Below are 72089 nucleotides of genomic sequence, written 5' to 3' on the forward strand. Positions count from 1 at the left end.
CGAGAATAGTACAGGGGCCTCTGAAACGTGGACCTAATTTCCCAGATGACACAAAGTTTTTAATAAACACCTTGTCATCGACAACCAAATCGGTAGCCGGCGGCCTTGATCGTAGCGGGCACGCTTCTGCTCGTACAACACCTTAAGGTTATGTTTCGCTTTCTTCCACATCTCCCTAATGTTAGGAGGATCAATCTTCTCGGGAAGCAACTCATTAATATTCCATAAGTTGGAAATAGGAGAATTTGGCACGAAAGAAAACATCAGGGAAATTGGAGAAAATTTGTGAGCTTCATGGACAGCTGAGTTAAAGGCGAAGGCGAGCCAAGAAAGGGAGGTATCCCATCTCGACACATCCTGATGGTGGAATGCAATGAGGGCCGAACGAAGGTTGCGATTAACCCTTTCAGCATACGAAGGCTGAGGGTAATATGGGGAAATCGTGACATGGGAAATCGAAAGATTGAAACAAAATCTTCTAAACAAATTGGAAGTAAATGACCTAGCATTGTCGGACACCAAAAATTGACACGGCCCAAAGGATGACAAGATGGACTTAAGGCATCTAATAGTAGTTTCAGCGGTAGCAAGTCTGGTGGGAAAAACCAAGAAAAACGGGTAAACCCGTCCACACAAACGAAAATAAACCTATTCCCATCGCCCTTTGTCCGGGGGAGGGGTCCCACGTAATCATACATCCGTTCCATGGGGCGAGTAGCTTGGTGGGACGACAAGAGATCTATTCTCGAATTCACCATAGGCTTGCTAAGGCCACAGACCTTACAGGCCTTAACCATCTCGCGAACTTCCCCATCTAGGCCTTTCCAGATGAAGTTCTCCCGAATCTTCTCCCTAGTCTTGAACACTCCTAGATGACCACCTAAAGGAGTTTCGTGATAATATTTAAAAATCACCGGAACCAAGACCGAGGGGATAACCACTTTCATTTTCTTATCGGCCCGGGGAGGACAGCACAGTACATTGTTTCTCAGGACGTAGGGGGCAATATTCTGCCCGGTTTTCAGGTCCTGAATAATAGGGCCCAACACCGGATCTTCGCCCTGAATTTTAGCAATCTGGTGGAACAGCAAGGGGGTATCCAATAGGATGCCACCGGAAAGAGGTAACGAGAGCATGCGTTCTGCCCTGTAGAATCAGAAGAACCAACGTAGTGGTCAGAGAACATTCGACTTAAGGAATCGGCGACGACATTTTCCGTCCCTCGGATATGGTGGACATCGAACTGGAAAGCGGAAATGCTAATAGCCCATCTGGCTAAGCAACCGGTCCTTCTGGGCTTACCAAGGACCCAGCTAAGCGCCTGATTATCGGTTTCGAGCAGAAACTTAACATGCTCCAAATACATCCTAAACTTCTCTAGGGCGAACAAAACCGCTAAATCCTCAAGCTCATAAACCGAATACGTCGACTCGAGCGGAGATAGCGTCCTAGAGGCGTACGCGATGGGGCGCCTACCACATTCCGAATCCTGTAACAAAACCGCCGCGACAGCGGACGAGGAGGCGTCGGTTTGAACTAGAAAGGTCTTACTAAAATCTTGCATAGCCAGCACCGGGGCGTTAGCTATAGCCATTTTCAAGTCCTCAAAGGCTGCCTGCTGCGAAGACCCCCATTCAAACTTAACCCCTTTACGACGAAGCGAGTTAAGCGGGGCAGCACGATTAGCGAAGTTTGGGATGAACTTGCGAAAGAAATTTATCATCCCCACAAACCGAGCGACGCCTTTAACATCCGTCGGGGGCCGGAACTGGTGAATAGCCTGGGTGTGAGATTGGTCAACCGAGACCCCGCTAGGGGAAACGATATGACCATGAAAGGCCATCTGAGGCCTAGGAAAAGAGACTTTAGAGAGCTTAACAGTCAACCCGGCTTGACGCAACCGTGTCAAGACTTCCTTGGGATGCTGAAGATGATCATCAAAGGTTTCGGAGTACACGACTACATCATCCAAATAATGGTACAAATAGCTAAATTTGATGTCCGAAAACAAGTGATCAAGGAGCCTAGTCAACACGGCAGCCCCCGTAGAAATGCCAAAAGGCACCCGGCAAAATTCGTATAGGTTCCAGTCAGTCGCGAATGCAGTTAAGTGACGAGATTCTTCGGCCAATGGAATTTGATAGTAAGCTTGGTTCAAATCCAAGACAGTAAAATACTTGGCGCGTTTGAACCACGAAAAACACGAGTGCAGATCAGGGAGAGGAACCGATTGCAATACGATCTTCTTATTTAACAGCCTGTAGTCAAGAACCGGGCGAAATCCACCTTGCGGTTTGGGAACAAGAAAATGGGAGAGGAGTATGACGAAGTAGGAGATCGTATGATCCCGTCATCCAGCATTTTGTTAATAATTTGCTTCAACGCCTGCATTTTTTTTTGCTATGGGCTTTACGTCGCACCGACACAGATAGGTCTTATGGCGACGATGGGATAGGAAAGGCCTAGGAGTTGGAAGGAAGCGGCCGTGGCCTTAATTAAGGTACAGCCCCAGCATTTGCCTGGTGTGAAAATGGGAAACCACGGAAAACCATTTTCAGGGCTGCCGATAGTGACGCCTGCATTTTGGGAGGCGAAAGGCGATAAGGAGATAAGGAGGAATCCTCACAGGGACGGAATCAGTAACTTCGATTTTATACTCAAGTATGTTAGTAAATCCCAATTTTTCTGTAGAAAGATCAGGAAACGCACTACATATCTCCCTAATGCACTGCGCCTTATCCTCCGACAAATGGCTAAGGTCGGAGACCATTTCGTTTTGAGGGGGCGCGACATATGAAGCTAAAGCAGAATTACGCAAAGACAAACTTTGTTTTTCCCGTTCAGCAAACTTAAACCAACAATGGCTATTTTGCACGTCTAACACGAGTCCAGCATAAGCAAAAAAAAAAAAAATTTTAGCCCCAAGAACCACAGGACACGATAAATCCTTGGCCACATAAAAACAATACTTGCACGTAAAATCGGAGATGCGAATCTTTCAATTGATTAAACCAATTACTTCAAGTTTAGACAGGTTAGCCGAAATACACGAAAAGGATACAGGCTGAATATTAGCAATTTTACAAATGGCCTTGTGTGAAATAACCCAAGATTCACTCACAAGGGAAAGGACGCTTCCCGAGTCCAAGAGTGCTTGAGCAGGTTCATTATTTAACTCGATCGAAATAAAGGGAGCGAAACCCTTAACATCACCCGATATTTTCAAGCAGTCCGGTGGGCAATCAACCCCGAATGGAAACCGATTCCCGGCCTAGTCAGAGCTCTGCGGAACGATTAGGGCACCGCCTCGCCATGTGTCCCCCTAATTCACATCGAAAGCAGACGACTCCCGATAACCCCGTGTTATTCCTCTCACTACCACCGGCACTAGGCGAGGAATTGTTAGAAGAATGAGAAGGACATCGATTACGCAAATGATCAATTGCCCCACAGGCGTAACACTTCCTAACAAGAGCAGGTTTCCCAGACGAGGGCGGCTGAGTACGTTGGTCTGACAAAGGTACATTCGACTCGCGGAGAGAGTCGGCGTGCCAAACTCCCTCGGCAGATACAACCACAGCCTCGAGTTCGCTAAATGTACGAGGGTGAGTAGCAAAACACACATAAGACCGATAATTAGGGGAGATGCCCTACACGATCGTAGACACCATTTGCTCTTCAGAGTAACCAAGTGCGGACACCCGAGCATAAAATTTAATATCCGAAATAAAATCAGACAAGCTCTCCTCTAAACACTGCACTCTAAAATAATGTTTCTGAAATAAGGAATTAAGCGCACGTGCAGGAATAAAATAGGTCAACAAGTTCGCATGGAACTCGTGCAAGGAAGTTTGGGCCGCTATGGCATGAACGATTTTATCAGCTAACACACCGGTGGCATAGAGGTAAATAATTTGGAGGACCTGTACGTTCGACATTCCAAAGACGAAGGCATGGTCCTGGAATTCGACCAAAAATCGAAGGAACGACACAACCTCACTCGCCGAACTGACCGAATAACAAGAAGCCTTTTTTAACACCAAACTCAAGGGGTTAGGAAGACTAGAAAACCCTGCGTTATAGAGCACCGAAGTAGACTGCTGATCCTTGCCTGAAAGGCCGTCACGATCTCTTAATGGAGGCATGGACAAAGGGGCCGACTGCCCATTTAACTCAACTCCGTCAACTGCCTTATTCGATTAACCTTCAGCCGCAGTAACGGAAAGGCAAGTGTTCTTAGGTTTAGCTGACAACCTCATCAACCATGAATCAACCTTCTCTAATAATGTGGAGGTTTCCGATTGCAATACCTCAACCTGACCCTTAAGGTCATCTTTAAGTTCTAAGGAGAGCAAATCTTCGATCCTATGTAAATAGTGGTTCAGACGACCTTGAACCCTCTTTAACTGATGAACCGAAGCAATATCAGTTTCCAAAAAATCCATGACTGAGATGATCTCTGTTAAGTTTGCCCGGATCAAGGACGTCGCTCCGCCGACCTCGCTACCGGTATAAACAGGCACAGTAATAGGTTTATCAAGGTTCGACCTTAATAAATTCTCATCGCCTTTCACCGTTCCTTTTGACTCCAAATTTCTAATGAGCAGTTCACACAATAACTCTTCCTTTCGCAAGGCCCCCGGATAACAGACATCTCGAGCCGCCATAATTCTCTAACACAGTTAGACCCACAGATCGAAAGAATTCCAAGAGTACACTAAAAATAAACGGAATAATACTCGAATTGAAACCAGGCCCATTCAACCACGCTCTGCTACCACTCTGTACCCCTGCGTAGGTTTACAAACATCCCCACAGGGGAAGGAATGAAGGAAAAAGCGCACGGGCCTGGGCCTGTTTCAAGTTAACATTCCTTTTAGCAAATAACCACATTTATTTTCAATACAAATCCCCTTAGTGGGTTTTCCTTTTAGCGTGTTAACACGTACAATATAGTTTACATCTCAAGACAGCCTCAGGTTGTGAACTAAGTACATTCATACTGGGCATTGAGCCAGAACATTAAAACCAAAATTCAACCATTCAAACTGCCCTCCGTTCAAAAGCACACAGTACATACAATAGCAGAGAATCTATTATCCTGAACCAATGACGATGAAGGTGGCAGCTAGTTTTCAAGGTGCCTGCCCGTATACAATAACATTAAAAGGCACTGGGTTACACTCATGTCGTAGGACTGAAAATCTCGGAATCCCAATAGTGAGATCCTCCCTTCGTTCTACCCCGCGCTAGTACATCAGTTTTATCTAGTAGAAGAGCTTACCTCCACACCATGGACAAGACAGGGTTCGAAACCCAAACGGACTACCCGTCGCAACTCAAGGCACCGAGTACATCTGCCGCTGCTGGCTATCAGGCAAGTCCAGACCCTCACATCCGTCCGTAGCTCGACAAGCGAGCGGCGGACCGGAGGAAGGGGAGGAAGGCCAGCCCAATTGGCTGGAAGAGCTGGGAGGCATGTTGCCATAGTAGCGCGGCGGCAGGACGAAGGGAGAAAATCAACGTCGAAAGAAGGTGCTAGTTAGTGACATATTTATAAATCATAACCCGTAAAAGGCCGAACATAGCTAATCATAATAATAATAATAATAATAATAATAATAATAATAATAATAATAATAATAATAATAATAATAATTGTACCGGGCGGTACACCTCCACTCCGCTAATTTAAAATGTGCGCCAGTTGAAACTCCTCTGCTGGAGGAAGTCTGAACTTTATCTACGCTATTAATTCTCTACTTTCTCAGAAGATGTCACCACGTGGAAAGTTTTGAGTTTTTGAACTGTGTCATTTTTGATGTGGTTTTGTTTCGCTTGAAGTAAGAAGTGTGAACTTTCTCTTCTAGAGGACACTACTGAAGATCAACAATAGTGCAACCTAGTGCGGAGTCAGAGAACTATTTTGTTGGAGAAATTTTTATTTCAAATGTTTGGTCTTTGCTAAAAAAAATTTTCAGTCTTTGGTTAAGTTGGCTGTATACCCCTCTCTTTCCCCTTGTTTTGCATTTGACCAATCCCGAATTTCTGTTATTAATTTCTGACCAATCATTGGTATCTTCCCCCAACTTGAATATGTTTCTATACCCTAGCCAATAAAAAGTTTGTGGGAGGGTGTTTTCTTTCCCCTAACACCTAGAACCTTCCGCGAGAGGATATAAACTGCTGATTTTTGGGTCTCCGGGCCACTTCTGTTCCATCTTTCAGTGTATTAAGTACATAGCAGGAGGCGGGAAGCGCCTCTTTCTCCGGCAGCGGTCAACTATAAGGTAATGGCCGATTAATATATACTTTCTTTGCTAGCTCAGCAGTTTAACTCTCGGGGCGGGTGCGAAGCGTTCCACCATGTAACCTTTTCCTAAAATGTAAATGTAACTACTCTTTTCATCTATTCTCTTGGAAAGCTACATTCTGGGATAGAGAGTGCTAACCCTCTCGAGCTCCCACTCATATTGTTTTGAGGTGAACTTATTTTTCTCAACCTATTCCTCGTTAATGTAAAACAAATTGTTCTCTTCTTAAGTCACCTCTTTAGTATGGGATTAGCCCTTGTATTAACGGCCTAGCGCCAAGTAGGTCTTAATCTAGTGTATTAGGAGTGCAAGTTCGCCTCCTCTCAAATTGTTATTTTAGAGGTCATTTAATTAACATTCTTTTCGTTTAATAGACCTCAGTAGATTGGGTATTTTACCCCTGTGTTTATGTCCGTTGAGGACAGCTAGAAGGTGGAGTTTGGTGTGGCCTGGGAGAGGCTTAAATTTGAGAGCGAGTGGCTCTTTTGAAAATTGTATGTTGTATGCCTCGAGGAGGCTTTTCAGTGTAATTCGGAGCAAGGGCTCCTAGGTATGAATGGGGTTTTCTGCCCCTCTGTTAAAACTTGTGTTTGGGGTAAAACTGAGCTGATTGCCCAAGCATTGTGAACTCGGGGCGCGAAGCCCAAATTCTGTAAATATTGTAACTACCTTATTTTGACTTGCTATTCTGTACCTGCCATGCTTGTTACTTATTTATTTTGAAAAGAAAATATAACCGTATTAAATTTTAAATTTACTTTACGGGCACTATAATTTCGTAGCTTGAGATCCATTCATACCCGCACCTTCTTTCACCTCTACCTACCGCTAAAACACGGTAACAATAATAATAATAATAATAATAATAATAATAATAATAATAATAATAATAATATTAATAATAATAATAATAAAAATTAGGGACATTGCCTAAAACACATGGCACAATATCTACAAAGGATATTAAAGGGTCAACCAGCAATTAGGGGTAAATAACAGATAAATAGAAGATCACGATTACTTCTGAGAACAGCTTTATTTGTCAATACAGTGGAACCTTGGATTGCGAGCATAATTCTTTCCGGCAACATGCTCGTAATCCAAATCGCTCGTATATCAAAGCAAATTTTCCCATAAGAAGCTATTGAAACTCGGATGATTCGTCCACAACACAAAAACATTTATTCGCATAACATTTCTAAAACAAAATATAACGTAAAACAGTTAAATTGCACTTTACCTTACAATTGAATCATTGTTGTTGTGAGGGAGACGAGTGATGACTTGAGAAGAGTTACTGTGTAACATGAATTTCACTAACGGAATCACTGCTATCGGTTGGCTCATTGGATGTGTTTTCTTTTCGTGCAACTTTAACGAGGAACCTGTCCAATGACTGTTGCTTTTGCCTCTTTTTGAGGATTTCATGAAAATGTGACATTGCATTGTCATTGAACAGATTCATCCACTGTAATCATCTCCTTCTTCCGACCGAATTCCTTTTTAGCCTTCTTTTCGTTCACAGGGGCCATCGTTGCAGAACAGTTACCGTATATCACAAATGACAGTAACAAAACATGTACACTCGTACGGTGTTGACTATGCGAGCGAGGCACGCCAACTGAAGTCCAGCGCGGGAAATGATTACACACACTTTCCCAGGAAAGAGAGTGGCAGGGGGAGGGGAAAACAAAGGCACAGGGCAGGTGGAAACGTACGTACACGTGACGCTCGTATTGCGAAACCTCACTCGCTTATCAAGTAAAAATTTATTAAAAATATTTGCTCGTCTTGCAAAACACTCGTAAACCAAGTAACTCGCAATCCGAGGTTCCACTTTATTTCGATTATAGGCGCCATCATTAATTTTAGATCACCATCACCAAGCCTATCAGTCTTAACCCTGAAGAATGGAAACAAACCACACGCGAACTTCAATGGACATGCTACAGTTAACGAGGATAAGAAATATCCAGACAAGGTCGAGGAATTCTGGTCTCTGTTGGAGAGAGAGTAATAAGAAACCCCCGATCATAAAGTTAAAATACTAACGGATGACAGGTCGGGAAGGAAAGAAAAACAAGAAAATATTTGGCAGCTTCTTTGTGCATTCTGGAGAAAGGCTTATTGAATTATGTGAAGCGTTCAATCTCAAGTTGATGTCCTCTCGATTGAAGGGAGAAAGAAGAAGTTAATGATGTGGCGTTCACCAAGATGCGTGTTGAAGGAATGGACAGAAGGAGAATAATATTCCCTTTCCATTTGAGACGTGTCAGCAATGTGAGCGATTGACACTAGGGATAACAAATGCGTGTGATACTTTCTATTAAGGTATATTTGTTAGCCCACAGAACCAGTTTAGCCACCTTACCAAGGTTGCTATGGTCTACCTCAGGTCTCCCCACATCACCTGTTTCACTGGTAGGCCTACAGTCTGTTAGAGGAGTGACGTCAACGGGCTATCCTTATGCTTCATTTTTTTTTTTTTTGCTATTTGTTTTACGTCGCACCGACACAGATAGGTCTTTTGGCGACGATGGGATAGGAAAGGCCTAAGAAGTGGAAGGAAGCGGCCGTGGCCTTAATTAAGGTGTGAAAATGGGAAACCACGGAAAACCATCTTCAGTGATGCTGACAGTGGGGCTCGAACCCACTATCACCCGATTGCTGGATACTGGCCGCACTTAAGCGACTGCAGCTATCGAGCTTGGTCCCTACGCTTCATTACCGTCTGCTTCATAATTCATATTACATGACAGATTCTTAGAATCTGAAGTAAAAGTCGTGTTTATGGCAGGCAACCTAGAAAACTAAATTATTCTTATTCTTATTATCTACACTACATGTCATTGTCTTTCTATATGCCCCTATTGGAGAAAAGACTGGTCCAAGCGGGTCACATTATCTTTATTCAAGTGTACTGCGCCGATCAAAACAAACCCTACAATATCTGCCCACTGACAGAAGATCTATTGGGCGTCCGATGAAAAGATGGACCCCTCAGTCAGAGGTTTTGATGTATATTAATTTTTCTATCAAGTTAAAAGTTTCATTTTCCTTCTGAGTAAGCTTTTGAGTCCCTGTTGTAAATATCCCACGGCCCCCTCTCCACTTTTAGTGGTGCAAACCCTAGTTCCCTGAAGGAACGACACAAAGAGGAAATAAAGTAATTCGTAAACACTTCATAACTAATATGGGAAAGAGGGAGCATCTTAGTGGAATGATAAAGTGGGGGTAGCTTGTAAACGTAAAAGGAAGGAGTATCATAAATGGCTTCAAACATATCAGAAAGTCCGTTCCCGACGGTCAGAATTCCTGGAGAGGAAGCTAAGAGCTCAATGAATGCTCTTAAGGCCAGGTCTTGTTGACCCAACTACGTACCACCTTTGCACATGTTCACTCTGTTATAATCACCAAGTTTGTTGGAACTGGTGAGTGCTAAATATGAAAACTTTATCGGAAGAGCTTCATAAGTTTCGCCCCGCAGAGCGAGCTAACTTGAAGTGTTTACATTCCCAAGCAATACATTATACATCATCGGTACTTGTCTGATAAAAAGGTAACTGAATTACCAAAAGAAGAGTGTCCGCTAAATTGCTCCCCGTCAGTCTTTCCTTATATGATCGTTCGCCAATTCTAATTACCGCGTACTTCCGCTGGACCTGGCCGTCACTCACCACTGTACAGTGTATTTAATTCTACTGTAGCTACCGGGCGAGTTGGCCGTACGGTTAGGGGCGCGCAGCTATGTGCTTGCATCCGGGAGATAGTGGGTTCGAACCCCACTGTTGGCAGCTCTGAAGATGCCTTTCCGTGGTTTCCTATTTTCACATCAGACAAATGCTGGGGCTGTACCGTAATTAAGGCCACGGCCACTTCCTTCCCACTGTTAGGCCTTTCCTATCCCATCGTCACCATAAGACCTATCTGTGTCGGTGCGACGTAAAGCGAATAGCATGATAATAATAATAATAATAATAATAATAATAATAATAATAATAATAATAATAATAATTCTGGCTTTCTCCCAAATTTATGAAAGTGATAACTTCCAAATAATATGACATTCCCATCAGGAAACTCTTAAGAAAACTTTTGATGTTGATGTTTCCATATTTGCTAGTGGTTTAACATCGCACTGCCGACCGCACTGTCTAGACGTAGGGAGACTGCCTCTTTCCCTCACGTCCTGGGTTCTTTTTCCGACCAGGTCAGGGACGTTTACGCGAATCTAAGGCCTGGTTCGAGGTCCACTCACCTTACATGAGAATAATCGAATATGAACAACGGTGAAACGGCAGCCGCAATCTAGAAAGCCAAGAATAACGGCCGAGAGGTTACTCCGCGCTAGGCACGTGTCACCTTGTAGTTTGCAGGCCTCCGTGATGAGCAGCGGTCGCTTGACAGGCCAAGACCCGTCAAGGCTGTGGTAGCATGGGTTTTGGTTTTTTTTCTACGTGGCACCAACACACTGAAGGATTTAGGCAACGCTCAGTAGTCCAAAGGAGTAAAAAACTGTCACAATACGAGGATGTATTGAACCCATGACATTTGTGCCCTAAGAATATTATGTATTAAATTGTCAATTGGAATAAGAAGTTCCATTATTGATAGCACGGATTTGACACGTGGCGAGGGAATAGCTACCTTCTGTCCCGCGCTCTGGGATACATGACGTCATTCGCACGTGTCGACGGCGGAAGAATCTTAAGTCATTTTGTGGCCTATTTCAGAAGAGCGCGTGTGTATGGCGTACCCAAGCCAAGTCGACAAAACATAGTGCCTATCAAATGAGGTCATTTATCCAGCTAATTGAATATGTATAAATTTTAAATGTCCATGAACACTACCGCCGGAAATGTAGCAAGTATATAGTCACCTTCAAAACTCTTGTAATTACAGTTTAGTTAAGTCGGAAAAGTTACAGAAATTTTCTTGGCGGCAAAGGGAGATGCCCGGAGAGAGGGAGAAGTTTCTATAAATAAGAAGTGACGCCATGATGAAGCCCCTGCATTTTGTATCACGAGGCTGAAGACAGAGGGTTGAGCTGCTCCGTAAAATCGAACGACAAAGTAGACTAAGTCCAACCAACAGATTTTATCCGTTGAGGCTGGGGTCTTGACTCCATGTGGAGATAGTTTTTCTTGAGTAGAAATAATTGTACCAAAAAGGACGGTCGAGGGACCGAATCAATTTGTATGTGATAAAGAAAGTAATTCGTGTGCGGAAATAATACGACGAAAAAGGGTCATTTGTTTTATTTTCCACTTGTATAAATTTTAGAAGTCTTGCGAGTGCCGTATGATGTTGTAAAAAGTCATTCAATAGGGTTTCGAAGTGATATCACGTCCAATGTAGATCGTAATTTCCGTGTGTTTATTGCCTATATTTTGTGATGTCAAATTAAGATGTTCATTCGACATAACATTTTTCAGTCTGAAATTTTGACGTAAATAATATAAGAAATCCATAGTTACCCATTTTCAATCGAGTGGAAGTGCGCTGTCGGGTGAGAGTATAGAGTGATAAATTTGGTCACGGAGTGAAACGTGTTTCTAGGCCCATTTAAACTGTGTTTGACTGACAATAAAAACAGATTTAGTAGAATTTTACAGTCATTTTCGTAAAAATCCAGTTATTAAAATACGATATCATTTTATGCGAAGTTATTCATTATTAAAGCACGGTGCGTTATTAGACGTCGTGGATTCTAGGAAGGATTTTATTCCAGTTCTTTTGTCAGTGATAGTTTGGGAAACAGAGGTTAGTTTTGTCGTGTGAGTCGAGATGAGATTTATGAATCAGGTGTTGGAGACCTGTCAATGAAGCCGAGACTTGTGGAAGCCCGAGGAAGATTTTATAATGTTGGGAATGGAAAGCAGAATACAAGAACCCGCGCCGGTATTAATTTGCGACGTGTACAATTATTATGGGCATTTTGAAGTATAATCTATGTCCATTTTGTTGGTTAGAATATCGTATTTGTGTAAGTATGTCGGCAGAGTTTAAAGGTTGCATTCTGAGAGGCCAGTCAGGTAGAACGACCAGATGTCTCATATCACTGCCAAGCGAGGGTTGGGGCGAAATGCCGTCAGCTGATGGGGGTTCGCCGCATTGAATTGAGATTGCGTTTCTCGGCAGATGATAACGTTAAATGTTGGATTTAGTTGAAATTTTCATCCGGGAATAACGTGTGTGTTATTAGACACGTTAAATTTGTTTCATTGAGAACGTAATGTGCATTTGAGACCACGAACTTAGAGTATAATGAGCAAGATTAGCCAAATTTTGGGTTGTCCAAAATATAGAGCGATGGTAGTGATGATTGTTTTGTCTGTGAGGGGTGCGCAAACTTTATGGAATGTTATGACGAGATATGACCTCGTAATTGGCTTACATTATACGGTGAATTACTTTGGTTTGTACGTAATAATTAGGGTTATCCATGTGTTAATAATGGCTAGGGTTAGATTAGATTTAAAGTGTGAGGTCATGAAACAAGATATAAACTGGACATGAATGATGTAATAGTTCTTTTCCAGCTATCGGAATCAACAGATAAACATCACAGGATTAAAAATTTTACGTCACAATTGCGTAGGAATTTGTGAAGAAACCATCCGTCCGCGGAGATAAAATTTGTTGTTCTTTAAGATTTCATTAAATCATTTAAATTTATTTAATTATTAAATTCAGTGAAAACCGCATTTTGAAATAACTTTAAATCAAGCGAATAACTTGGAGATGCATTCTGGAAATCTTAGTTTGCTTTCTGGGGAATGTGTAAATGTTAACGTAACGATTAAGGGGACATATCCGAAGGTAATGGATTTTACTGCCACAAAGTATTCTGAGCATTGCTATTGTTGTATTATTTGACTTTGTTTGATTGAGCAGAAATGTGCTGGGGATAGTAAAGTGGAAACTTTGGTCATCAACCGATGTAACTTGAGTGTTTAGCCTTCAGCTTAGAAACTTGGATGGTCAGGGGTCATCAACCTCAGTGACTTAGATTAGGGCCATATGCCACTGTATTATCATTTTCCTTGCGGTCATCATCCACAATGACTTTAAAGTAACGTAGAAGTTTATATGTCGGTCCATGACATAGTCGCAGGTCACAGCGATTCAATTAAGGGTCCGTGCCGTATAACCACTGTGTGGCACACACCGATTGGACTGCCTTAATTATACCCAGAGTTCAGAGTTCGTGTTACGAGGGCTGGACCATAAAGAATCACCATGATGGTACATGTAGTCTCACATGGAAGCCGAATTTAAGGATTTCCAGACTTTCCTTTCTTTAATTAATAATTGAGACAATGGTTTCTAGTAAGAATGCCCATCAGGCAGTTACGTCAAAAGCTCACACCAGTGTTCTGACCCTCTATGTACGATAATCATGGTGTCCAGTGGACACGATTGAGTTAAATGATACCGTTGATAAATCAGAAATGCTTCATGAAAGACTTGAATAAATAGGAACATTTTTTTAAATAAACCTTTCATTTGAGTAGATAGATTAGAATAACTGAACCCCACCTTTATCTCAGCAAGTGACGAAGAACCCGATACGACTCAAGAGACAGATCTCATGAACTTTGCTGATAGGTAAGAAAGGTAGGTATCCTTCAGTATGGACCAAAAGAGTTCAGTAAATATAAATCTACAAAAATGTGTATCGGAAGGTTGTTGGGATCATTAATCACGAATTTGATGTCAAAAAGTCTAAAATTCAAAATGGCGGATATCAACATGTGTAGAATTCAAAATGGCGGATCCAATATGGTGGATCAAACATTGAAAAAAAGAGCTGATTCTTGAGAAACCATGTATATAAAGGTTTTCGAGGTCACTGATTTTGAATTTGGTGTCGAAGCTACAAAATGTTAAATGTCTGATCCAGTATGGCGAATCAAATATCAACGTACCGTCCTGCGATATCCAAGCAATACATTTTAAATTTGTCGCATGATTGGCCTACCGGCTTGCCATTGCTTGCAACAAAACTTTGCTCTTTGCCATCATTTCATCACTGATCCCAAAATTTGCGCTCTTAAGGGCGCATTTTCGAAAAATGCCTGGTGCGCTTTGCTGAAATTAAATGACGATAAAACAAAATCGGGAAAATATGGGCTGCTAATTCTTCCTGTTCACGTTTAAATACACTCGATATCATCACGAAAACGTTTTCAAAGCGATACTATGCAGAGAAAATTTTATAGCCAACAGTTTGTGAGAATATCGTGGCTACGCGGCAGATGTTAGGATTCACATGTGTTTGAAGTGGAAAAATATGTTCGTCTTGCCTTCTGGGACACTATTCATTATGGTTCTTAAAACAAGAAATTTAAAAAATGGGACGGGATATAATGTAAACACTTTGAACAGCCCACGATTGGAGACTTCGGAAACCGCTAATTTTTGTCGATCCACTTACCGGAGACTTTGACAGCGCGTACAACACAGACATGCGGTTGAAATGTCCGCATCACTTTGAAGTAGTGTGTACCAGTGCTATCTACATAAAATTTCATGAAACTAAACATGGAAAGCGCAGTTTTTCATTTTGGCCATGTATTCGAGTGATGCGAAACACTGTGCGAAGCAAGGCTAAGAAAAGGGCTAGAATTAGGAAGATATCGGTCGTGACCTTAATCAAGGTCAGGTGTGAAGATAGGAAACCACATAAAAACAACTTCAGGGTGAGATTCGAGTCCATCATCTCCCGAATAAAAGCGGATAGCTTCATGACCCAGACCACGCAGTCACTTGCTCGGTAAATCAGGAAGTCACTAGCACATGGAGCATGTCATAACACCCACTAAGGTTGTTATACTCTGTACGCAGACAGTCTAGAAACTTACATATCACAACACTAACGGAATTTAAGAAAGCCTACATTTAAAATCAAGGTAAACGCAAAGCGCCCTAACCGTTAAGATGATAGAGGAGAACGCCGGTATCTTCCCGTCGCCATACGAAGGTAAGTTCACATATCAGAGAAATTTCTTGCTGTTCCAGCTTGTCCGTAGTCTCCTGTGAAGAGACCCTCACTTGCCGCTGACCTCAACAAGATGCAGAGCGATCCATAAGGTACACAATTGCCACTATTTATAGGGGCAAGATGGGCGATGATTGGTTGGTTTATTGTGAAGTGACAGTAGTGGCAACTAGAAACAGATGAATTAAATTGTCGAATACCAACCCTCTAACAGGTACAGTTCTCTACTACACAGTCTACAATCCAAGTCCCTAGGTTGCACTTCAAAAGCGAAAGTAGTGACATATGTTTAAAAAATACACACACACTTGAAAATCAAGTACTCTTCAAAACGTTCAGCGTATTTTCAATAAGAGTTCACCACCCTCAGGCGTTTAAGGAGTTGCCTATCTTTATGGAGGGACCTTGTTGATGGTGCAATTATTATTATTATTACTATCCCAAGATAGCGGGTTCAAACCCGGCAGAGGTAGTCGGATTTTTGAAGGGCGGAAAAAAGTCCATTCGACACTCCATGTCGTACGATGTCGGCATGTAAAAGATCTCTGGTGATACATTTGGTATTTACCCGACAAAATTAATTAAATATCAGCCATAGACGCCCAAGAGAGATCCGGTTTACTCTGTCTGCCATCTAGCGGACTTAGAGTAAAACGGAACGTCGAAATTGACGAGCAGACAGCCAGATGGCGTCAAATCGAAATGTCTGCAAACGGTAGCCGAGGCCATACGATTATTATTATTATTATTATTATTATTATTATTATTATTATTATTATTATTATTATTATTATTATTATTATTATTAGCTCCCAATAGTGTTCTTACACCCACTTTACACGTTTTCAGACGTTTAATGGGGCCTGTACACACTTAGTTAAACTGACAGGCTTCATGTGTCATGAAATGACTGAGGAATTCTTCTTCTTTTTCCTACCGCTTTTCCTACACCTGTGTGGTCGCGGGTGCGAACTGTGTCGCACATGTGGATTTAGCCTTGTTTAACAGAAGGATACCCTTCCTGACGCTGACCCTATATGGAGGGATGTAATTACTGTTGCGTGTTTATGTGGTATTTGGTAGTGAAGTGTGTTGTCTGAATATGTAAAGGAAAGGGTTGGGACAAACACAAACACCCAGTCCCCGGGTCAGAAGAATTGATCGGAGGGAATCGAACCCGAGACCCTCTAAACCGAAGGCCTCAACGCTGACCATTCACCCAATTAGTCGGACAAATGACCGAGGGATTAAAAGAGATAAATCGCAGTTCTACCGGCAAAAACTCGAATGTTCAGCGTAGTCAACTGACGGTTCATTGAGGAATCTTTTAATCCCGTCTGCGCAAGGATAGCGTCCGCTATGGCCTGGTCTTCTTCCAAGAGGGAAGCGCTCCACTCATTCCTTGATAACTATCGTCCATCATCCAAACTGTGAGACATGGAAAATACCAACTATAGTAATAAAATAAAGAAGGCTGCTGCGTGCTATTTACTTAGCGAAAAGCATAAAGTACTTGAACCGGAAGTTAATCGCACAGCTGTGACAAAATAAGACATATTTAAAAACATTCAAGCTTTTCAATCGTGAAATTACCAGCGTTTCCTTCCGGAAACTGATTAGAAAAAGTCAATGACAGGCACTTATACAAGTGTACCGCCACTGCATTATCTTACATAGGAGGCTTGCACTGGTGTCTCAATGGCGCACTACCTGCCAGCGTGTTGGAAAGGTGCAGCAATTCACTGATGAGCCCACTGCTACACTGGGGCGAAACGCTGGTAATTTCACGATTGGAGAGTCCTCTAGAGTTCGGATGTTTTTAACATTTGTAACCGATGATATTAAATTATGGTTTCCATCTGGGAACTCAATATTTTATATAAAATAACATTTTTCTTCATCCTTCTCTAAAGAATTGAAGATGCCAAGAAATAGTTCTTCCGATTCAGTATACGTACCTTCACTTTGTTCACGGTGAGTGATTTGTCTGTGAGCTAACTGCTTATACATAGACTACTATTAGCGGTGTAGTGATAAATTCAGCAGGGTCGGAGCGCTCTGTCACAGGTTGTTGAGAGATGAGAGGGAGCGTCGTGATTTAAATTTTAAAAATGCAATGCCAATGTGCATTTATCACGGGATTGGAATAAAATATCGTATGTGTAAGTGAGAAAACCGCACATATGAAATATGATTATGTATTATACATGTAGTCTGTGCGGAATAAAAGTGTATAAATGAAAAAAAAGAGATAAAACGTATAAATGGGCCCCGATTTTATCTCATTTATTACTTATTTTACAAGGTAGCTTCAAAAAAATTGTACCAAGAACTCGCACCGATAAACTTTGCCGGCAAATATAAGGATACATTGTAGTAGGGCAGTGAAATGACGTATGGCGTTTAGTGCCGGGAGTGTCCGAGGAAAAGTTCGGCTCGCTAGGTGCAGGTCTTTTGAAATTACGCCCGTAGGCGACCTGCGCGTCGTGATGAAAATGAAATGATGACGAAGACAACACATACACCCATCCCCCGTGCCAGCGAAATTAACCAATCTTTGGTTGAAATTCCCGACCCTGCCGGGAATCGAACCCGGGTCCCTGTGACCAAAGGCCAGCACGCTTACCATTTCGCCATGGAGCCGGACAGTAGGGAACTGATACGCATTGCTATTCTACATACAGTAGTCTCAATTCTTGTCCAAGCACTTGCTCCAACGGTGCGCTGGCGGCTAGCAAGTGGATACATATAATTATCTCCCCCTTCTTTCTTTTTACAATATTCTTCACGTCGCACCGACGTAGATAGGTCTTATGGTGACGATCGGATAGGAAAGGACTAGGAGTGGGAAGGAAGCGGCCGTGGCGTTAATTAAGGTAGAGCTCCAGCATTTGCCCGGTATGAAAATGAGAAACAACGGAAAGCCATCTTCCGGGCTGGCAACAGTGGAGTTAGAACCCACAATCTCCCGAATGCAAACTCACGCGGCATGGAAGATATCTGCGTTCAGTCCCTGAAGTCACGTCATGACGACCATATCTTTAAATCATTCACCATCCAGGTGTTTCCTTGACGGTTCCAAGAGATTGAAATCACTGGGTGCCGTCCGGCTTCATGGCTAAATGGTTACCATGCTGACCCTTGCTCACAGGGGCCCCGGGTTCGATTCCTGGCAGGGTAAGGAATTTAGCCATTATTAGTTAATTTCGCTGGAACGTTGGCTGGGTGTATGTGTTGTCTCCATCATCACGACGCGCAGGTCACCTACGCACGTCAACTCAAAAGACCTCCACCTGGCGAGCCGATCATGTCCTCGGACACTCCCGGCCCTAAAAGCCATATGCCATTCCACTGGGTGCCAGTTCGAGGTTGTAGGGAGAATGGAGTGTTTTGTGACCGGAAGAAACCAGTGGCACTTAAGGTAAGATCTATACGTCCGTTGTTCGCCCTGTTGCCCTATAGTGGTCAGAATGCTCGCCTGCAATTGCCAGACATGAGATGAAGATGTTGCCCTGGTCACTTGGCCTCACGTGATTGGATCGTGCGAGGAATACAGACGTGTGGAAGTGGATGGGCGATAGTACTTATTGCTGACAAGATACATGAGAGAAGGCTAAGGCGAAAAATATGCCCTTTTATTCACCTGTTTCCAAGAAATACCCGACGAGTCAGAAAATCTCCATTGTACTGCACTGGTGAGGGATAAAACGATCTATCACGGAGGCGGTATTGTCCCCCATGTCAGAAAAGAAACCTCCTCATTGCTAATAATTTTGAATTTCAAATAGTGTTGTTGAGTTTTTGACTGAAGAGTGAGGGGGAGGGGAGCAGAGCTAACCTTCGTAAAAAAGGACCTTTAATGTTGATATTAATTAATGAAAAGTATGTCTTAAATTTGGAATAGGCCAACAAATGGGGGGGGGGGTGGGGGTGTAAACAATTAAAGCAGGCCGTAAGTTATCCAAGGGCCGCGGTGTTTCAAACGAGTGTTCGGCTTTTTGGTCCCCTTACGACTGGTTTTAAGAGCAGGATGCTTGGGTCGATAGACGATAGACTGACTGAGGAGGATTCTAGATCTGGTCATCTTTGAAATTTTATTTACATGAGGTATAATAAGCGTAACACGAAGTTAGGTTCATATATTTTTTGCTAAGTTTCAGTAGCGGAGCTCGTGTCATTATTCGTAATGTTTTGCTCTGAAAGGTTTGTAATTTGGAAAGAGGAGTTTTAGGAATATAGCCCCAGGCCTCACAACCATACAGCAGGATGTGTCTGGCACATGCTAAATAAAAAATTTTCTTAATATTTGAAGAGAAACATTTAGTATATAGCAGAGGCTTTCACCCGTGCCGTGGCACGCTGTAAGACCTGTTCTATATTCTTGCTCCAGGACAAACAACGGTGCACTCACTTTCAACAACAACAACAACAACAAAAAAGAGAAGGCTACATTGATACGGCCATGCTATCAGAAGCAGTGAGACTACAGTTGTGAAGATAAAGCGGTGGCTTGACAGACTCAGTGAAAACATGCGTGCGATGAGTATCAGTCGTGGAATTAGCTATGTTTCACCCTAGTGCAGGGCCTCTCAGGGTGCATGCGCATGGTGCATGCACTGTGCACGGTCCAAAAGACGACTTCGCTTGGCTGACCAGAGTGCAGACCCCCCACTCCTCGATTTGGAGCAATAGCGCTTACTCTCTCTTTCCCCACGCCTGTCTCGCTCGCTCCCCCTGTCTCCCTCTTCCCCACTTGCTCCGTAGCGCTCCAAATCCGAGCTGAGTTGAGCCGAGTATAGCCGAGTAGAGCCGAGCTTAGCCGAGCAGCCCAGAGACGAAGCGTTGGTCCGAGCCAAGCCGAGCGGCACCGATGCACTGTGCACGGAGCTCTTGCGCCTCGATCTGCACGCGTGAGATTATGGGCGTTTGAGAGGCCCTGCCCTAGTGTATCAAACCTCTCCAAACTGGTCGCGGGTAGCAAGTGGAGAAACATATTGAATGCACTGTCACTGTATGTGTATCAAAAGGGGCCTTCAGAGGTGACTCGGCATTGCACTAGCTGCCAACATCTTGGAGGGTGTGGCATTCCAACTTACGAACTTTATTATTTTCAATTCTCGTTGACACCATTTGAATGTTATATTTGATTTCGTTTATATTTTAACCGTCGAATGTTGACTTTGAACTTATGTATGTGAGGATGTTGATTTGAACAAAAGTCTTCAAGTGAGGAAGACAATAATGGTGAAGACTATGAAAACTATTGCATGAAGAACTGACTATTAATAGGTTCTCACAAAATGTATTGACTGACTGATATACATTAGCTACCTTTGATATAAATATATGCAGTATAGGTATAAAATAGGGGCCGCCTGGCCGAGGCGGTAAATGTGTTCTAGGTTCGCCCGGAAGGAGGTGTGTTCGAATCCCGCCAGGAAGTCGTAAAATTTAAGAAACGAGATTTCCGCTTCCGGAGGTGCATTGGCCCTGAGGTTCACTCAGCCTACACCAGAAATGAGTACCAGGTTAATTCCTGGGGACGAAGGCGGCCAGGAGTAGAGCTAACCACTCTACCCCATCACGTGCCGAGGTTACGAATAGTGGAAACCTTTAACTTCTACCCCTCCAAGGGTCTTCACGGCCTGTACGAAGACATAAAAATGTTTTTCTGGAGCTCCTTGCATCAAGCTTTGATATTGCCATAACATTTCCATTTTGGGCGGATTGTCGTAATAGGAAGAATGTAGAACACATTCCCTGCTAGTGTTCAACATTTCAGCATTGTTAGCAATATTGGTTATAAAGGTATCCTCCTACTTCTTCTACTTTGCTGTGAATGTTAACCACGGCATGTTTGCATTAGAGACAGACTACTTCTTTGAGTTGGTCTTCTAACGGTTCACTTTTTGTTTCTCTAATTTTCTTGCGAATTACCCTCTGTATCTTAGCAAGTCTTTTCAGCCCTCACTGAGCCATTAAATGTGTGCCATCAATCATCCGCGAGTTCTTCTTGTCCTGTCTGCCTCGTTTTAAATTATTCTTCCTTCAACTTTGATAAGCTGGTTTACAAATTACCCTACGTACTCCTTTTCTTGTGGATCTTTATCTTTGTTTGCACAGATTGTCATTAAATTCTCTTAGAATTTTGCTTTTAATATTCACAGCCAGAGTGCTCTACATTCACTGCCCTTAATTTCTATGTAACTATTGTAGAAGGTTACTTTGCATCGTTGTAAAACCCCTTTCTAGAGCTACAGCTGCGTTGCACGATTCAAATTCATCTGTTCCTATAGACAACATATCGTCAGTGAAAAAAACAAACAACGTATGTCACTATGCTCATCCTATACATTATGCTCATTAAGACTGGTCACGCCTACCAGCCACATATGGATGTGCAGTCCATCAAAAGTAATGTTCGTTGTGTTCATTTTCCTATGCTAAAGAATAAAGGAAAATGAACCTTAAATACAGTATACTGCAGTAGTGGCGATTGGGAACAAAATTACGGACAAGAAAAATTACCCAGGTTAGTGGGATATAGCGAGCAGGATGTGGGGGGGAGGGGGGGAGGAGCAGGCAGGGTATATGCATGTAAACTGGAAGAAAAGCTACAAAGTGGTACATTTTTTATGCTCTCTGGGTGAATTTCCACAGAGAGGTAAAGGTTTTGCCAATTTAAGTGCGGTAATAACAGTTTCTGAGATGTTGATTCAATACTACACTACAGAATAAAATTTTCACCGAAGGAACAATATACATATGCATTACAATTAAATAGAATTACAGCGTGATTATACAATTAAAAATCATTTAGTATTTGACTACACACAAAGAAACTAACAGACAATGAAAGGACTGCCAGACGAATGAATGCGTGCGACAATCGGTGAATCATACCTCAGTGTAATTGATCTCGGCAAGAAGACATACTACTTAATGAGGCGCTATGAAAATCGGTTAGTCGCGACGAACGAAATTTTGTACGTATTTCTGCTTTAATTAAAGAAAATAAACTAAAGAGCTAGCTGATAAGATAACGGGGCTCGTACAATTTTTTTAAAAAAATAATTCCAATAATTTCTAGATTTTGCCGGCTAAAATGGAATAAAAATGTAATGTTTCCTCAACAAAGTGGGGGGGAACTCCCCCCTCGCCCCCCTTTGTCGCCGCTACTGGTATACTGTAGGACTGGGTAAATTCGTCGCTCAAACATACATTCGTATAGTACGGCACACATAAGCAAAGGAAAATGATGGACTGCGTATGGCTGGAAGGCGTGACCAGTCTTAAGGAAAATAAAGGATAGGAAGAGCATTGTGACATGAGAGGTTTGGTTTCCTTAACGACGATATGAGTCTATTCATATCTCCACAGTTCACGGTCATGGAGCATCTTCATCGTATGTATGTGTCTGAACACCAAAAAGCGCGCAGATAAAAACACCGGACGAGTTGGCTGTGCTGTTAGGGGCGCGCAGCAGTGAGCTTGAATCCGGAAGATAGTGGATTCGAACCCCACTGTCGGCAGCCCTGAAGATGGTTTTCAGTGGTTTCTCATTTTCACACCAGCTGGGGCTGTACCTTAATTAGGGCCACAGCCAATTCCTTCCCACGCCTAGGCCTTTCCTATCCCATTGTCACCAAAATATCTGTGTCGGTGCGACATAAAGCAAATTGTGAAAAACAGATAAAAACTGTTTAACTGTCTCCTTGGCTGAATGATAAGCATCGCAGCTTTTGGTTCGAAAGGTCCCGTGTTCGATTCTTTGCCGGGACGGTGGTATTAGCTGGTTCGGGACTGGTGTTTGACTCAATACACGTGTATCCATATACATATAACAAGCACACTAAAAATACCACAGAAAGATGCAATAGTGAATTCGTCCCTCTTCAAAGCGTTGGTGACAGGAACGACATCTGGCCGTACCTTAGGGCCAGGTCCGGTTCGTATAGCTCTTCGTATTACTCGTTGACGACCGGCACGCTTTTGAAGTCTAGCTGGTCCTCTGTGTTTAGACTTCTCATCCGCAGGGTGCCAGGATTTCCCCAACTCGAGACGCAGCCTTGTCAACTCTTAGCTTTTATCTATATAGTCACTGACAGCGAGCAGCGAGACTGGACAGAACTGCATGCAGGAAAAGTCCTCTTAGTTTTAATTACTGCGTTGATAGGGTGAAAATGGGGATCACTATAAGTATCTAGGTGTTAATATAAGGGAAGATCTTCATTGGATTAATTGCTTAAACGGGACTGAAAATATGGTTTTGGGTGTATTCAGGGGTTGTAGTAAGGATGTAAAGGAGAGGGAATATAAGTATATGGTAAGACCCCACCTAGAGTGTGCTTCCAGTTTATGGGACTCTCATTCAGATCAGCGGTGACTGATTGATTCACGTCTACCATGCCCCTTCATTCTCCACATGGTCGACCTCTTCCTGTTTTTCATCTGTTAAGAGTTAATAATGGGACGATTATCTCGTTAGCACAGTATTCATTACCATCACCACCTTTTCCCCGGCATTTAAAGCGGATGCTAGTGGATTAAGGTTTGCTAAATATACTGCATAGATACAAGAGGTATTTGCTTCTTCGGGAGACTGTCGTTGGGTATCACAGACAAAATAAAAAAAATAGCGTATGGCTTTTAGTGCCCGGAGTGTCCGAGGACAAGTTCGGCTCGCCAGATGCAGGTCTTTTGATTTGACTCCCGTAGGCGACCTGCGTGTCGTGATGAGGATGAAATGATGATGAAGACGACACATACACCCAGCTCCCGTGCCAGCGAAATTAACCAATTATGGTTAAAATTCCCGGCTATGCCGGGAATCGAACCCGGTACCTCTGTGACCAAAACCATTTAGCCATGGAGCCACAGACCAAACGAAACGTGGTTATGACCATATAAGCTATCTCCAAAACTCACTGTATATTGTAATATATAACATTCACACCAACACTTTTCCTTCTTCAGATATGGAATATAATAACATTGTTTAAAGTTGGTCTATGATCATAAAAATACTATTCCTCTTAAATTATCAATGAGCTGCCTAGCAGAGGCAGTGAAGTTGTGTTCGATTCATCAGATAGGAAGTGAGCTCGATTCCTCGTCAGAAAGTCGAAAGTCCACTTCTAGACTGGCGCATGGCCTTGCGGTTCACTCAGCCTATGCCAAAAATGAGTATGAAGTTAACTCCTGGAGGTGAGGACGGCCCGACGTACAAGCTAACAGCTACAGTAAACACACGATTATCCGGATGCGGATTATCCGTGCACCCTCGAGTTTATTGTATTATTATTTTATTTCCTTTGTTCTTGTCACGGCTGTTTGAATACGCGTGAACTGCGCCCTTAAACTCGAGCGCTTTGTTCGAGTACTAAATACTAAAACAGTATACAGTATGTCAGTTCTTCGTTGGTGTTCTATGATAGCAGTCATAGCTACGTAACGAAAGAAAGTGCTTCTAACTTTAAAGCAAAAGCTTGACTTAATTGAAAAGTTAGAGAAATTAGGGAATGCCTTTGTACCTCAAGTGTTTTACCAACAATAGAAGTTGTAAGTAATTTTTGTATAGGCCCACTTTATTGAATGTGTTAATTTTTGACATTCTTGCATTTTTAAACAGTATTGTATGTTCTAGTCCGCCTCTGTGGTGTAGTGGTTAGCGTGATTAGCTGCCACCCCCGGAGGCACGGGTTCGATTCTCGGCTCTGCCACGAAATTTGAAAAGTGGTACGAGGGCTGGAACGGGGTCCACTCAGCCTCGGGAGGTCAACTGAGTAGAGGTAGGTTCGATTCCCACCTCAGCCATCCTGGAAGTGGTTTTCCGTGGTTTCCCACTTCTCCTCCAGGCGAATGCCGGGATGGTACCTAACTTAAGGCCACGGCTGCTTCCTTCCCTCTTCCTTGCCTATCCCTTCCAATCTTCCCATCCTTCTACAAGGCCCCTGTTCAGCATAGCAGGTGAGGCCGCCTGGGCGAGGTACTGGTCATACTCTCCAGTTGTATCCCCCGACCAAGAGTCTGAAGCTCCAGGACACTGCCCTTGAGGCGGTAGAGGTGGGATCCCTCGCTAAATCCGAGGGAAAAACCGAACCTGGAGGGTAAACAGATGATGATGATGATGATGATTGTATGTTCTGTATTATTAAAAAAATTGTGCATTACAATGCACAAAATCGTATTATCCGTTTATTCAATTATCCGTGTGAATTTGTCCGGTGATTAGCCCGGATAATCGAGAGTTTGCTGTTCATCCAAGTTATTGCCGAAATTAACTATGTGGATCCTTTACTGCAATACAAAGTATTTGATCACTCCACTAGTATTGGTAATGGATTATTTTCTTTGTCCTCAACAATCTAAAATTAATTATTTCGTTTGAAGTTATCAAAGAACGTTTCGTGGCTACGTACATTTGATGAATTTTAATACCATCAAAGCAAAGCAAAGTCATCTCCGTACTGGACATTAGGCACTTGGAGGGGCGGAAGGTAAAGGTTTCCACTATCCCTAACCTCAGCACTGGGTGAGGTAGAGTGGTTAGCTCTACGCCCGGCTGCCTTTGCCCCGGTTACGTCTCAAAACTCACGGGCGAAAATGAATAGAAGATAGTATCAAAACTCAGTACTACATAATAATAACTAAATTAATATTCTAATGAGTCTCAAAATTCACGACTCCGGACGGCAAGTGCCTGCGATGACCTCAGGAGGGATGAGATGCGCAGTGACTCACGCTGCCCTTCAACCCATGTTTGTCCACCCACTTTTAGAATGGGATATACCATGCATTAACAGGAATTATACCCTACCACAGACCAAATTCTCCAAGTATAACACTGATCTTTACTCAGTTATTCTGCTTGGTGTCATCGAGCAGTGCACAACATGGAATTCTTTACTTCGCAAAAGGGTAAATTTATAGTACAACGATTACAGGTTTTATAAGAGGAGAGAAAACAAGTCGGGCGAGACAGTATGGTTTTGTCGTAAAACACTGCCATCTGCGTGTGCCGGTAAAGTTATAATTGCAAGTGACAACGTTTTAAGTGAAACACCCCACCAGGATGTACCTGATGCCCGTGGGTTTCTCAACCTCCTGTTGCCTATACTTAGTGCGAGGCTACACGACAGGTTCACCTCGTGATGAGAAAGGTGCCAGTTACAAGAGGGCACGCAAATTCGGCTGGCGCTAACCATGGACCTTTTCGCTCTATTTTGATTACATTTTCAAATATCGTTAGTGGGTAGGGCGGGCGTTTATCCGTAAAAGAAGAACTGGTCCGGCTCGTGAGTTTTGAGACTGGCCCAAGTAAAGAATCCTACTCTTAGTAATCCTCTTCTTGGAATTCGGGAATTTTGATACTCGTAAGTTTTAAGACTAGTGAGCTCTGATATGACACGTTTTGCCCCAAGGAATTAGTCTGATACCGTACTCATTTTTGGTGCAGACTGAGTGAACCTCAGGGCCATGTAGACCTCCGGAAGACCCTTTAATACCGCCTAAGCAAACTAAAATTAGTTCAGCCAGTCAATTCGATGAGAGTTTATTGAGTAATAGCTTGTCGCACAATGGTCTTCATACATGTTTTACCATCCTCATCTAACAGCTTTCATGGCACGTACAGAAATAGCTTTGCTTAATCGTATGGTGAATATAACAACAAAATTCGTAAGTCCATGCCCAGTATACAGCACTTCCTGAAGGATGAAACAGGTCACTGGGGCTTCCAGGAGTAGGCATGAAGAGGACAGCGCAGGACGGTATGGTCCCTGGTCTGCTCCTCTTCACTGCATTCATACATTGGAGAATCCATCCAACCCCACTTATGGCATAAGAAATTGCTGCGTCCATGCCAGTTCTCAGTCTGTTGAGGCGACGCCATAGTTTTCTTTGGAGGTCGAATCCCTTTATTTTCAGAGTTGGATTTAGCTCATGAGCATTAGTTCCAGATGATAAATTTGACCACTCATTGCTCCAGCTCTGGTTTAGATTAAAATTATCCCTCAAGAGTCGGCCGGCCAGTAAACTTGCTGGGCTCCTAGATTCAAGTCGTACGAGTGGTGCCGTCGTGCGAATGAAACTAAGTTTATTGATAAATGCTGACCAGATTTTATAAAAAGTATCATGTGTCATCCTGGATACCGAAAATACTAGAGAAGTTTCTTTGTGGACACAAACGCGTATGAAAATCTCTGTTCATCCCAAACAGACAGGTAAGCATGCTGAAGTGGAAGAGCCCGCAGTCAATCACCCGTCTGAAGTGAGCCTGTCCAGGATCAAACCGTCCCTCACCAGGCCGAGCCACACCGGTGATGGATGTCGGAACACTCGTCAAGCTGTGCACCCAGCCGACGAACGGTAATCCACGGAGTTTTACGACTATCGATATATCACTTCCATTTTATGTGCGGCCAGATACTTCATGACGATATTGTTTTTAGTTCATCACAATCTTGTTCTGGAAGTGGTCCATATCACTATGTTCACCGGCAAGACTGGTAATGTCATATTCAGAGGAAGATACTCCATTAACTGTCCGATGTTGTATTTTATTTTTTTAGAATTTGCTCTACGTCGCACCATCACAGATAGGTCTTATGACGACGATGGGATAGGAAAGGCGTAGGAGTGAGAAGGAATCGGCCGTGGCCTTTATTAAGGTACAGCCCCAGCATTTGCCTGGTGTGAAAATGGAAAACCACGGAAAAACATCTTCAGGGCTGCCGAGGCTGGGGTTCGAAACCACTATCTCCCGAATGAAAACTTACAGCTGCTCGGCCCTAGCCGCACGGCCAACTCGTCCGGTGTTGTATTTTAAACCCTGAAATAGAAGAGCGTTCTTGTTTAGGTCTCGCTTATAGAGGTCTAAATGCCCATGGTTTTATTTAAGAAAAGTTGTGCGTTACAGACTGTTTTGTTGATTGTCACGAATGGCTTTTCATTTCCGTTCCTTCTCTTTTTCTTAAATCTCCTCATGTTCATTGTTCACAGCTATTTTTAGAATTTTCGCATCCTGCATTCACAGAAGGTGTTCTGTAAGGAAATAACTTTGCTTTGATTTATTTTAATTAAATTCTCTGGTGGTTTAAAAAGTGTGCGAACGAGTAGAACCGCAGTCGGAATGAAATTGTAGTTCAACTAAGTTTATTGATAAACAGTGGTTAGATATTAAAAATTCCATCGTGTCATCCTGGATACTGAATGTGTTAGAGGGGTAGCGTAGTGGTCACAACCTGACATTGATGCTAATCATCTTAAATATGGACTCATCGGTGCGAAATGCTGCCCAAGGAATGCGAAGCACTCTTTTCCATCACCGCACCACAAATGAATTGATCCTTTCCATATCTGCAGCTCCTAACGTCCACGTTTCAACACCGTAGACATAAGAAGCAGAAAAAGAAGAAGCATAAGTATTCACTGAAGGTGATTCCGGTTTTGGTTATTCATCTTTATGGATATATTGAAATTACGATACGTGGACGATACTTTATTTAATACCGTGGACGACATAGAAATGGCAGAGCTTGTGCAATGAGTCAGAAATGAAAGAATTAATTTGGGTTAGCAGATCAACATGCTAAAGAAAAAAATGATGCTGGTTGATCGGGCCGACAAACTTACTGAAATTAACACCTCCAGGGAATGAAAACAGGTTCAGTAATATATTACCTTGGTATCATAACTAGTAATAGCAGCTGTGAAGCAGGGAGAAGGATGGCTATGGACAAGGACTCACGATCCAACTCTCTCTCATTTGGAAGAATCACCCCTTTTCAGTAGCGCTGAAGGTGAAACTCATTCAAACTCTCGCTTTTTGTCTTCATATAAGGTGCTGATACGTGGATCTTGTGAGATGCAGATATGGAGAAGATCAACTCACTTGAGATGTGGCGCTGGAGAAGGAATATACAGTATGTCATTCACCACTAGTGACAATCGCTCCCAGCTTAAAATGTATGACAATAGCTTCTTAGTGTAGGCTTATCAGTTGATGTGGGGATATTTTAATTTAACATGTACTAATTTATAATTGCAAATAGGTTGAGAGCAGTAGAGAATATAAAGAATAATCAGATTATATGGTAGGTATTATTTGAAGAATAAAGAAATGTTAAGTTTTAATTATTTTAGTATGGCCATTAGCAGTTTACACCTGCGCGTGACGCACTATCCGGCTCCTTCCCCTGAGACAATGACCGCTGGAATAACCACGGCAAATTCCACAGCGCTATCCCTTTCACTCCAAAAATTGCACTTGTCTACTATCCCCACTTCCTCTCATTTTCGGTCCAGGTGTCATAGTGTTCTGGTCATAATTATTTAGTGCATTCTAGTTGTGCTTGAGATGGAAGTTTCAACGAACAGTCACGGGAAGCGCTAGCCTAACCTGAACACATCTGATGGACGTGCAGAGTCAGTGTAACGTACGTCGCTGGTCTGCCGAACACTGCTGGATTTTAATAGTAAAGAGAGGTAATGGGGAAAATCCTCAGACGTACTCTTTAATGAGAACGACCCCCTTCTGGGGGCGATTGTCCATAGTGAACACCTGGACTGGGAGCAACTGTCACACACTTTACACTGGGAGCGATTGACAGGCCACGTGGAGAAAATTGCTTCGCATCCCTTGGCAGCATTTAGCACCGATGAGTCATCTTGAAGTAACTGAGCATCAATATCAGACGTGCCATTTTTCACATCACGTGACGCAGAGAAGGGAGCTTTCAAAAGTACACAATTTTAATACATGTGTCTGGGAATACAAGGTGTTACGAAGACCTCTCTTACACAACCAACCCGTTTGGTAGAAGATCGTGAAGGACGGAAACAGATACAAATATATGTTCTAAAAGATTACGATCCTCAGGATTGAGAAAACGATAAAAAGAAGTTAGACAGGTAGATAGAAAAAAATACATATCCACCTATTTATTTATTTATTTATTTATTTATTTATTTATTTATTTATTTATTTATTTATTTATTTATTTATTTATTTATTTATTTATTTTGTGAAATGAAATGCCACGAAGTGCGGAATGGACTTTCTTCCACCCTTCAAAAATCCGACTACATTTGACGGGTATCGTATCTTTGGTGACACACTTGTTGTTTACCCGACACAGTTAATTAAAATTCAGCCACAGATCACCCAACGAAGATCCGGTTTGCTCTGCCATCTGGTAGAATAAAACGGAACGTCTAAATTGATACGCAGGCAGGTTTAATGGTGTCAGATTAAAATGCCTGCACAAGTTAGTTGAAGCCATATGATAACTGGATATTCTTCTTCATTATTATTATTATTATTATTATTATTATTATTATTATTATTATTATTTATTTGAAAATTATACAACATGTAGTTTATATAATTATTGATATTTTCCAACATGTAGCCATTGCCTCATTTTCGTTTTATATGAGAATTAATGTTGCAACATAGACGCATCTTTCTATGTACACTATGTGCACTACTGTAGAATCTGGGGTACACAATGAATGTTAGGTATTTGAAAACAAATTGAAGGAGAATAAATTCAAAGATTCTGGAACTGTGAGAATGATTGGAATATTACAGAGAGGGAGGAAGGCTGAAACAAATTTTCATTTTAGAACCATTTTCTTTGTAGTTTCATACACACACATTTTTCTGAAGTTTCTCAACAAATGTATTTCTGCCTGAAATGTGAATCAATTTCTGATTAGATGAACAGTACAATAATGTTATTCGTTTTACGTCCCACCAACTACTTTTCAAGGTCTTCGGAGACGCCGAGGTGCCGGAATTTATTCCCGCAGGAGTCCTTTCACGTGCCAGTAAATCTACCGACACGGGGCTGTCGTATTTGAGCACCTTCAAATACCACCGGACTGAGCCAGGATCGAACCTGCCAAGTTGGGGTTAGAAGGCCAGTGCCTTAACCGTCTGAGCCACTCAGCCCGGCGATGATGATGATGAACAGTACAGTTCATCATACTGTTGTGATAGGCATGTTTCCATTTATAAATGAAACTCGAATTGATTGTTTATTTAAATATAATGATCAAACATTCTTCATCATTTATTGAAATCCCGCTAATCATGAAATGTTAAACCAGTCCAGAAAAAGTGATAATCTTGTATTAAACTCTATTACATGCTTCCGTGACTTCATGAAGTAAAAAGTCGTATACTATGAATAAATCGTACTTTATTAATAATTATCAATTTTCGAAACAAATTTTCATGATAAATTACGTTGGCTTGAGTATATATAATACATACAGAAGAGATGTTACTTGCAGATCAAAAATGGCCAACAGGACACCAGTGGTATCCAAATCCACAACCTTCCGACTTCGTGTCCGATGTTCTATTCAACTGAACTATGGTGGCCCATGTAATATTAGTTCTCTTGGAAAGGATCAAAGTTACAGATCTGGCACTTCTGTAGAGTGCGTGCAAGTCGCCCGTTGTAGGCCAAATAAATGAATATTTAATGTTCACGACCGCATTGTACTCTTCGACATGTACTACATATATTGAACACGACCTAATACGTTGACGTTTTATTTCGAGTACAATGCGGTCGTGAAAATTCAATATTCATTATTGAGTTTCTCAGTTCTTGATTTACCGGTCTTTAAAAACAACCTACTTAATTTTAGCTCTACTGAGTGTCAATTTTCCAGATTTTATAGACTATTAGCTCACGGCCAATCCAGTGGAAGAATATCAGGAACTTCATCCAATCAACAGCTGTCTATCGTCACACTTTTTTTTTTTTGCTTTACGTCGCACCGACACAGATAGGTCTTATGGCGACGGTAGGATAGGAAAGGCCTAGGAATGGGAAGGAAGCGGCCGTGGCCTTAATTAAGGTACAGCCCCAGCATTTGCCTGGTGTGAAAATGGGAAACCACGGAAAACCATCTTCAGGGCTGCCGACAGTGGGATTCGAACCCACAATCTCCCGATTACTGGATACTGGCCGCATTTAAGCGACTGCAGCTATCGAGCCTCGGTGTCACACTTTCATCGTATTAGTGTTTTCACTTTCTTTGATTTCACCTACGTGCGCTTGTTTTTTTATATAATTCGTCAGAATCGCTCACTGAAAATCTTCAATAATTCATTTGACCACAGACTGCTCAATAAAAGCTTGTAACTGTGTTATGCTGACGAAAATGAAAGCCGACATACTGACAGACTGTGGCCCAAAGAGTTTAAATGCAAAAATAAAAATGTATATTTCCGTGCTGAAACTATAGGTTATAAATATGTAGTTAATTCGTTTCATGTTCATAAGCTTGCATTATCATTTCTAATTTTGTAGTTATAATAATTTTATTTATTTACTCGTGTCAGAAGCACACTTAATCATCACAGTTAAAATAAAATAATAATTAAACTATTTACAAAAATTAACAGGCAAAGGAAATTGACCAAATTTACTGTACATCTAGATGGTGTTTTTCCAAAACTGAGTCACGCCTAGGGCGTTGTCATCAGCAAGCATTAAATCTTGCTCTGAGTATGAAAATGGGCACAGGACATTGATACATATGGTTCATTGGTTGTTCTTCACCGCAGTCGCACTTGCTGTCCTCTGATATGAAGCCCCATAACTTAAGTGAGGACTTAGCCCTGCCGACACCAGTTCTTAATCGGACCTTCAAACACTCCAGTCTTCATTGTAGCCAACCGGTAGATGTTCACGCGGCTCCATACATTCCTGCTGCTTAGATTTCCACAAGGAAGGTCTTGCCTTATCTGGTAGTCCTTTCAAGGGCTTTGATGTCTGGAGGAAGCTTTTCCTGGATTTCAGCCTAGATTGAGATTGTTGATGACCAAACAGCGGGTGAGCTTCAACGTTCTCAACCTTCAGTCGTTCTTGATCGGCAGCGACTTCTCGACGAATACTTAGAGGTGCAACGCCAGCAGGACAGTATAGCTTCTCAACAGGGGTAGGTTTCAAGAATCCTGTCATTAATCTACAAGCTTAATTCAGGGCAGGGTCCACAGGCTTGGCGTGGGATGATCTATACCACACAGGGGATGCGTATTCTGCAGCAGAGTAACACAGAGCCAATGCAGTGGTTCTAAGAACTTGTGGCTTTCCACCCCAGTAATAATAATAATAATAATAATAATAATAATAATAATAATAATAATAATAATGGCGTGTGGCCTCTGAAGAGGCCTAGTGCAGGTCTTTCGAGTTGACGCCGCATAGGCGACCTGCGCGTCGGTGAGGATGGGGCCCTACTTATGATGAATTCTAATGTTGAAAACGACACACACACACACACACACACACACACACACACAGAGGCTCCGAGCCATCGAAATTAACTAATTAAGGTTAAAATACCCGACCCTGCTGGAAGGTGAACCCGGATCCCTCTGCACCAAAGGGCAGCACGCTAACCGTTTAACCATGGAGATAGACATTTTGTGGTTATTCGCTAAATATTACAAATACTACTCGAACTCTCATTATATTACTACAGATGATTTAACCTTGCATTCCTCATCAGTTATGCTTCACAAATAGCATTTATAATTAATCAGTAAACCAATATTAAAAAAGTCTCTGTTAATATTCTTAATGTCGCTAATACTCTTTCTTTCTTCTTTCTAAATCCGTTTACTCTCTAGGGTTGGCTTTTCCCTCGCACTCAGCGAGGGATCCCATCTCTACTGCCTCAGGATCAGTGTCCTGGAGCGTGAGACTTTCGGTCGAGGATACAACTGTAGAGGACTACCAGTACCTCGCGCAGGTGGCCTCGCGTGTTATGATAAACAGGGGGTTTGGAAGATTAGAATGAATAGACAAGGAAAAGGACGTGGCCATGTTAGGTACCATCCTGTGCCAGAATTTGCCTGGAGGAGAAGTGGGAAGCCACGGAAACCACTTCGAGGATGGCTGAGGTGGGAATCGAACCCCCTCTACTCAGCTGATCTTTCGAGGCTGAGTGGACCCCGTTTCAGTCCTCATAACACGTTTAAAATTTTGTGGCAGTGCTGAGAATCGAATCCGAGCCTCCGGGGGTGGCAGCTAATCGCACTAACTTCAATCTTCAATCAATACTGATCTGCATTTAGGGCAGTCGCCCAGGTGGCAGATTCCCTATCTGTTGCTTTCCTAGCCTTTTCCGAAATGATTTCAAAGAAATTGGAAATTGATTGAATATCTCCCTTGGTAAGTTATTCCAATCCCTAACTCCCCTTCCTATAAATGAATATTTGCCCCAGTTTGTCCTCTTGAATTCCAACTTTATCTTCATATTGTGATCTTTCCTACTTTTATAAACGCCTTTCAAACTTATTCGTCTACTAATGTCATTCCACGCCATCTCTCCGCTGACAGCTCGGAACATACCACTTAGTCGAGCAGCTCTTCTTCTTTCTCTCAATTCTTCCCAACCCAAACATTGCAACATTTTTGTAACGCTACTCTTTTGTCGGAAATCACTCAGAACAAATCGAGCTGCTTTTCTTTGGATTTTTTCCAGTTCTTGAATCAGGTAATCCTGGTGAGGGTCCCATACACTGGAACCATACTCTAGTTGGGGTCTTACCAGAGACTTATATGCCCTCTCCTTTACATCCTTACTACAACCCCTAAACACCCTCATAACCATGTGCAGAGATCGGTACCCTTTATTTACAATCCCATTTATGTGATTACCCCAATGACGATATTTCCTTATATTAACACCTAGATACTTACAATGATCCCCAAAAGGAACTTTCACCCCATCAACGCAGTAATTAAAACTGAGAGGACTTTTCCTATTTGTGAAACTCACAACCTGACTTTTAACCCCGTTCATCAACATACCATTGCCTGCTGTCCATCTCACAACATTTTCGAGATCACGTTGCAGTTGCTCACAATCTTGTAACTTATTTATCACTCTATAGAGAATAACATCATCCGCAAAAAGCCTTACCTCCGATTCCACTCCTTTACTCATATCATTTATATATATATAAGAAAACAAAGGTCCGATAACACTGCCCTGAGGAACTCCCCTCTCAACTATTACAGGGTCAGACAAAACTTCACCTACTCTAACTCTCTGAGATCTATTTTCTAGAAATATAGCAACCCATTCAGTCACTCTTTTGTCTAGTCCAATTGCACTCATTTTTGCCAGTAGTCTCCCATGATCCACCCTATCAAATGCTTTAGACAGGTCAATCGCGATACAGTCCATTTGACCTCCAGAATGCAAGATATCTGCTATATCTTGCTGGAATCCTACAAGTTGAGCTTCAGTGGAATAATCTTTCCTAAAAGCGAATTGCCTTCTATCGAACCAGTTATTAATTTCACAAACATGTCTAATATAATCAGAAAGAATGCCTTCCCAAAGCTTACATACAATGCATGTCAAACTTACTGGCCTGTAATTTTCAGCTTTACGTCTATCACCCTTTCCTTTATACACAGGGGCTACTATAGCAACTCTCCATTCATCTGGTATAGCTCCTCCGACCAAACAATAATCAAATAAGTACTTCAGATATGGTACCATATCCCAACCCATTGTCTTTAGTATATCCCCAGAAATCTGATCAATTCCAGCCGCTTTTCTAGTTTTCAACTTTTGTATCTTATTGTAAATGTCATTGTTATCATATGTAAATTTTATTACTTCTTTGGCCTTAGTCTCCTCCTCTATCTCGATATTATCCTTGAAACCAACAATCTTTACATACTGCTGACTGAATACTTCTGCCTTTTGAAGATCCTCACATACACACTCCCCTTGTTCATTAATTATTCCTGGAATGTCCTTCTTGGAACCTGTTTCTGCCTTAAAATACCTATACATACCCTTCCATTTTTCACTAAAATTTGTATGACTGCCAATTATGCTTGCCATCATGTTATCCTTAGCTGCCTTCTTTGCTAGATTCAATTTTCTAGTAAGTTCCAATTTCTCCTTACTTCCACAGCCATTTCTAACTCTATTTCTTTCCAGTCTGCACCTCCTTCTTAGTCTCTTTATTTCTCTATTATAATAAGGTGGGTCTTTACCATTCCTTACCAGACTTAAAGGTACAAACCTGTTTTCGCATTCCTCAACAATTTCTTTAAACCCATCCCAGAGTCTGTTTACATTTTTATTTACCGTTTTCCACCGATCATAGTTACTTTTTAGAAACTGCCTCATGCCTGCTTTATCAGCCATATGGTACTGCCTAACAGTCCTACTTATAAGACCTTCCTTTCTATCACATTTATTTTTAACTACCACAAAAACAGCTTCATGATCACTAATACCATCTATTACTTCAGTTTCCCTATAGAGCTCATCTGGTTTTATCAGCACCACATCCAGGATATTTTTCCCTCTGGTTGGTTCCATCACTTTCTGAATCAGCTGTCCTTCCCATATTAACTTATTTGCCATTTGTTGGTCATGCTTCCTGTCGTTCGCATTTCCTTCCCAATTGACATCTGGCAAATTCAGATCTCCCGCTACAATCACATTTCTTTCCATGTTGTTTCCCACATAGCTGACTATCGTATCAAATAATTCCGAATCCACGTCAGTGCTACCCTTTCCCGATCTGTACACTCCAAATATATCAAGTTGCCTATTATCTTTAGAAATGAGCCTTACACCTAGAATTTCATGTGTCTCATCTTTAACTTTTTCGTAGCTTACAAATTCTTCTTTCACCAGAATGAACACTCCCCCTCCCACCATTCCTATCCTATCTCTACGATACACACTCCAGTGCCGTGAGAAAAATTCTGCATCCATTATATCATTTCTCAGCCATGATTCAACTCCTATTACAATATCTGGTAAATATATATCTATTAAATTACTTAATTCTATTCCTTTCTTTACAATACTTCTACAGTTCAACACTAACAATTTTATGTCATCCCTACTTGATTTCCAGTTCCCTGTTCCCTTATCACCGCTCCCTAGGCCATCCCGTTTCCCTGAATGTACCTCCCTATTACCCTTCCAAACAAATTTCCTAACTTATATGCACCAGTGCGGTTTAAATGAAGGCCATCTGAGCGCAGATTCCTATCTCCTACCCACCCATTAGGATCTAGAAATTTCACTCCCAGTTTCCCACATACCCACTCCATAGTCTCATTTAAATCCCCAATCACCCTCCAGTCAGTATCCCTCCTACACAGTATTCCACTAATAACAATTTCCGCTTTCTTAAACTTCACCCGTGCTGCATTTACCAGATCCCACACATCTCCAACTATGTTGGTACTTATATCAGCTTGCCTTACGTTGTTGGTACCAACGTGAAACACTACCACCTTCTCCTTCCCCTCTTCCCTCTCTTCTACTTTCCTCAACATCTGCCTCAACCTAATTCCTGGATAACATTCTACTCTGGTTCCTTTTCCTCCACACACTTTCCCCACGTGTCTAACGATGGAATCCCCCATGACCAGAGCCTCAACCCTCCCCACCTCATCTGATCCTCTCCCCTCCTGGTCAGCCCTATCTTCTCTCACTGCTGCAGAAGCTACTTCCTCCTCCCTTTTCTCCTTCCCATGACCCTGTTCCACCTGTCTTTTCCTATCCTCTACTCTACATTTCCCTTTCCTACCTTTTCCCTTCCTCCTACTTCCACGCATTTCAGCAACAGTTCCCTGTCCCTCATCTTCCCTCTGTTGTTCTACCTGGAGTGACTCGTACCGATTTCGCACAGACACCTGTCCTGAATTCTGATCCTGAATAGAGCCCTTAGCCTGCAATCTCCTTCCCCTTAGAACATTAGACCACCTGTCTTCTACAACTCCTCCCTCTTGTACACCTACTGTAACCTGCACATTGTTTGAGGGAGTCCTATCTTCCTTCCTGTCTTCTGTGAGAATCCTAATTATCTCCCTCAAACTTTCCAACTCCTCCCTCATACCCCTCAATGCCTCACCACACCCACAATAAGTACACTCGCGCTCCTTAGCCATTCTTTACGGGGGGAAAAATTAAATTAAAAAATAAAATAACTTATTTGCAAAAAATAAATGAACGAAGGGATATATTGTCTGGGATAGTACACAACAATAAGGTAATTTATATACGACTACACTACAATACTACTTAGTCGTGCTCTATTTTTTTTAATTCTACAACCCCTAACAGGATAAAAACTGCTGTTAATTACTGAATATCGAAAGTAATACACAAGAACTACACAATTCCAAACTGCAATTAAGCCTATCCTAATTACAACAACAGTATTTTAGTAAGAGTTTCTACGGATACCTCTACTACACCAGTACCAGTGGCGGTTCGTGCATGAAGGGCTTTTGGGCGCCGCCCCGCCGCCTTTACTAAAACACGTAACATAATTTCACTCCGTAGCTGATTATATAAAGAGATGGACAAATGTAGCAAAGTCTAACTTTGGTAGTGTGTTATTCAGTTAGTCAATGTTATCTTTATGGTTTTGGCTGTAAACGTTTCGCTTTTTTATTTTCAAAGACATGGCAAAGGCTGTCTGACCGTGGCATCCGTTCAGCAAGCACGATGTTTTCTCTTTGGTCCAACACGATGTTTTCTCTTTAGACATTAGACGTTCGGGTGCTGGCAGGAGAGCCCCCAGTAAGTTCCTAGAGTTTAACAAGAGCGAGGGGTGCGGGAGGAGCCTTGGAATACGATTTGGGTTTGTCAGGGGAAGGAAGAGTGCAGGGGGCGTGTATGCTTAGAGCATTTAATACTTGGTCTGTTCGGCAGAGCCCTTAGCAACGCCGCCAACCACTTTACAATGTACCTAGGCCTTTTCTCACACGTCTTACGTTAACTGTTGTTAGAGGTTAATTCCAAAACTGTTTACAAAACAGTGGATTCCATTAGACTGACTATTTAAACAATTCCGTTCTAAAAATAAGCTAAAATAAAGATTTAAAATCTAATCATAAGGTGACGGCACTATTTGTACGTTGGTCACATTGCTTTGAGATTTGAGGAAGCCGAAAGGAACTCGAGCGTGCATTGTTCTCGTGAATGTCATTGTCGTTTGTGATCAGTGAAACAGGAGTAGCCGTGATCGTAGTAGCTGTTAGCCGGCTAATGTTTGTACAATTCCGATGACAACGTCAGAAAATGAAAGGTGCTTCTGTACGCTGAAAAGGATTAAGTCGTTCACTAGGAATACCATGGAGGAAGACCGACTTAACGCGCTTGCTATGTGCTCCATCGAGAAACAGCTGTTGGCAGTTCCTAACTTCAACGAATGTGTCATCAACCACTTCGCAGAGCAGGAGAGGAGAATGGATTTTGTATACAAGCAAGTCAGCTAAGGTATCGTTACCTACTTTCTTGTATTATTTTCATGTGTATCGTCATTACATCATCATCATCATCATCATCATCAAAGTACGAACTTTATACTTATAATAACAATTGACTGACATTTCGTAATCTACTATAATTGTTTTTCGGATTCAGTTGTTGAGTTTTCTTGTTAGTGGTGTTCGCTCTGCTGTATTCACACTTCACTTCACTTCCCTACACGTGTTGTAATATATTAGCCTGTTTTTTTGAACCTCAACCTGAAAAGTATATCGAGTCATGAATTTAGTGGTTTTGTGAACATAAGTATATGTTTATTGTCGATGTTTTAAGGGTATGTAGATTGTAATGCTTTCGGATTTGCGATGCTTTAAGTTTCTACTTTATTCCGCTTTGCGATATTATCTGATTTTCGCTACGTGGTCGTTCTGCCTCGGAAGAAGATACCTACAGTATTTAGCCAGTGTCATATTGTTATTATTATTATTATTATTATTATTATTATTATTATTATTATTATTATTATTATTATTATTATATTTCATCTACAATTATCGTGGCGCTGGCCAGTGAAAACTGGGCCGTTGGAGAGGTGGGGGGGAGAGATGACGGCACAGCCCTGCCAGAGTAAAATGTCACGAACCGCCACTGACCAGTACTACACAAATATTTTACAATAATAAAATAAGCACACTCAATTCTAATAGGATATTACTCGTATACTACTGTACAGTACACCACAGTAATTTTTAAACTACTTTCAGATGTATCCTAATTACGATACCGGTACCGTACCGTAGGTCACTACTAAGCACAACAGAAATGAAATTTGCAAGAACTACTGTACTCAAAGATTACCAACGAAGCTAAATGCTTAGACAAATTATTATTAGTATTACGGTCTAATAGATACACACGAAAGATAACACACGAATATAGCAGGCAAGATACGGCACTATCTAAATGTACTGTATCTATACTACAATGTATCTACACTACACTACACTACACTGCGTTTGGTTAAATGCTTAAGTATCAAAAGGTTTGCCGTACACGAAGAAAAACACGAATATAACTGGCAAGATACTATCTAATATATTATACCTTATCTTCACTACAATTCTACTGAAATGTGGTTATGTGATTATTACAGCTGGTGGATTACTATTATTTTCCGTACTCTACGGGACGGAGAAAAAAAAGTGTCCTTAATTAGGCCTGCTGAAAAATACGAGGTTGTCTACAATAATTTCTCAAATATTTCTATCAAAACTACTACTACTACTACTACTACTACTACTACTACTACTACTACTACTACTCCAGGGACTTGAACTGCAATAACTGGGATATATGAACTTTATTATTATTAGCTAAGCGCTCATAAATACTGAAAGATCGAGGGAGCGAAATATAAATTACGGATACTAACTACCTACTCAGAAGTACAAATGAATGGAATACAAGGTCAGCTGATTTTTATTTATATTTACTTGACTACACTACACCCTTTGTTCACGACTGTAGCCAACAATGCAATATTTGAATATGAGGAGCGACAATAATCAATAACAATACAACGACTGTTAACTATTACCGTGTAATCTCTTTAACTTCTTTTTAAATGGAAGTTTACAGGCGTATCGTGTTTTTTAATGTAGTAAATTATATCCTTCGCGATAGTTTGAACGGATATCTATACGAAATACCGGAGAAGTTGCTGCAGAAGTTACGGTACTATTCCTTATGATAATCTGCCTTTGTAAGTTCAACCAACGAATCTACAGATATTTACAAATATTTTTAAAGTTAATAGTATTACCTAAAGTATCTCCTAAACCTAAATTCGAAACAAGGTACACCTAGCTAGCCTACTTAACTTAGAAAACGTAATTTACTGAAGACCAACTGAATTACTTGTTACAAAATTTAAATAAATATCACTACTCCCAATTTCTACCAACAAGCACTAAACACCACTATATAAACAGCACTAAATGAATCAGATATACACAAAATTAAGCTATTTCAATAGGTTTTCACTACTTTATCACTACAATAATGCAAGAGCTCTCTCAACAGCCAACCGTTCTCAAGCGCATCCAACAATGCCAACCACTACACCACAGAGGCGGACTGATAATCCTCAACCTCGCAAATAGGCATACCCCTTCATGGCGTTTCAACTTCCCCAGTGTATGCAAATAACGAGTATAAGTGAAACGTACGTACCGGTATTTAATATCATTATAGCGTTCTACATAACTGGAGTACTCTACATAGCAAGTTACAATTACCGCTATAGTTAGAAAAGCAATGAGAAGGCTTCTAGATATTTGACGACGTACTGAAATACATTTATCTCTGTCATATTTCATTCTACTGCATAATAAAGCTGGTACATTGTGCTGCTGGAATCACGACAAACACGACATCTCCAAACAAATTGCTCTACGTTAGACAAATTGATATGGAGACCTCCATGGGCAATATATTCAATCCCTGTTTTACAGTGTGGTAACGGTAAAATTGAAGAATTGAATGCGATATTCATAGAGAGAATGGAACCAAATTTATCGCCGAAGAGTGGAACAAAGTACAATCAAGAGTACGGTGGCGATTCATCTAGTTTCCAGTGGTAGTTTTCAATATCTAATGTTGACAAAACCTCTTTTACATTTGTTAGCCATACCAGTTCCTTCATGAGTCAGTCTCGTTTTTGCTTTGAGGTAAATTCCAGCTAACAAACACTAACCTATGCACAGGTAAGCTCTGGGTTACAAATGAAAGACGAAGAGTGAGAAACAGAGAACTTGAGTGGCTGAGACGCACTGCCTTGTAAAGGTTCTCAACATCAGGCCTGTGGAAGGCTGCTCTGACGTCAAAAAATTTAAATCCTGAGTGTACAGTATGGTAAGGGCAAGGTTGAAGAATTGAACTGATATTCATTGACACAGTGAAGCCGTGCTGTAAACAAATTTGTTCCCAAGTTGTCAAGTGGTTTCATCTCAATGAAGTTCGGCTCCATGGCTCCATGCTGGCTTTTGGTCACAGGGGTCCCGGGTTCAATTCCCGGCAGGGTCGGGAATTTTAACCATTATTGGTGAATTTCGCTGGCACGGGGGCTGGGTGTATGTGTTGTCCTCATCATCATTTCATCCTCATCACGACGCGCTGGTCGCCTACGGGTGTCAAATCGAAAGACCTACACTTGGCGAGCCCAACATTCCTCGCACACTTCCGGTACTAAAAGTCATACGCCATTTCATCTCAATGAAAGGATTGAAATTTTCCCTTTCAACTCATTTTCTAGCAAACCACAGGATATATAATTAAACGAAAATAGATTATTAATTCCAAATATTTGTTAAGGTTTCCAGCATAACATGTTATAACAACTTTATCTATTCGCTATCTTGAAAAGAGGTGTGAAAAGAGGTACCTCCTAAAGTAGCTCAATGACATACACACAAAGAAATAGGCATGCGGCGGAGTGAGGTTGGCCGTGGCAGTGGTGGGTCGTATAGTCATATTAATTACATATTCTTTTGTAAGATTAAATAATTATAATTTATTATATTAGAACAAACAGTTCTAATTGCAACATAACTAAATTAAACAAAAAGATATTTACTTGTATTTACATTCATGTAAAGGAATAAAGTCCACCTCTGTGGTGTAGTGGTAAGTGCAATTAGCTGCCACTCCCGGAGGCCTAGGTTCTATTCCCGTCTCTGCCAAGAAATTTGAAAAATGGTGCGAGGACGGGAAAGGTGTCCAGTCAGCCCCGGGAGGTCAGCTGAGTAGAGGTGGGTTCGATTCCCATCTCAGTCATCCTCGAAGTGGTTTTCTGTGGTTTCCCACTTCCCCAACAGGCAAACGCGGGGATGGTACTTAACTTAAGGCCAAGGCCCCTTCCTTCCTTCCTTCCTTCCTTCCTTCCTTCCTTCCTTCCTTCCTTGTTTATCCCTTCCAATATCCCCCCCCCCCCATCCCAAAGGCACCTGTTCAGCATAGTAGGTGAGGTTGCCTGACCTGGTCCTCCTTCCTAGTTTTATCCACGACCCAAAGTCTCACGCTCCAGAACACTGCCCTTGAGACGGTACTGGTGGGATCCCTCGCTGAGTCCGGAGGAAAAATCCTACCTTGGAAGTTTAACGAATAATGAAATTAAATGAAATGAAGGAATAAATATATTCCGAACTGTATGTCCAATTTTATAGCCTAACTTTTATGGTTTCATCCCAATGAAAAGCAGACAGCATTTCGTGCTCCATGCAAGGGATTGCAATATCCGCTTTCAACTTATGATCTAGCAAAGCACTTGGAATATAATTAAACGAAGATATATTATTAATTCCGAATGCTGGTTAAGGTTTCCAGCCTACCAACTTGATCTATTAGCTACTGTATCTTCACTAGTTAAGACTCTGCAACACGGATCCGCCAAACACGAACCAAGGCTACCAATCAACACAATGGAATTGCTAGAACCATATAAAGGACCCGTCTGACGAACGGAGTGGATTGCTCAACATTACTGGAGCTGATTCCATTACATGTTCCTCGTCGCAATATTAGGCAAAGGTATATTTTTCATCTGCCTAAAGTGAGCACTGTGGCTCGGGCTAACTCATGGCCTGTGAGGGAACTAACATCACTGAATAAGGTGGGTGAATCAGTGGACCTTTTTCACTCACCCCCGTCTAAAATCAGATATGCCCTAATGACCTCACGAATGTAAGGCCCTATATGTAAGATATGTAAATATGTAAATGTTACTAGATGTAGTTTAATAATGTCAATTATTTAAGGAGATTGAATTTTATTTATTTATTTAATTAATTTATTTAAGGTTTTGTAAATATGCATATAAAATGGTCTCTAGATTTAGTTTGAATTTGGTTTTTATTTTAGGAAATTAGTGTTATTTACTTAAGGTGTATTTGCTGTATATTATCTTTTATTGAATCATCTTTAATTGGGGAAATAACCTGTTGATGATAAATAAATCTATTCTATTCTATAACCAAGATAAACTATCCTTGTGGATTTACATTAATAAAAATCGGCTCGTATAAGTTTGATCTTGTGCGTAGATTTACCTACCTTGGATCAGAAGTTAATTCCAAGAACAATGTTAGTTCTGAAATAAAACGTATACTGTCTGCTAACAAGTGCTATCGTGGCCTCAAGAAAACATCTGAAGTCTAAGCTCTTGGTCAGGAAAGTCCTAATGTGTAAAGTTTTAGTATGGCCTGCATTAAAATATGGTGCTCACATCTGGACACACTCACAGTCTGATGAAGGACAGCTTGGTATAATTGAAAGAAGTATTTTGAAGCAAATTTTTGGGCCAGTGGAGGAAAAAGTGTCTGGAGAAGAAGGTATAATCATGATTTTATAATTTATATAACGAACCAAACATTGTGAATTGCATAAAGATCAGAAGGTTGGAGAGGGCAGGACATGTGCTGCATGCTAATGACAGAATGATAAAGAAGATATCTATTGCAATGCCAGAAGGAACCAGAAAGTTGGAAGACCAAAGCTAAGGTGGGAAGAAGGGGTGAGAGAGGATGTAAAGATCATTGAAATCAAGAATTGGAGGAGCTATGCAGTGAACAGGAAAGAATGGGGAAAACTGATACAGAAGGCCAAGGCCCACAGAGGGCTGTCGTGCCAGTGATAATGATGATGATGATGATGATTTAATTGAAATATGAAACATTTTTGTCTGTATTAGCCAGTTACTATAATATTTTAAATGAAATAACATATTTTAACACTGAAATATACAAAGTATTTGCCTTCTGGAAGCTGCTTCTTCTCTTTAATCCGTTCACCTCCAGGGCTGGTTTTTCTCTCGGACTCAGTGAATGATCTCACCTCTACCGCCTCTCGGGCAGTGTCTTGGAGCGTGAGACATTAGGTCGGGGAAACCACGGAAAACCACTTCGAGGATGGCCGAGGTGGAAATCGAACCCCTTCTAATCAGTTGACCTCCCAATACTGAGTGGACCCCGTTCCAGCCCTCGAATCACTTTTCAAAATTTGTGGCTGAGCCGGGAATCGAACCAGGGCCTCCGGCGGTGGCAGCTACTGTATTCACACTAACCACTACACCGCAGAAGCGTACGACTTCTGGATGCTAATTTGTATAGTATATGAGAAAAGCGTGGGCCCCACGGTGTAGGGGTAGCGTGCCTGCCTCTTACCCGGAGGCGGCTGGTTCAATTTCCGGGCAGGTCAGGGACTTTTACCTGGATCTGAGAGGTGGTTCGAGGTCGATTCAGCCTAAGTGAATGAGGACCTGTCTGCCTGTGAGATGGCGGCCCCGTCTAGAAAGACGGGAATAACAGCCGACAGGATTCGTCGTGCTGACCACATGGCACCTCATAATCTGCAGGCCTCGTCTAGCTTGGTTTCATATGAGAAAGGAGAATAGATAGTGAGTGTAACCCGATTTAGATCGACGGTTAGCCTACAGATTGAATATAATTGATATATTATAGAGAGCTATAAACGCCATAACTCAATATTTATGAGGTTTTCCTAATATACGTGTGTCTCGGTTAGATGCTGTAAACAAGACGCAAGCTATTGTTAATTTTGAATGGTGATCATTGATCAGGGCTGCATTAGAAAATGAACAGCGATTGGTTGGAATGAAGCGGAAGGCATGGATAATTTGTGTGTATGTGGTGCCCTCTGGCATGTAATCAATTGAACAATGGGACGGAGCGAGTAGAGTCGTTCGCTTGCTTCGTGAATAATGTGTGGGGCCGCCTCTCTCATCCTTGGCGACACGCCCACCTTGTCTTATCAAGTGTAACTCTACCTTCTCTCATCTGTCGACTTGAACTTCTCTCCCGATAGATTTAAGGAATCCAGAAAACCTTCGACATGGATACTAACAGGCTGATCCGCGCACTGCCATGAACAGAAGATGAAATACATTTATTGCTAGTGATTTGACGTCGCACTCAAACATCGAAGGTTTCCGGCGACGTAAGGATGGGAAAGGGTACAACCCCAGCATTTGCCTGCATTGAAAATAGGAAACCACGGAAAACCGTCTTCAGGACTGCCGATGGTATTTAGTTTTTTGTTTTAAATATTTGCTTTGGTACGCCTCTGTGGTATAGTGATTAGTGTGCTTAGCTGCCAACCCCGGAGGCCCGGGTTCGATTCCCGGCTCTCCCACGAAATTTGGAAAGTGGCACGAGGGCTGGAACGGGGTCCACTCAGCATCAGAAGGTCAACTGAGTAGAGGGGGTTTCGATTCCCACCTGAACCATCCTCGGAGTGGTTTCCCACTACTTCTCAAGGCAAATGCTGGGATGGTGTCTAACTTAAGGCCACGGCCACTTCCTTGCCCCATCCCTTCCAATCTTCCGATTCCCCACAAGGCCCCTGTTCAGCATAGCAAGTGAGGCCACCTGGGCGAGATACTGGCCCTCTTTCCCGGTTGTATCCCCACGACACAAAGTCTCAAGCTCCAGGACACTCCCCTTGAGGCGGTAGAGGTGGGATCCCTCGCTAAGTCCGAGGGAAAAACCAACCCTGGAGGGTAAACGGGTTAAGAAAGAAAGAAAGAAAGAAAGAAAGAAAGAAAGAAACAAACAAAGAAACAAACAAACAAACAAACAAACAAACAAACAAACAAACAAACAAACAATGAGCTTTACGTCGCACCGACACAGATCGGTCTTACGGCGACGATGGGATATGAAAGGAGTGAGAAGGAAGCGGTCGCGGCCTCAATTAAGGTACAGCTCCAGCACTTGTGTGGTGTTAAAGTGAGAAACCACGGAAAACATCTTCAAAGCTGCCGACAGCGAAATTCGAACCCACTGTCTCCCAAATGCAAGCTCACATCTGCGCAACCGAAATCGCATGGCTAACTTGCTCGGTAAGATGAAAAAATCCTGCAAGGAATGTACTAACGAACTAACACCATGGCACTACAGCCCTGCAGGGCCTTGGCCTACCAAGCGACCACTGCTCAGGCCGAAGGCCTGCAGATTACGAGGGGTCGTGTGGTCAGCACGACGAATCCTCTCGGCCGTTATTCTTGGCTTTCTAGACCGGGCACGCCATCTCACCGTCAGATAGCTCCTCAATTCTAATCACGTAGGTTGAGTGAACCTCGAACGATCCCCCAGATCCAGGTAAAAATCCCTGACCTGGCCGGGAATCGAACCCGGGGCCTCCGGTTAAGAGGCAGGCACCACAGGGCGGGCACAAGAAATGCACCCTGGATAAAATGGACAACATTTCAAATATCTGTACCATGAATAAAAATGAGATAGTGTTTGTTTGTTCCGGACAGGCTCGAAAACCATTGCCAGGCTGAGTGGCTCAGACGGTTTAGGCGCTGGCCTTCTGACCCCAACTAAGCAGGTTCCATCCTGGCTAATGTCCGGTGGTATTTGAAGGTGTTGAAATACGTTATCCTCGTGTCGGTATATGTTTTTTTATTTATTTTTTATTATTTTCTTTTGCTTTACGTCGCACAGACACTCATAAGTCTTACGGCGACGATGGGATAGCAAAGGCCTACGAATGGGAAAGAAACGGCCGTGGCATTAATTAAGGAACAGCCAAAGCATTTGCCTGGTGTGAAAATGGGAAACCACGGAAAACCATCTTCAGGGCTGCCGGCAGTGGGGTTCGAACCCATTATCTCCTGATTATTGGTTACTAGCCACCCTTAAGCGACTGCAGCTATCGAGCTCGATGTCGGTAGATTAACTGGCAGGTAAAAGAACAAAGAACTCCTGCGGGATTAAATTCCGGCACCTCGTCTTCCCGAAAAAGTAGTTAGTGGAACGTCTTCTTCTTCTTCTTCTTCTTCTTCTTCTTATTATTATTATTATTATTATTATTATTATTATTATTATTATTATTCGAGAACTATTGGACCGAGTGAGCTGAAATTTGGTAAAGATATAGCTTGAAACGGAGTCTCCGTGGCTCAGGCGGCAGAGCGCCGGTTTCTCATCGCTGGGTTCTGTAGTTCAAATCCCGGTCACTCCACGTGAGATTTGCGCTGGACAAAGCGGAATCGGGTCAGGTGTTTCTCCGAGTACTCCTGTTTTCCCTGTAATATTTCATTGCAGCAACACCCTCCAATATCATTTCATTTCATTTCATCTGTCATTCATTAATCATTGCCCCAGAGGAGTGCGACAGGGTTCGGCACCTCGAATGACTGGAAACAGAGTGTCGATAGCCTGCAACCCCGAGTCACTCAAGAAATACTTTTGATTGTTATATATTTCACCGTCCGCTTCTGTGGTGTAGTTGTTAGTGTGATTAGCTGCCACCGCTGGAGGCCCGGGTTCGATTCCTCGCTCTGCCACGAAATCTGAAACGCGGTACGAGGACTGGGACGGGGTGCACTCAACCTCGGGAGGTGAACTGACTATAGGGGGTTCGACTCCTACCTCAGTCATCCTCGAAGTGGTTTTCCTTAGTTTCCCACTTCTTCTCCACCAGGCAAATGCCGGGATGATACTTAACTAAATGTCCGACTCGTTGGCTGAACGGTCAGCATACTGGCCTTCGGTTCAGAGGGTCCCGGGTTCGATTCCCGGACGGGTCGGTGATTTTAACCTTAATTGGTTAATTCTAACGGCATTTCATCCTCATCACGACGCGCAGGTCGCCTACGGGAGTCAAATAGAAAGACCTGCACCTGGCGAGCCGAACCCGTCCTGGGATATACCGGCACTAAAAGCCATACGACATTTCATTTACCTAACTAAATGCCATGGCCACTTCCTTCCCTCTTCCCTGCTTATCCCTTCCAATCTTCCCATCCCCTTCAGCATAGCAAGTGATGTCGCCTAGGTGAGGTACTGAGCCTCATCGGCAGTTGTATCCTCTCAACCCAAAGTCTCACGCTCCAGGACACTGCCCTTGAAGCAAGAGAGGTGGGTTCCCTCGCTGAGTCGGAGGGAAAAACCAAGCCTGGAGGGTGAACTGATTAAGAAAGGAAGAACATATTTTTCACCTTTTCGAAATAGTAGGGGATTTTGCAGGGGTATGTTCCGAAATTAGGGCAACTTTTGCCCCACATCAACTAAAACATCGGGTAAACGGTTGACCCTATCAAAAAACGAAGTGAATTATGTGGCCATGAAATTACATTTTCTACAAGAAACCGCTATGTAATGATATTTCAGCTTAGAACTCTGACCAGAAAGGCTCTGTCTTCTAAGGTTCAGTATTGCATGAACTATTTCAACAATTTTTCGTTCCTAGTGATTTAAGGACTGCGGGTCAGTATTTCTCCCCTCAACATTGTCACTTAGCGGTATGTCGAGGCGTAACGACGATATGCATATTTTGCGTAACTCCTAAAGAGGTTTTTGGCTGTGGTTGCTTACTCATTTCGCTCGGAAGTTGTTATTTTGTTAACAGGCGAGCTGAAAAATGACCGCGCCATTCTACGGAAAGCGTTTGGATTCCACAGTTGTATTGTAGAGAGTGCTAAGCGTGCGTATCCGTATTTGATAACTCCTGTCTGCTGTTTTTTTATTCAGCCATTTTCATTATGGCCATCATTGTATTAAATTTATATTCCGTGTTTGTGCATTTTCAATATTGTATAGGTTTAAGATTCATATTTAGTGGTTTTATAATTCACATTTCAATCTGTGTCTTTTTCTAGACAACCAGTGTTCCAGTCACAGTCGCTTTCTCGAGTTTCGTGGAGGCATAACCTATACAGGGTGAAGCGAAATTCGCGCACTCGGGCGTCGCAGCGCGACTCCTCACATACTAGCAATAAAAACATGTCTGTCACAAAAGTTCGTCCTTCGAGTATATCCGGCAGAAAAAGGGCGTTGAAGAGTAGCAATCTGGCAACACTGTAACCACATGTAGGGTAACTACCTCTGTCAGCACATATTATTCGTGCTGTACGGTTGATGCAGTGGAAAGAGTTTTGGGTTAACATGCAGGAGGTCGAGGGTTCGCTCCTGGGTTGAAGCGTATGTTTTTTATTTCGTAAATGTAATCCAGGTGGTATGGTATCTGGCAACTTAATCGTCAACAGCGATTGCAGTGGGTCCTCCAGAAACCATTTGCACTTACATACTACGATCCTAGAAATGAACGAACAAACGTTTTCATTGGTCAGCTTTGAAAGACGCCCTTTCCACGTCGCGGGCGTGAATTTATTCGCATCACTTCATATACTAAATGCGAAACCTGTTTTCTTTGTACCTTCCTCAATGGTCTCATAGATTAGTACTAACTATTATTCTTGCCTCGTTCAGGTCCATTAAATTTCGTTAGGGCCTTACGTTACCAGTAGGCCTCGCAAAGTATTTGTTGTGTTCAGCGTTACAAAATGTTGTAAATGTAGGATACATGTGACCTAAGGTATGGTGTCTTACTGTATTACAGTATGTAATGTCCGATGGAAATTAGCAAATAAAAATTGCGCCTCAACCCAGGATCAAACCCTCGACCTCCCGCATGCCAACCCAAAATTTTATCCACTGCACCAACTGTACAGTACGAATGACGTTTGCTGACAGAGGTACTTACCGTACCGTACAGTGTTGCCAGACTGCCACTCTTCAACGTCCTTTTTCTGCCTGATATACTCGCAGGACGAACTTTTGTGAGAGACATTTTTCTATTGCTGGCATGTGAGGAGTCGCATTGCGACGCCCCAGTGCGCGAATTTCGCTTCAGTCTGTATATTCATGTACCCGATTAGAAGGTCATGGATACTGTCTACAGGAGCGTGTTTGTAAGACACACATATACTTGTGGGCCATCTTAATTTAACTACTTTAATCCTTGCTCGTGAATCCGTACAAAGAACGGGTACTTCAGCTAGTTATCTACAGGAAATAACGTGAACCAGGCGTATGAGCGTTAGAGAACTGGTCACCCTGATAAATAAGTGGAAAAAATAATTATATAACAGGCGCCGTTGTCACTTTGTCAGCTCCTGAAATTAGCCTATCAGATCGCTTCACAGGCGACTTCAGATGGGCTTTGTGAGGCGGTGTTGCTAAACCTGCACGTGGCTTATGACAAGCTCTTGAGAGAGGCAATAGAGGAAATAAACTTCTCCAGGGGAGGAACTTGAACAAGGATCTCTCTGCTGATAGGCTCGGCCCACAGTAAGCACGCTGGTGTCTTAGGGCCGGTATTATAATGATGGTTTAAACTGAAGATTGAGACTGTAACTTGAGTTTAAACCGATGTTGAGTCTTATAATGGCCGGCCTAAGTTAAACTGAGGTGAGGAAGGAAATATACGATCTTGGTAGGAGTGACTTGCGAGGAAATATGACTGTCGATAATGTTTTGTTTACTTCTTGTAGGTAAAATGGCGGATAAAAGCAATAAACGTTGTCCTAATTTTACTTGTAAGGAAATAGAATTGCTTGAGCAATATTTATATAGTCCGTGAAACAGTGGCCTTATGAATTCCTCCGAAAACTCCCATTTTAATAAACATGCTACGGGAGGCATAAATCCGCACTGCTATTAGTAGCATGATTTCTGAAATAGAAGGAAGTTACTTTACTTTCTAAAATTTACACTTTTGACATTCAAACAGTTCAAAAACTCATTTGTACATTCTTACGTTTTCGTTGGATGTTTTATTCTTTTTTTTGCTAGGGGCTTTACGTCGCACCGACACAGATAGGTCTTATGGCGACGATGGGATAGGAAAGGCCTAGGAGTTGGAAGGAAGCGGCCGTGGCCTTAATTAAGGTACAGCCCCAGCATTTGCCTGGTGTGAACATGGAAAACCACGGAAAACCATCTTCAGGGCTGCCGATAGTGGGATTCGAACCTACTATCTCCCGGATGCAAGCTCACAGCCTCGCGCCTCTACGCGCACTGCCAACTCGCCCGGTTGTTTTATTCTAGCACCAATTTGCTGAAATAGGGTTATGACTTATGACACACTGTTTTGTAAGCCTAAACTTATTTAAAAACTATTTTTCATTCCATATATGAAAGTGACATCCCCTTGCTCGGAAAACTCGTAGTGCCCGTGATCGTTCAATAATTTGAACCACTTCTTCGTCATCGCTTAGTATTTCTTCAAACACCTCAAAAATATATTCGAGCCATTCGTTCTGCCATGTTGTAAGGTTATGTATTCTTAAACTTCAGTTTAAACGGAAGATGAGTGGCAGTAAAATTAATCTCTAGTTAAACTTAAGATTAAGTTTTATAATACACGACTAACAGATAAACCGAAGTTTAAACTGAACCAACAGTTTAAACCTGTATTATAATACTGGCCCTTAGTGTTTGATGCTCATTTCTAGGAATGGCTCTCAAGCCCGACCAAGCCACGTGCAGATGTAGTAACACCACCTCGTAAAGTCCATTTGAATTCGCCCGCGAAGCGATATGATTGGCTAACTTCAACAGCTGATACAATGACAATGGCGAGTGATATCGACGTAATTTCTTCAAATTACTTATCAGTATGACCAACGCTCTAACGCTCATATACTCGGTTCACGTTGTTTCCGATCACCCTGTGTAAGTCAAATAATTCTTTCAATGTTATTGACCACAACTGGCTAGTTAATAATCTGAAAATTAAAATCATTGTTAAATATGTTCAGCTCATGCGTATTACTTTAAATGGAACTAGCTGATGTACCCGTGCTCCACTAGGGATTCTCATAAAGACTTTCTTTGTGGTTTTCCTAACTCAAGTCAACACAGGTCATTACAAAAATGTCAGTAGGAATGTAGCGATGAAAAGGAATGTTATCATATAAAATACTCGATCAAATGAAAAACCGCACATTTTCTCACTTTTAACGAACAGTACTACGGTACCAATCTAACAGTCCTAAGTTCCAGAGCTGAAATAACCAGGCCGCAGACAGCCGTGAACACTCTTTTGTCCGTTAAATATGCACACTGTTCTTTCCAATTGGTGTCTCAGAGTATGGATTGAATAGCTCGAATGCTATGATGAACCAGTGTGTTACGTACCAGTTGCGTCAGAAAATTTATGAACCAGAGAAATAGCATGCTAAAGAAGAAAGTTATCTAACTCCCCAGCTACTTCCCACCAATATTCGGGCAGGCTGTTACACTCGGTACGACCGGGCGAGTTGGACGTGTGGTTAGGGGGTTCGCAGCTGTGAGCTTGCATCCGAGAAATAGCGGATTCGAACGCCACTGTCAGCAGCCCTGAAGTTAACATAGGTAAACCTTCCCTATCCCACCGTCGCCATAAGACTTTTCTGTGTCGGTGCGACGTAAAGCAAATTTAAAAAACTCGGTACGCAGCAGCAATCATATCTACCGGAGATGAGTGGCAACAGAAGACACAAAGCACATCACAACAAATAGTTTTCAATGTAATGTTCTTGTTGATCAATTTTATGAGCTTCCTATATTATAGGCCTTCACATTTAGTTTTCTTTCGAATCTGTGATATTAGGGCGTCTTATAAAATTATTTATAGCGTAGACTGTAGTTCCTTATTCTCCGACTTTACATACCGGTTTTCATGAAATTCTTTTTACCCATTTTCTCGTGACTCAGTGCCGATATGGACTTAGTAACAAAAATCCAAATTCATGAATATTTCTGTGATCATAACCGGTGCAGTAAAATGTATAAGACATAAATAATCGGAAATTTAATATTCTATAACTTTAGTTATGTAGTATGTATCGATACGACCACTAATAACATAGATATTTGAGAATTAAATTTTAGGTCTTCCCCTAAATTACCATTTCACTTAGTGTGAATAAGATTATTTATGGCCTAGATTGTAGCGACTTATTTTCCGACTACGCATACCCAATTTCTTTAAATTATCTTCAGCCTTTTTCTCGTGATGCGTGTACATACATACATACATACATACATACATACATACATACATACATTACATACATACATACATACATACATACATACATTACATACATACATACATACATACATTCTGAACCCTTTAGGTCCATATTGAGGGATATCTACCTTCCTTACCTATCAGCAAAGTTCATGAGATCTGTCTCTTGGGTCGTTTCGGGTTCTTCGTCACTTGCTGAGGTAAAGGTAGGGTTCATTAATTCTAATCTATCTACTGGAATGAAAGGTCTGTTTAAAAGATTCCTATTTATTCAGGAAATTCTGAAGCAATCTGTCACTGGTAGCATAGAAGTCAACTGTATCCACTGGACACCACAATCATTTTTACATAATGGTCAGAACACTGGTGTGAGACTTTAACGTAATTGCCTGATGGGCATTCTTACTAGAAACCATTGTCTCAATTATTAATCATTTAAGAAAGGAAAGTCTGGAAATCCTTAAATTCGGCTTCCATGTGAGACCACATGTACCATCATAGTGATTCGTTATGGTCCAGCCCTCGTAACACGAACTCTGGACTCTGGTTATAATTAAGGCCGTCCAATCGGTGTGTGCCACACAGTGGTTCTACGGCATGGACCCTTAATTGAATCGATGTGACCTGCGTCTACGTCATGGACCGACATCTAATCTTCTAAGTTACTTTAAAGTCATTGTGGATGATGACCGCAAGGAAATGATGCTACAATGGCATATGGCCCTAATCTAAGTCACTGAGGTTGATGACCCCCTGACCATCCAAGTTTCTAAGCTGAAGGCTAAACACAATTAAGTTACATCGGTTGATGACCAAAGTTCCACTTTACTATCCCCAGCACATTCACTGCTCATTCAATCAAAGTTCAATAATTACAACAACAGCAATGCTCACAAACTTTGTGGCAGAAAAATCCATTTCCTTCGGATATGTCCCTTTTATCTTTACTTTATTTTTTAATATTCCCCAGACAACAAATTAAAATTTCCAGAATGCATCTCCAAGTTATTCGCTTGATTAAAGTTATTTCAAAATGCGGTTTCACTGAATTTAATAATTTAATAAATTTAAATGATTTATCGAAATGTTAAAGAACAGTAAATTTTATTTCCGCGGACTCTGGTTTCTTCACAACTTTCTACGCAGCTGTGATGTGAATTCAATATTGCGATGTTTATCTGGCTGGAAAAGAATTTGTTACATCATTCATGTCCAGCTATATATCTCGTCTCGTGATATCACACTTTAAAATTCTAATCTAGTCCTAACCGTTATTAACACATGGATATCCTAATAATCTACGTACAAACCAAACAACTCGTCATTACCATTATGAATTTTGCACACCCCTCACAGACAAACCGATCAATCACGACCATCGCTCTATATTTTGGACAACCCTAAATTTGGTTACTCTGTTCCTTATACTCAAAGTTCATGGTTTCAAATGTTCATTACGTCCTCAATTACAGTATTTCACAATACTTAGATCATTACCGGCTATGAATTTTCAACTAAATCCAGCATTTTAACGTTTCCCCTGGCCGAGAATTACAGTACAATCTCAACTCCACTCTTTTTCGCGTTATCATAGCTGAGGCCTCTCATCCCCCCCAAGCTCGCTTGGCAGTTACAGGAACCACCTGGTTTATTCACAGTTGACTGACTTCTCAAAATGCTCCCTTTAAACTCTGCCGACATAATTAAACAAATACGATATTCTAACCGACAAAATGTACAGATTATGCTTCAAGATGCCCACACTAATTATACGCGTCGCCAATTGATACCGCTATGGATTTCTATGAATTTCTTTCCATTCCCAACATTATAAAATATTCCTCGGGCTATCATATCCCGGCTTCAATGACAGGACTCTAACCTGATTCGCACATCTCATCTCAACTCATATAAAACATTCCTCGGGCTTCCGTGTCCCGGCTTCAATGACAGGTCCAACCTGATTCACAAAACTAACCTCTGTTTCCCAGCTCCACAATTATCATCGACAAAGAACTGGAATAAAATCCTCACTAGAAATCCCGACGTCTAATATCGCACAATGCATTAATCATGAATAACTTCGCATAAATGATATCGTATTTAATAACTTGATTTTTACGAGAAATGACTGAAACATTCTACTAGATCCTTTTTATTGTCAGTCAGACACAGTTTAAAATGGGCATTAAAAAAGAACGTTTCTCTCCGTGACCAAATTCATCACCCTTGGCTCTCACCCGACAGCGCGCTTCCACTCGATTGAAAATGAGTGACCATGGATTATTATTATTAACGTCAAATTGCAGACAGAAGAATATTACATCGAATGAACATCTTACTTCGACATCACAAAATACAGGCAGTACACTCACACGGATGACGATCTATATTGGACGTGATATCACTTCAGAACCCTATTCAATAACTTTTAGAACATTATACGACACTCGCAAGACTTCAAAATTTTATCCAAGTGGGAAATAAAACAAATGACTCTTTTAGTCGTACTCTCACATTTACAAAACTTAGTAGGGCGACCACTGCGTCGTATATCCCCATTCAAATACACTTTTAGAAATCACGAGACGAGATATAAGAGGTAGTAAGATGGAAAGCCACCTACCTCATGTCGTCACGCCAGTATTCGTCTTAGGGCTCACCTGTGACCCTGGCATTTTATTTAGCCATCTTTACATTCATGGCTGCACATCTCATTATGTTTCTTCAGGTTTCCTGGAATAAAGCATAAAAAAAAGAAATACCCTTCGCTTGTTTGCGGAGCGCACACGATGGATTATAATTATTCCCGCACACGAATTACTTAATCACATTAGAATATTTCAGTACTTTGACCGTCCTATCTGGTACAGTTATTTCACTCAAGAAAACTATCTCCTCATGGAGTCAAGACTTAGCCGCAATGGCTAAAATCTGCAGTTGAACTCAGTCTACTTTCGTTGGTTTGATTTCGCAGAGCAGCTCAACAATTTTTCGTCCGCTTTGTATCACAAATGCCGGAGAAGGAAGCTTCGTCATGGCGTCCCTTCATATTTATAGCAGTTACCCCCTCTCTTCGGATCTCTCCCTTTTGCCGCCAAGAAATTTTCTGTAAATTTTCTGACTTACCTAAACTGTAATTTCAAGAGTTTTGAAAGTGACTACATGCTTGCTACATTTCTGGCGGTAGTGTTCATGGACATTTAAATTTTTTACGGGTTCGATTTGTGAGATGATTGACCTCCTTTGATAGGCACTATATTTTTTTGACTTGGCGTGGTCACGCCATGTACACGCGCTTTGAAATAGTTCATAAAAATGACTTGAGATTCTTCCGCCGTCGACACGTGTGGTTGACGTCACATACCCCAGAGCGTGGGACCGAAGGTAATCACCCCCTCGTCACGTGTCAAATCCATGCTATCAAGAATCCAACTTTTAATTTAATTGTTACATTATGCATAATGTTCTTAGGGCACAAAGGTCATGGGTTCAATACATACATACATACATACATGCATACTTGCAGACAGACAGACATTACGGAAAATTAGAAAGTGCATTTCCTTGTTACTGTGGACACGAGCGATACAGAAATACAATCCTTTTTAAATTCTGAGCAATGTACAGACGGAACTCTTATTTTATACTACCTGATGTACCCGTGCTTCGCTACGGGATTCTTAGAAAGACCGTTTTTGTAGTTTTGCTAACTGAAGTCAACTTAGACCGTTACAAAAACGTCAGTAGGAATGTAGCGATTAGAAGCAATGTTATAATATAGAATACTCGATCAAATGAAAAACCGTTCGAGTTTATTAATTATATTAATTAATGACCAGCCGATATAAGTTAATTTGTAGACGGTCCGCTGTCTGTAATTTCGTTTCTTTGCCCATTTTTCAGATATTTATCCGATTTAGGCCAACTCAAGACAGTATCAGTGGTTTTTAGCTTTCGTATCTGTTTGTCCGTCTGTTCCACCACCGCGGCAAAATGGCTGGTTAGATCTCGACCAAACTTCATGTTTAAAGTATGCTCCTTCAGGGGTAGGTTTAGATATGCATAACATTTATCACTGAATAGACGGGGGCGGGGGGGAATACGAAAATTAGAGCAGTTTGTTTTTTAATTTTCTCTTATACTATTGATTTTCTGCAAAATCCGAAGGCCGTATGTAAAACTTCTCTTTTTTTATACAACATTAGTTATGTACTGTACATAATTTCGCGTACTCTTCAAATTATGGAGAAAATGGCTATTTTTTGCGGGTTTCATGCTCTGCATTGAGTGACCAACAACGAACCTACCGGTTACCACGGCAATGTCTCTGGCTGCTTGCCAGAAGGGAAGTAACGTAATGCCATTTTCGTCATTATCCCTGTAAAAGTTTTTCGTTAGGTAGAATGCGAGAGAGACGTCAAGCTGCCATTCTGCGGGATATTTGCTTAATACCGTTGGGGGTTATAATCCTCTTCGAATAGCACTAAGGGAGGGTGTTCATATTTCAACAGTACTGCGGACTCTAGGGCATTATTTAGCACCTTAAGATGTTTTATGGAATTTGCTATAAATTTTACTGTATTTCTCTTCTACTTCCGTTCTCTACTTTTATTTCTTGCCTCTGCCTTGCCTCTTTAGGCTTAAGTAGTAACACCATAACTCATCTTCCTATCATCTAAGAATCCCTGCGCCTAAATTTTTCCTCTGTTACCGCTTTTATATAATTACAATTTAGTGATCGACATTTCATATTTCCAATATATTGTACCATTACGTTACAATTGACGTCAGTTGACATGAAGATAGATCGGAAGAAAAATGGCGCAGATCAGATTCAAGCGTTAAGAATGCACGGAATAACTTTTTGTGACAAGTTGACCGCAACTAGAAGGCAGTGCCTGGCGAGATGGAAAGGAAACTATGAGAAATGAACCATTGTACGTAAAAAAAATTGGAAAAACGTTCTATTATTATCTACCTTGGCAATAAGATTTCATCAGAAACGAACTGTGAATTGCAATTACCTAACCAGGAGAACAACTATTATAATCAATACAACCATATCAGAGTCCATACGAAGGAAGAATCTAGAAACAAACTACTGAAAAATACGTAAAAACGGCAGGGAAGCACGTATAATACATTTAAAATACTGTGCCGAAGAAGAGGTGTCGGAATACGGCAATCGTAAATATGGCCTAAATTGATTCAGTAAACGGCCAGAGTTCCTCAAATAATCCGTATAACCCATCTATAAGATTCAAAAAAACATTATTCAGGTAACAGATTTTTACCAAGAAAGAACCAATTTATAAGAATATAATTAATTCTGAGCTTTATCTAGAGAGGATAAGAAATATAAATACAATTAGACAAAGTCCTTGGAAGAGCTATATATACGGAGAATTAAGATGTATTCTGTTAAATTACTAATATCCTTTCGTTGCATGGAAATTGGATACGAAATGGAGCGAGCGTAAAGCGATGGAGGAAGGCTGACCAGATCATCGTAAGCTCAAGCCTGGCGACCTAGAGATCCAGCATGACGTAATCCAGAGCAAGGCTAGACGTTCCGAGATGCCGTGAGGAGGAAGAAGAAAGCAACGTCAGACCTAAAATGACTTGAGATAAGTAACATTTTAAGAAATTTAACTATAAAGTATTTCATTTAGTGTAGTATAATTGTAGGAATGCTGAAGTGCCAAAATTATGACCTGTTTGTGCCAATATGTGAATTCTAAGGCATATGCCGGAGAAAATAACCACAGATACGTATTATTTATGTGTAGTAATATACTGCCATGCTCATAAGCTTGATCTGAGGTTAATGTGAGCAGTATCGGGAAGTGAATAAGGATGTTTTTGAACCAATATGTTTAAGAGTACGTCGTATATTAAGCTAGGCAAGGCTAAGATATGAAAGTGCAGTGTAATAATAATAATAAACCTAGGCTGCCCAATGACCAGATTGAATAACTAGGCCAATATCGTCCATATTTACGATGAGTTGGAATAAATAGTAGCAGCTTGCGATGTTATGAAAAGATATCAAGGTAAAAGAAGTGTTTTACTGCGACGTAGTGGTCATTATGAAGAAGTTGAGTAGAGATGTTGATTGAATGCGGAGGAATCGCAGTAATTAGAAGCATGAATGATAATATGTTGTTGGAGATTTGAGATGTTGAATAGGTATTGTGTAAGTAAATGATTGAAGGAAATAGGTGCGAATTTATGCTTAGCCACAGTTATGTTGTGATTGAAAATGAGGCAAGCAGTGGAATTAAGGCCTAGATACGTGAATATTAAGTGTAGTAACGAGGTTGGATGGTCGACTGGTCGTACTTAAATGAAATATGGAGATAGGTTAAGCGTAATTTACATGTATTTGAAGTGTATATGGGAAAGAGATACAGTCGCCTAGTAATATATTTGTCTCACATAGTGAATATAGAGTACTGGAGCACGCGTTAACCTGAAAATGGTAAAATTGGTAGGCAGTAGAAAGAGTCATTTTAATTGAAAATACACATAATATTTAATTGATCTGTACGATTCTGGCAAATGATTGAAGAACATGGAGATGGCACTCGTAAATGAAGATATTTTATATTATTTTGGCACATATTTTTAATATATAAGGATGTTGGAATTAATATTAATGGTTAGGATTAATTTCTTTTAGATACTTAAGATGGCATTTTGAAGCCATAATTGGAAAGAGTTACTTATCTCATGCCATAAACAAGTCAAAGACGCAATTCCCAAACCAATCCCAAAGAATACTGCAAATAGACCTAAAGGAAAGAAAGACCACTCGCTCCTTTAATAAAGAGTAAATCCTAATTGTCCCCATGATGAAATAAAATGATTAAATGTGGTCACGCAGCAAAATAATAATTGCCCAAATGAATTAAAGATACCTGCCCAATTTTAATTATGTTAATTCATTAATTTGAGCTGTCAAGAAGGATAATATGTGATATTCGAATTTATTTTCCTCTATTACCAGAGATGGTCATTATTTTGTTAGTTATAGTATTGGCAGGCTAATAAATTAGTTTGAAGATTTTTCAAGCGTTTATTTTCAAAGGTAGAGATAGGAAGATTAGTTGTAAGGATATATTTAGACTGGTATTTCGGAAATCATGATATTCAGAGGCTCATATTGATTCTACGGTAGGATTTTGGAGAAAAATGAGTGACTTATTGAAATATATACCCTCTTCAACGGAACTTGCGAAAGTAAATAGTATTTTTGAATATGTATAGATGTTTTTACCCTGAGATATTGACTTAATATTGACATGCAACCACCGCGCTTGAACTGTATATTCATCCCCAATTTCGGATAGTTAATTAATACCAATTAAGTGGGAATATTGTGCGGGCAACATCATATTAATTTAGTACCACAACATGAGGTGAGTTGAATGGAAGTACAGCGCGATGGTTATACCTATATTTTTATCAGTCCAGTGTGGAACTTGGTAAGAATTAGGGCTGCGATACCACCAAAGGTTGCATTAAATTTATCGCCCATACTTGGGGCAAGTTGAATAGAAAAATACCGTTGTCGCAGGTTGCATTAAATTTGGCGCCCAACGTGGGGCAAGTTGAATAGAAAAATACCGTTGTCGCAGGTTGCAATATCCACTTGGTATTTATGTATTTGTCCTATCCGGCCGTCCTCGGTTATTATCCTGTCTTCAATTAATGTCAACTTTCTTCCTTAATTTCTCCGTATGTATGCACGTGCTAATCTCAAAAACGCGACCCTCTTTTCTTTGAGGAAATTTTCCAAAACGTTAAATGTTTTGGTCCCGAATAAAATATCAAAATATGGAGGCAAGTTTAATGAAGGTGCAGACCTTCGTTTCGGGGTAATTGGTGGCTAAACGGCAAATCGTATCACAAAACATATAGCAAAATCGGATTTCAGTTTGGAGAGATCTACAAATTTCTTCCTATGTCGTTTTGTTGTATCTCTATTCCTTATACGTTAGATAGAGCAGCATTTCTCTATTTTAGGTTAATTTTGAACGGTTTACACGTACAATATATATTTTATAATCTGACATACTTACAAGAAAGATAGAATCATCAAATTCGGCACGCACATTGGCAACACCAGTGGCCATCCACTAGCAAATTTGATGATCCCATCTGCCACGTAAGTATCCAAAAAACAAAGCAATGTGTGAAAACTGTATCCAAATTTCACCCCATACAATGTTTCTAACTCAATCTAACCCACAAATATAGGAGATACGCGAAAATGTCGTAAGAACAACCATGTAGAACACTAAATGTGGTGTCTGATGGTGTCATCCATTTGTCGATCTGACGTGCCGTTGAAAAGCAGTACATCTCGATGCGAATGTTTGCGCTTAAAAACGTGCCCATGCTTATCTATGTAAATAAAGTTGTAGGGGGTCCGCTGTCTGTAATTTGGTTTATTTTCTCAATTTTTCAGATATTTACCGTTTGAGGTCATATCAAGACCGTATCAGTGGTTTTTAACTCGACTATGTTTGCCTGTCCGGCTGTTTTATCAACACGGCGAAACGGCTGGATAGATCTCAACCGAACTTCATATTTAGAGTATACTCATCTAGGTCTGGATATTAAATTTCTATCCATTTTAAACAACTTTTGTTACGCGCATAATTTCGCATACTCTTCAAATGACGGAGAAAATTCGTATTTTCTGCGGGTTTCATGCGCACAGCAACGTCTCTGGCTACCTGCCGGCAGGCAAGTAACGTAATGCCATTTTCGTCATTAGTCCTGTAAACTCGTGCTTGCTCGTTGGGTAAAAAGCGAGATATCAAGCTGATATTCTGCGGGATATTGGCGGAATACCGTTAGAGGTTACAATCGTCTTCGAATAGCTCTAAGGGTGGTTGTTAATATTTCAACAGTGCGCGGGGTGTAACCCATTATTTCACACAGTAAGCTGTTTTCTGGGATTTGCTATAATTTTTACTGTATTTCTCTTCTACTTCCATTTTCTGCTTTAATTTCTTTCCTCTGACTTGCCTCTTTAGGCTTAAATAATAACACCGTAAATCATCATCTTCTCTAAGAATCCCTGAGCCTAAATGTCTCCCCTGTTACCACTTTCTTCAATCCGCAACTCATATCATCACAGTTTAGTGAGGGTCATTTCATATTTGTAATACATCCACTTCGTTTTAAGCTTTAGATAGAGCTGCATTTCGCGATTATAATTGAGACCCCTCCAACTCGATTCTGACTGGAATTAGGAAAAGGGGTCTGTCTTTATAATAATCTTACTCATTGCGTGTGCAGTAATTTACGTAGAAGGTAGAATACCACAGCGAAGCACGGGTACATTTGCTAGTCTATATATACACAAAATAAGAGTTTTGTCTGTATATTGCTCAGAAGTTGAAAATAATGGTATTTCTGTATCGGTCATATCCACAGTAACAAGGAAATTCACGTTTTACTTTTCCGTAATGTCTGTCTGTCTGTCTGTCTACGCATCAGGAGAAAACGGCTGAACAGAATTTCATTAAAATCGGTATGTAACGTCGGGGGACGAACCACTACAATCTAGGCTAATCATTTTATTCGTGCCGAGTGAAGTGGTAGTTGAGGAGAAGGTTGAAATGTAATACTCAAATATTTTTATTATTAGTGGTCTTATCGATAAATACTACATAATTAAAGTTATATAGAATTAAATTTCCGATCTTTTATGTTTTATACATTTTTACCGTACCAGCTATGATAACACAGATATTCATGAATTTGTATTTTTCTTGCCAAGTCCATATCAGTGCCGAGCCACGAGAAAATGGGTAAACAGAATTTAATGAAAATAGGTATATAGAGTCGGGGAATAATAAACTACAGTCTAAGCTATAAACAATTTTATTCACCCTGGATGAAATTGTAGTTTAGGGGAAGGCACCAAAAATTTAATTTTTAAATACCTGTTATTGGTCCTATAGAAAAGTACTGCATAACAAAAGTTATAGATAATACAATTTCCGATCATTTATGTTTTATCAGTTTTACCGTACCGACTATGATAAGAATGGTATTTCAGAGTCGGAAGAAAACTACATGTGAAGGTCTACAATATCGAAAGCGCATAACATTGATCAACAATAACATTATATAGACCATTGTTTGTTGTGATATTTTTTGTCTCTTATGCTGCCACTCAACTCCGATAGATGGGATTACCGCTGCGTACCGAGTATAACAGCCTGACTGAATATTGGCTGGAAATAACAGGGGAGTTGAAAAACTTCCTTCTTTAACATGCCATTTCTCTTGTTCATAAATTTCGTGATACTGCTGATACGTAACACACTGGTTCAACATAGTATTTCAGCTACTTGACCCCTACACTGACGCGCTGTTTTGAATGAGCAGTGTGTACATTTACGGCAGAGACTCACTCAGCAGCAGCAGTAGTAGTAGTAGTAGTAGTAGTAGTAGTAGTAGTAGTAGTAGTAGTAGTAGTAGTAGTATGCCGTGGTCTAGAATTACAATTTTCCGGGTGAGTTGGCCGTGCGGTTAGGGGCGTGCGGCTGTGAGCTTGCATCCGAGAAATAGTGGGTTTGAATCCCAATGTCCGCAGCCCTGAAGATGGTTTTCCATGGTTTCCCATTTTCACACCACACAAATGCTGGGGCTGTACCTTAATTAAGGCCACGGTCGCTCCTAGGCCTTTCCTATCCCATCGTTGCCAGCGGGCCTATCATTACTATGAACTTTCCCTAACCCAGTCATCATATGAGAAAAGACGTTTGGTGACTTCCCCGTCGCGTTTCTAGGGTAACGTCGAGAGCTATGCAATTTAATACAATCTTGCTCACAACGTGTACAGTACCTAACTAGAATTCTGTATACAATGAAGAATTCCGTAGCGAAGCACGGGTACATCAGCTACTATTTTTTTTTTTTTTGCTAGTTGCTTTACGTCGCACCGACACAGGTAGGTCTTATGGCGACGATGGGACAGGGAAGGGCTAGGAGTGGGAAGGAGACGGCCGTGGCCTTAATTAAGGTTCAGCCCCAGCATTTGCCTGGTGTGAAAATGGGAAACCACGGAAAACCATTTTCAGGGCTGCCGACAGTGGGGTTCGAACCTACTATCTCCCAAATACTGGATACTGGCCGCACTTAAGCGACTGCAGCTATCGAGCTCGGTCAGCTAGTATATAATAATTGAAACAATTTTTTTTCTAACTCACAATATGAATTAAAAGAGAAAAATCCCGTACCGTATGACTATGTTGTTGTTGTTGTTGTTGTTGTTGTTGGTGGTGGTGGTGGTGGTGGTGGTGGTGGTGGTGGTGGTGGTGGTGGTGTGATTTTCTAGCACAAAACGGAATCACAAGCAGGGACAAATTTGATTCAGTCAGACTCGGCCGGATCTATTGTAGTATACAAAACTGCTTCACAGAAACTTTCCGTGGTTTACCAATACTGCCGGGCGTCAGATTAATTCATTTATCCTATGGTCTTCGTACTTGGTCATGCAGAACGCTAGTTCAAAACTGTGTCGTGTTTGCTGGCTTTGCGGGTTGGTTATGGGTCGGGCTTTGCCCATTGATACTCTGTATCAATGTGGTTCATAATACTCAGTCAGCTCCGTTCGCTTGTTATATTTTGACGATATACGGGGGTATAATTGAAATAAGGTAAGTCATTTGAACTGATGGTGGAGGATTGTATTCTAAACAAACATCTCCAAATATTTTACTCCCATCTTAATTAGTGTAATGGAAAATAAATCTCAACACTTGAGAGCACAACAAATCACTCATTACTCCCCTCTACTAAACAGAACGTCAACACAGCTGTGATTTTACCAGCCCTTCCAAGGCTGTGCAATATTCTAGGTCAATGTTCCTCGAGGTCAGTACACAACGACCTGCAGACGCGTACGAGCTGTAATTACAGACGAAATGACTTTATCAAATGATATGGTTTTAATTTAATAATAATAATGTTATTTGCTTTACGTCCCACTAACTACTTTTTAAGGTCTTCGGAGACGCCGAGGTGCCGGAATTTAGTCCCGCAGGAGTTCTTTGACGTGCCAGTAAATCTACCGACACGGGGCTGTCGTATTTGAGTACCTTTAAATACCACCGGACTGAGCCAGGATCGAACCTGCCAAGTTGGGGTCAGAAGGCCAGCGCCTTAACCGCCTGAGCCACTCAGCCCGGCATGGTTTTAATTTATAGTGAAGCAAGATATAATACAACAAGGGCGGGACGAATGTATCCGGGATGTTTTCCCAACCGGAGACACCCAAGTAATGGGGATTTTTGTCGCTGTCTTCAGTGACTTCGAACCACAGTACAACCTCTGGACAGAGGGAAGGGATCGTTCATGGCAACAATATGTAATGAGGCAGACATTTAGGCTTGGTCGTAAATGACCTGGGAAAGAGCACTTGAGGGAGGCCCTTGAGAGCGGTACGTTGGTGTGTTGTACATCGAACACTTATGGTTAATCAGTTGTATCCACACTATGTACAACGTTTCCAGCACGAGAAACAGATTCCCGCAGGGAGCGAATCTCCCAGTGGTTTCTGAGTAAAAAACGGCAACAGCCGGATTTCCTTACCAGAAATTTTGCCAATGACCAGACCAATCTTGTTCCACACGAGATGGTGTAACAAGTTTTCGTAATATTTCCATAATATTCATGTCTGGTACGTAGAAAAACCCAGAGAGATGTTTTCAAAAGCAATTATACTTAAACACATGGGTAGGAAATTTAGGGGTCATGCTTATTGGTCCTTCTGCCCTCCCACGCAGCTTAACAGGAAAACTCTACTTGCGATTTCTCATGGGTAGGTTATCAGAAGCTATGGAATGGATAATATTCTTTTGAACATACGCAGAGATATGTGATACATACAGTACATGATGGTGCGCCTCTTCACACTTCTCGACCTGTGAACGAGATTTTAGACAATGCATTTCTGGACCACTGGATTCGTCGAAATGATACTGTGCAGTGGCCAGCTCGAATTCTTGATTTTAAATCTCTTGGAGTATTACCTCTGGGGCCATATGAAGGAATTATTTTACACAAGTGACGTACAGAACCATGACGGCCTCCAAAGGCGTGTTTATGATGCTGCAGCCGCCATAAGAAATGACGCACGGACATGTAAACGTGTGCAAGCAAGTTGGATTCGTTTTGCCAAACCATGCTTTCGGGGTGGGATTGGTCATTTTGTACTCGTTTTGTAAATGAAGGGGTTGCTTAAGAGTGCGTCATTGGTCTGCGTCAGACAATTTTCTTTCGTCGTTTATTCCTCAACACAGCGGGAGCTCTATTTTCTTGTATTCCAGAGAAGCTTTATTTTCTTTGATTCCATCCCTTAAACCTCCACATACTGAAGAATGCTTTTTCCTTGCTAGGCATCCTCCATTGAACCCTGCGTTCAAATCTCAGTAGGATTATGGGGCATGTATGTAAGATAGTGCTTGGCAAAGCATTAACATACGTTTTCAAGCATACTTACACTCCGGGGCTGATTATCGAAATTATTTTGTCTTTTGAAACACCAATCAATCAATCAATCAATCAATCAATCAATCAATCAATCAATCAATCAATCAATCAATCAATGACTTCCACACTTACTAGGTATGGTACACAAATATCACAATTATTTATGTGATGTTGCAGCAACAACAAAACAACAACACCAATAGTAATTTGTTTATGTAGCAATTTTACAAGACGAACATTGCCATTCGTTTATCAGCTGATTTCCTCTCCTTCTCATTCCCTGGTAACAGGCAAAGTCATGCTTGGATTACGCAAAAAATTCCCTTCAGCGACCTTACCCCTCCCCAATCCTCTCTAACTACAATAGCCTTTTTTGCCACTGGTGCCTGAAGAATTACTGAAAACCTAAAAACAATGGCTTTTAAACAAGTATTTAAAATTTAAAGATTTTTCATGCTAGTTGCTTTACGTCGCACCGACACAGATCGGTCTTATGGCGACGATGGGATAGGAAAGGCCTAGGAGTTGGAAGGAAGCGACCGTAGCCTTAATTAAGGTACAGCCCCAGCATTTGCCTGGTGTGAAAATGGGAAACCAAGGAAAACCATCTTCAGGGCTGCCGACAGTGGGATTCGAACCAACTATCTCCCGGATGCAAGCTCACAGCCGCGCGCAACCGCACGAGCAACTCGCCCGGTCAAATTTAATGGTAGCTACCAGTTTATTCGTATAGGTTGCTTAGAATAGTCTCTTCTGTCACCAGTTAGACGGACATGCTTTACTTCAATTACACTCTGTATAAAACCGACGGTATCGACATAGACTAGAAATACACTGTATCACTGAAATTCATTAAACCGGGAAATAGTATACAGTATTACCGTTTATGACTACCCACACTAGTCTCCGTTCTTTGGCTATTCCCGCTTCTATTTAAATGTTAACAGTGACTTCAATACAATATACCGTACTAAACTAACCCTTAACATTTCCATTCAAGAGAAAGAAGGCTATTATGTCAGTTCGTGCTTGTTATTTGCTTTTCATTAAAAGTTAATCGAACATGCTAACGATAAAGTAGATAAATTTCCACTGAAATAACCGAACTGTCTTGCAATGCACTGCGCATCAGTACGGAGAAATTGTGCCTCTATTGGCGGATGTATTGCCGAGTTTTATTTAATTGTGTCGAGTAAGCAAAAAATGTGTCACCAAAGATCTCTTGCATACCGACATCGTACGACCTAGAGTGTCGAATGGACTTTTATTCGCCTTTCCAAAATCAGACTACTTGTGCCAGGATTGAGACCACGATCTTGGTGCATGCACTGTGCACGGTGCAAAAGACGACTTCGCTTGGTTGACCAGAGTGCAGTCCCCCACTCCTCGATTTGGAGCAATAGCGCTGTCTCTCTCTTTCCCCACGCCTGTCTCGCTCTCTCCGCCTGTCTCCCTCTTCCTGACTTGCTCCGTAGCGCTCCAAATCCGAGCCGAGTCGGACCGAGCTTAGCCGACTAGCTCAGAGGCGAAGCGTTGGTCCGAGCCGAGCCGAATGGGACCGATGCACTGTGCACAGGAACTCTGCGCCCCAATTTGCACTCGTGCCATAGAGGAACCTATATCTCAGGACTGAACGAAAAACAAAAACAAACATGGTGGTCAAGGACAACTTATATGTATCTATATGTATGTTCAGTCGTCAGCCCGAAGGCTGGTTGTATCCTCAGCAGCTCAACCATTAGCTGACATAGATGACCTGGGCATCACTGAAGAGACTTACTAGGCAAATGTGGAGTGAGATAGTTTTCAGTTGCTTTCCTCCTGCCCGCTTAAATGAAGCTGATTTAATGCTTGTCTTATGTAAAGTAAAATCGGTTCCGCAGAAGAAATGTTCGTATAGGAAGGTGTGCGCTGAATAAAGATGTTCGTAAGGGCAAGTTCGACTGTGCTGAATTTGGAAAGTTTAAGATTACAACAGGATCACAGCACTCCTGCAAATAATAATAATAATAATAATAATAATAATAATAATAATAATAATAATAATAATAATAATAATAATAATAATAAATATCAGTCTGCTAAGACCACTGAACTGAATAAGTTGACCCTATGAGCAATATTTTCAAACCATTTATAATAGGGACTGGCTGCATAAGGAATAGCATTACTAGCATCGCTCATAGATCATTAAATTTCATATTGTCAAAGCCAAGGATAAGACTGAGACAGATCAATGAAGGAAGCAAAATTGTTCAATCCCATTCCAGAAGATGTAAGTGCACTGTAAACACTAGGTCTCGCCAGCAAAACCATAAGAACAACATAACAGGTTCAAAAGAACCTGTAGCCCCATGTTTAGAGGAGAGAATGGTATTACTGCTAAGCAGTGTCTGGGAAAGTCTTGGGAGTCCAACTGACGAACCAAAATGGCAGGCCGTAGGTGAATTTCTGCACACAAACACACACACACAGACCGGGAAAGAGATACTCACGTGCGCGCCCACATACTCATGACCTAATAGCCCAAAAACATGTTTCTCTAGCTTTGATCTTTTGATCAATGGCCGCGAAAATCCTGAGTGGCATTGTATCTCCATGGGAAGTATGTTATTGATAATAAAGAATAATTTCTCCTTTGTCAGGTTAGCAGTCTTTAGTTCCAAACTCGGCGGGACTGTAAGCAGCGTCTTGGAAGGGCGTGCCTGTTCAATTGCCGAGCACGTCCTGGACGAAACGCTGCAGAGGCACACATGGCCTAACATCCCAAAAGATTGTCTCTCTTCGCCATGTTGTTTTAGCTTTTATCATTAGTCCACTGATTCAGCCCTCTATGCCACCCCGTCCCATGCTAACTGTTTTATTCCTACGTAACTACTGCATTCTATACCTATTTCAATCTGTTTCTCATTTGCCTTGATCCACCGCTACTGTTCTTGCCACCTAGACTTCCCTCATAAAATGAGCTAGTCCTGGATGCCACCATCAGTCTATCTCTTATTTTGTGGATTTTTTTCCAATTTGTGTTCCTCTCAACAACTAAATTTAGTATATTTTAATGTGTAATCCGATCAACCCATTTAATATTCATTATTCTTCTGTAAAATAACATTTCAAGAATTCCTATTCTCTTTCCTTCTACGCTAGTTTTGTTTATGTTACATTTCCAAACAGTACCACGCTCCACAGAGGTTTTCAAAACCATCTTTCTAATATGGATATCTATTTTTACCGTAAGTAAATTCCTCTCCTTGGTCATGTTAGTTTGCAATTTATGTCCTCCTTGCTTCTGGCATTGTTATTCCTGTACCCAAGTAACAGTATTCACGTACATCCTTTAAGTCTTAATTTCCTAATATATTTTCCTGAATCGCCCAATTTTATTCGACGCCTTTGTTTAGAATGTATTTCTTTTCATCTTGTACTCTGAGACCTTGTCCGCGCCATCCCACAAATTCTCCAGATCTTTTGTGGGTTCAGAAAAAATAACAATATCATCAGCATATCGCAGGGTTTTCATTTCTTTCCCTTCGATTGTCACTCCTTTGTGAGTAGGTACATTTTGATTGGACGAAAGCAGTCATTGCACTTAACAATAAACAAGGAACAGGAAAGAATGCAGCAACACGCGAGATAATTCGTTGATTAGCAAACCGGGCAAGGTATTTACGGACCTTTTGGAAAGGAGGGTGTTATCAGTAGTCGAGCGTAAAGAAGCGAATCCCATGGTGCTACAGCTCTGGGACGGGGTATTCATCTTACAGTTAAATAGCTCCCCATTATTGTTCTGACGCAGAGAGAGTGTACCTCGAACCAGCCCTCAGATCCAGGTAAGAGAAACCTTATTTGACTGGGATTCAAACCCGAGGCCTCCCAGTAAGAAGTAGGATCACTACCCCTGGATAATGGGGCCACCTCAAACAATAAAGAGCAAACTGGATTAAAACCGGTGTGATTTTAGACCACAGAACTGCTGTCAGGAACAGACTTTCAGTATGTGTCAAATAATGTTGAAGAAGGCTATGAGAGAAATAGACAGTTACGTTTATTCGTTATGAAATAATTAATACTGA

This window comes from Anabrus simplex, chromosome 7, assembly GCF_040414725.1.
Source record: "Anabrus simplex isolate iqAnaSimp1 chromosome 7, ASM4041472v1, whole genome shotgun sequence".
Classification (NCBI taxonomy): Eukaryota; Metazoa; Arthropoda; class Insecta; order Orthoptera; family Tettigoniidae; genus Anabrus; species Anabrus simplex.